This window comes from Schistocerca nitens, chromosome 9 (genome assembly GCF_023898315.1).
Source record: "Schistocerca nitens isolate TAMUIC-IGC-003100 chromosome 9, iqSchNite1.1, whole genome shotgun sequence".
In the NCBI taxonomy this organism is placed as follows: domain Eukaryota; kingdom Metazoa; phylum Arthropoda; class Insecta; order Orthoptera; family Acrididae; genus Schistocerca; species Schistocerca nitens.
In genome coordinates this window covers 274,349,631-274,421,719 of record NC_064622.1, presented here as the reverse complement: position 1 = coordinate 274,421,719, position 72,089 = coordinate 274,349,631, and positions in this window count along the sequence as shown.

Sequence of the window (72,089 nt, the reverse complement as noted above, 5' to 3'; positions counted from 1 at the left end):
GAGTTGCGCTTTGGTAGAAGAGAGGAGATTCAGTGTCGAGATTTGCCATATCATCTGCATTTTCAACTCTGGTTTGTGTGTGGCAAGAAGACAGTTAGGGGGGCGTTAAGAATGCTCCTACGATGAACGTAACTGCTCTTTAGAGAGGTTATACAGAAACGAGTATGAGATTAAATTCTGTAATACGAAATGACCTGAGAGCCAAAAAACGGTAGTAGTATTTCGAAGTAATAGTTAGTTAAAATTTTTAGAAAGAGTAGATATTCGAATTAGAGTAACGCAAAGTAGTACAAAGGGAATCCAAGGAAGAAATAACAGAGCTGCATTTTACTTTTGAATGTAATATGTAAACCAATGTGCAGCATTGTTAACTCTTTTGAGTTTTTGTTTTCATCGGTAGCGATCGTGTTCGCAGTTCTTCCATGGTAGTCGGAATTTTGGGATTAGAAGCCTAATTAAATTGAATTCTTAGAACTGGATTAGACATTGGAGTGGTGGAGAATAGATTATTATGGGATAAATTTAGAGACGGAGTCAATTAGAGGTGACTGGGTGTACCGAAATTGATATTCAAGTGAATGGTGATTGTACGTGTTAAACGAACTACGATCGTATACTTACTATTGTGAAGAGATTTATTGACAATACGGAAACTTTTATGTCGAATTAAGACTTTATTTGCTGTATGCGAATTATTACATCTACATCTACATCTATACTCCGCGAGCCACCTTACGGTGTGTGGCGGAGGGTACTTATTGTACCACTATCTGATCCCCCCTTCCCTGTTCCATTCACGAATTGTGCGTGGGAAGAACGACTGCTTGTAAGTCTCCGTATTTGCTCTAATTTCTCGAATCTTTTCGTTGTGATCATTACGCGAGATATATGTGGGCGGTAGTAATATGTTGCCCATCTCTTCCCGGAATGTGCTCTCTCGTAATTTCGATAATAAACCTCTCCGTATTGCGTAACGCCTTTCTTGAAGTGTCCGCCACTGGAGCTTGTTCAGCATCTCCGTAACGCTCTCGCGCTGACTAAATGTCCCCATGACGAATCGCGCTGCATTTCGCTGGATCATGTCTATCTCTTCTATTAATCCAACCTGGTAAGGGTCCCATACTGATGAGCAATACTCAAGAATCGGACGAACAAGCGTTTTGTAAGCTACTTGTTTCGTCGATGAGTCACATTTTCTTAGAATTCTTCCTATGAATCTCAACCTGGCGCCTGCTTTTCCCACTATTTGTTTTATGTGATCATTCCACTTCAGATCGCTCCGGATAGTAACTCCTAAGTATTTTACAGTCGTTACCGCTTCCAATGATTTACCACCTATGGCATAATCGTACTGGAATGGATTTCTGCCCCTATGTATGCGCATTATATTACATTTATCTACGTTTAGGGAAAGCTGCCAGCTGTCGCACCATTCATTAATCCTCTGCAGGTCTTCCTGGAGTACGTACGAGTCTTCTGATGTTGCTACTTTCTTGTAGACAACCGTGTCATCTGCAAATAGCCTCACGGAGCTACCGATGTTGTCAACTAAGTCATTTATGTATATTGTAAACAATAAAGGTCCTATCACGCTTCCTTGCGGTACTCCCGAAATTACCTCTACATCTGCAGATTTTGAACCGTTAAGAATGACATGTTGTGTTCTTTCTTCTAGGAAATCCTGAATCCAATCACAAACCTGGTCCGATATTCCGTAAGCTCGTATTTTTTTCACTAAACGTAAGTGCGGAACCGTATCAAATGCCTTCCTGAAGTCCAGGAATACGGCATCAATCTGCTCGCCAGTGTCTACGGCACTGTGAATTTCTTGGACAAATAGGGCGAGCTGAGTTTCACATGATCTCTGTTTGCGGAATCCATGTTGGTTATGATGAAGGAGATTTGTATTATCTAAGAACGTCATAATACGAGAACATAAAACATGTTCCATTATTCTACAACAGATTGACGTAAGCGAAATAGGCCTATAATTATTCGCATCTGATTTATGACCCTTCTTGAAAATGGGAACGACCTGCGCTTTCTTCCAGTCGCTAGGTACTTTACGTTCTTCCAGAGATCTACGATAAATTGCTGATAGAAAGGGGGCAAGTTCTTTAGCATAATCACTGTAGAATCTTACGGGTATCTCGTCTGGTCCGGATGCTTTTCCGCTACTAAGTGATAGCAGTTGTTTTTCAATTCCGATATCGTTTATTTCAATATTTTCCATTTTGGCGTCCGTGCGACGGCTGAAGTCAGGGACCGTGTTACGATTTTCCGCAGTGAAACAGTTTCGGAACACTGAATTCAGTATTTCTGCCTTTCTTCGGTCGTCCTCTGTTTCGGTGCCATCGTGGTCAACGAGTGACTGAATAGGGGATTTAGATCCGCTTACCGATTTTACATATGACCAAAACTTTTTAGGGTTCTTGTTTAGATTGTTTGCCAATGTTTTATGTTCGAATTCGTTGAATGCTTCTCTCATTGCTCTCTTTACGCTCTTTTTCGCTTCGTTCAGCTTTTCCTTATCAGCTATGATTCGACTACTCTTAAACCTATGATGAAGCTTTCTTTGTTTCCGTAGTACCTTTCGTACATGATTGTTATACCACGGTGGATCTTTCCCCTCGCTTTGGACCTTAGTCGGTACGAACTTATCTAAGGCGTACTGGACGATGTTTCTGAATTTTTTCCATTTTTGTTCCACATCCTCTTCCTCAGAAATGAACGTTTGACGGTGGTCACTCAGATATTCTGCGATTTGTGCCCTATCACTCTTGTTAAGCAAATATATTTTCCTTCCTTTCTTGGCATTTCTTATTACACTTGTAGTCATTGATGCAACCACTGACTTATGATCACTGATACCCTCTTCTACATTCACGGAGTCGAAAAGTTCTGGTCTATTTGTTGCTATGAGGTCTAAAACGTTAGCTTCACGAGTTGGTTCTCTAACTATCTGCTCGAAGTAATTCTCGGACAAGGCAGTCAGGATAATGTCACAAGAGTCTCTGTCCCTGGCTCCAGTTCTGATTGTGTGACTATCCCATTCTATACCTGGTAGATTGAAGTCTCCCCCTATTACAATAGTATGATCACGAAACTTCTTCACGACGTTCTGCAGGTTCTCTCTGAGGCGCTCAACTACTACGGTTGCTGATGCAGGTGGTCTATAGAAGCATCCGACTATCATATCTGACCCACCTTTGATACTTAACTTAACCCAGATTATTTCACATTCGCATTCGCTAATAACTTCACTGGATATTATTGAATTCTTTACTGCTATAAATACTCCTCCACCATTGGCGTTTATCCTATCCTTGCGGTATATATTCAATTCTGTGTCTAGGATTTCGTTACTGTTCACTTCCGGTTTTAACCAACTTTCCGTTCCTAATACTATATGCGCACTATTTCCTTCAATAAGCGATACTAATTCAGGAACCTTGCCCTGGATACTCCTGCAGTTTACCAATATTACGTTAACTTTTCCTGTTTTTGGTCTCTGAGGACGGACGTTCTTTATCAACGATGCTGATGTTCTCTCTGGTAAGCCGTCAGGTATTTTATCGTTTCGCCCAAGGGGGGGTCCCTCTAACCTAAAAAACCCCCGTGTGCACGCCACATGTACTCTGCTACCCTAGTAGCTGCTTCCGGTGTGTAGTGCACGCCTGACCTGTCTAGGGGGGCCCTACAGTTCTCCACCCAATAACGGAGGTCGATGAATTTGCAACCATTATAGTCGCAGAGTCGTCTGAGCCTCTGGTTTAGACCCTCCACACGGCTCCAAACCAGAGGACCGCGATCGACTCTGGGCACTATGCTGCAGATATTAAGCTCAGCTTGCACTCCGCGTGCGATGCTGGTTGTCTTCACCAAATCAGCCAGCCGCCGGAAGGAACCAAGGATGGCCTCAGAACCCAAGCGGCAGGCGTCATTCGTTCCGACATGTGCTACTATCTGCAGCCGGTCACACCCAGTGCGTTCAATAGCTGCCGGAAGGGCCTCCTCCACATTACGGACGAGACCCCCCGGCAAGCACACCGAGTGCACACTGGCATTCTTCCCCGACCTACCCGCTATTTTCCTGAGGGGCTCCATAACCCGCCTAACGTTGGAGCTCCCTATAACTAATAGGCCCGCCCTCTGTGACTGTCGGGACCTTGCCGGAGAATCGGCCACTGGCCCAACAGGCGAGGCATCCTGTGGTGGCTCGGAAACGATGTCATCACCACTAGGAAGCACCCCGTACCCGTTGGAAAGGGGTAAGGCAGCTGCCACGTGGCCAGATCCCACCTTCGCCTTTCGGCCAGGCACACGCGAGCCTACCACTGTCCGCCATTCACCCTGGAGTGATGGCTGACCGGTAAGATGCTCACTGCCAGAAGACGCAGCGACATCAGGGGTTCCATGTGATTCCAAGGCCACCGAAGTAGGCATAGGTCTCACCACAGTTGCCCCAACGCCACTACGAGCCGACGCCTGCGCCTCGAGCTCGATGAGCCTAACAGACAAAGCCTCCACCTGCCCCCGAAGAGTGGCCAATTCTCCTTGCGTCCGCTCACAACAACCACAGTCCCTACACATGACTATGTTTACCCTACTCTATACGGTGACAAATTCCCAAGATAATCTTCTGATGAGCTACTCTGATAATCAAGAAACACTCACTGAAATACGAGACGCGAAAACTACGCTAGGTTTTCCCAGAAAAACTATTTAAAAGCTAAGCGCAGCAAATAAGTACAAAATAAATTTCTCTCCTAACGATCAAGAACTGTTAGTTTCTATGCAGAGCAGATAAACACTAATAGAATCCCTTCCTTAGTGGAAGGTCGTAAACAAAATGCAAAATAAACGCTTTATACAAACAGTACTCGCTGCTGCTGGTGCTCTCGCTCTGGCTGTCACAAGACAGGGTATTGGGACCGAAAATAGTTTGGACTTTATCTTTACCGCTCGTTGTTAAGGTTGAGAGGTGGCAGAAGCCCCCTCTCATATTTCTGTCTTAGTCTGAGTAATTCGATCTTCCTCTCTAATTGCATGCAGTGAAAAGTCGCTATTCCTTAACACGCGGACTTCCCACACGGCGTCTATCGTCGCCCGGGTGGTCCAGTGACAGGCAGGCCCTGCTGATCTTGAAAGGGTTAAGACGACGGGTGTGAGGGAGTCGAGTGAATGCTTTCCAGATGAAAGCGGCAGAGACACGCCTGCAGGGGCCTGAAGGAGCGGCTGGGCTAGAGATTCCGTTACTTCGCAGAAACTTAGCGAAAACACTTTCTGGCGGGCTACCAGCGAGGCATGGGAATGACTTGTCTCCAGGCAGTCTTGGCGGGCAGATTCCCACGTTTTCTGCCAAATCGTAACTGTGATTGGCTTGTTCAGGACATAGCTCCGTGACGTAGCAAAATCGGCGCAGAACTTGGCGCCAAGAATCTCCATTGGTGGAATGGTAGTGCTGCGGCAATAGAGTGGCATTTTCCGCCGGTTTTCGAGTTGCTGATTGGAACGTTTAACCACGGCCACTGTCGTGGGGGCGGGAATGTTCTGTGTTCGGTTTGTATGGGTGCTCTTGTGATAGTTGGTTCTCGCCTTTCGGTGGGAGTAAGTTACAAGACTGAGCTCTCGCTGCTCTGGACAGCCTGCCTTCCGTTGGTTGTCTAATATACTTTTATTTGATTGTAACTGTTTAACGAAATTGCTGAAGTTTCGACTTCAACATAACTTTCCAAGTACAGTTGGCAATTGAGCGTTCTGCATACAAGCGGCCCTATGTTGTCTGTCTCAGGCAGTTTTGACTTAAGTTGACTGTATTGGAGTTACTGTGTGACTTCGCTTGTTAAAATCAATCACTGTACCGTCAGTGATTGTGTGGCGAGCCTTCTTCGTCTCCCTCAGAGGCGCATTTGTATTGATAGGAAGTCTTAAGTCTGGAACAACCAGACCAGGACAATGTGGTTCAGGCTATACTCGCGACATTATCATCACCACGACGAGACGTCGATCCAGCCATCGCTTCCGGTACGCCAGATCATGTCCTTGCAGTTAAGAAGACAGCTTGGTAATGTATGTCCGCAGCACCGGCAGACTAGGGAATTTGCATTGTGATAATCAGAGCTCAGCAGAGCGTGCCTGTTCGTCTTTTCTAACTTTGTTCTGTCTTGGGTGCTCATTGTCTGAGTTATCCCTACCGTAGCAGCAATTAATGTTGAGTTGGCTGGGTGTTTAAGACTTGAGTTGAAAGGAATTGGCTCCACATACCACTTCGTCATAAATGTCACAATCTAGTTTATGGACAACTTCACCTTCACAGCCTTTATTTGAGTATCCAATTTGATCCAATTTGATGTATTGTAAATGTTTCATGTGTTTGTTTATGATTTTGAGTTTAGTCATAATAAATCAAATTGTTATTTTGGACAGAACTTTCATTCTGTTAATCGGTAGAGCAACCCTTTCATTTCTTACTATGTTACTGAAACTTTCCTTTATTTAATTAAGCTCGATCAAATTAAATTATTGCAGGTGCCAAACTCTTTTCTACTCCACTTGCAGGGTCGATTAGTCAGTCAGTTCGCGTTTCTTCTTAATCTATGTGCAACAGCAAAAGTAGGAGTTAGAAAAGGGGGGGCTTAGAGCATCATTTCCATATGAAGATTCGAGAAGAATTTAGTGTTAAATACACTGTTAGCCCCAGCACCTCGCAAGGTGATGCCGCTAATAAACGAGAAGTGCAAAATAGTGCCCGTTAAAAGATTAAACTTCTGCTGAACAGACACTGAAAAGAGTTCAAACTCATAATTAATATCGCGTCATAGAATTGAGAAGCTTAGACATTGTAAGCCCAGAGACATATTTATAATTTTCGGAGATTAATTGTTATCATACCGAAACAGTACACACATTGATCCCCCAGTGACATCTTTCATTAATTTAAGAACTTAATTGTGTCAATAAAACAGAAATATACGAGACATTCCCAGTGTTTACTAAATTCCATAATCAGCTAGTACGTAGACAATAATATCTGTGAACATTTCAAGGGTTATTGAAGGAAGCTGATAAACCTTTTTACAGACAGATTTAATAGGATTCAACGAATGCATACAGACTGCTAAAGTAACTAAATCAAATTACTCAGGGAAACGAATTAGTAAAAATAGATTTTAATTTAAGAACTTAATTGTGTCAATAAAACCGAAATATACGGGGCATTCCCAGTGTTTACTAAATTCCATAATCAGCTAGTACATAGACAATAATATCTGTGAACATTTCAAGGGTTATGAAGGAAGCTGATAAACCTTTAAACAAATTTAATAGGATTCAACGAATGCATACAGACTCCTAAAGTAACTAAATCAAATTACTCAGGGAAACAAATTAGTAAAAATAGACTGGAACTCAATTGATATCTTACTCCAGAGTAATAAAAAAAACTGTCTTTGGATCCGTCTTGGTTGAAAGTGTACGAAATATCTCTGGAAAAACGCGATCAATTGTCAACTGCTAGTTCACACTACTAGATTCATAACGTGATTTTATGATTCATAACATGTTTTATGCCTGACCCACACAGTAGGGAGTGGTTCTTATCTAGCGGGGACAATATATACACAAACTTTTGACATGCTGGGGGAAGGGGGGGGGGGGGGGGCGGCGAAGCGATATATGTGCAGTCGCGACGACGGTGCGTGTGCGGGCATTAGCTACAATGAATTTCATTTCAAGCACACATTATGTGTTATCTAACAAACATGATTTATTAGTGTGTGAAAAATAGATTTGTTATATTATGCTGAGAACGTTTTGTCTTTTCTTTGTGGGTGATAAGTCTGAATAACATAGTCCTGCAGTAACGTATTTGATTAAATAAAGGAAACTGAAAATATAAGAATTTAATATATTTTAAATTTTACACAGAAATTTCCGTTTGACAAGAATGCCACGAGAAAACTGTTATGTTACACAACAATATAAGATACACGAACGCGTCAAGGAGCACAGACAAATACATGGTAGCTTGACAGAGACTTCAGAGTCGGACAACCACATGCAGCAAAAGCAGTAGAGTGATGTACAACCAAACGACACGCGACGTGGGAGGCGCTGTTCCCTTCGGACGTGGAGGACGCGAGGTGGGCTTTGCTGCGGGTCTCTGCGGCCTTTTCCCCGTAGACATTTCTGAAAATGGTATGCAGTAAAGATGAACATGTTACGAATACATTTCAAAATAGTGACAAGCTGGTGTTTACGCTACATACTAACAGAGAAAAGGTCACAGCATATTCAGTTCAAAAAGTTATTGCACAAATGGGGAAAACAGTTGCACCAATGTACTGTAGTTTTATTTTGGCATCTCATTACAGAACTTTGCAGTCATACAGAGTAACTACTATTTTTTTTACTGGTGTTCAATGTTTTCACTCATGGTAATTCTGTAGAAGTGACGCCTGTAATGAAATTCATCATATATTCAACATAACATTTTCAGGTCAATCTATTTGCAGGCATTTTTGATACGAGTTCACACTTGTGGCATATCGGCAGATAGAGGCTGTAATGGAAGAACGTGTTTTAAATATAAAAATATTTAATTTTTGTTCCATGCAGTTCAATACATTATCTTCATATGGACGCTCATGTGCAAGGTAGTTGTAGTGTGAGACTACACAATATAAGCAACGTATGACATAGGTAGGCATAATCCACGCTAATATTAGGAATGGGAAAGAAATTGCCACTAAAACTGCTGAACCGATTTTGAGGAAATTTGGTATGGAGACAGCTTGAGCGCTGAGTGACGTCGTCTACTTACAAAGTGTGTAGCAGTTTTATTTACTGATTTGAACAATATTACGCGAACTAGGGGGAAATATTTACTCTTTGAAAAAGTTATTTACTTTTTGAATTTTGAATTTTACCATATTTGTGAGAATGTTTTTACTGATATGCTCTACATAAACGATTCAACATAGTAAATACAATCCTCAAAGTGTTTAATCCACATATATTCCCATACTGCAATACAGGGTGGAGCAAATAAAAGTGGCCCGGAGAGCAGAGTTCCATGGTACATAGAATCACAGCAGAGAACAGGAGATACAGTATTAACCTGACTGTAGCAGATGTTGAAAGCGACCGCCATTCATCTCTTGGTACTTTTGGGCACTGATCAGCAAGCTGTTGAGGGCGGATCGAAGCTGAACTGCTGGAATTTCCGCAGTCTCATCCGAAATGTTACGCTGCAACTCTTGAAGACTGTGAGGGTTGTTGCGGTGTACCTTAAGACTTCAGGGCTCCCCACACACAATATCCGCACACTGACGGATGATCTGGATGGCCAGCTAGTGCTGTGACCAGACTGTCAGGCATGAAGATTGTGTAAATATGCTCCAAGGTTCGGCCGCCTGTATGGGCAGTTGCTCCATCCTGTTGCAAGCAATTGTAGGTCTTTTTCTCCTCCGTTTCTATTGTCACAAAGGGTTTCAAAAAGTTGTCAGTGCTCTCTGGGCCACTTTTATTTCAGACAAACTCTATAATACGGTATTATAAATGCCAAAGTAACTTTGTTACATCTTCACGTTTAAACTGCTCAATCGATTTTGATGAAACTGAGATAGCTTGAATCCTGAGGAAGAACATGGGCTACTTCATAAATAAAAAATAAAAAAATTGTGATGTGGAATAGATATGTGGGGTGTGGACGCATGGAGGTACCGCTCAAACGAGTCAAATGCGTCTTTCTAAAGAGGAGCATTCGGAGTTTTTAGTACAATTTGTGCTTGCGACCTTCGAGAGATTCTTTCACTGAATTGCGAACGAAATCTATACAGAGCCACGTAATATCAGTAAACAGTAATTTCATTTCTCATATTTACTAAACGAACTGGCAGCTTTCCCCGACCTATAATACGAGTAGTAGCTGAAACGTATTGCGCCACGGCTTGGCTTCATAGAGTCGTCTCTCTAGTCTGGCCGACGTTTGCGCGAAGATCGGGACTCTTAGTCCTTTGTAAAGTATTCCGTGACTGTGCGAATCCTACGTTTACTCTTACGCGCCGTTTCTGAAATTTTAAAAGGAATTCCTAAACCACATGGCGAAGCTGGACAGTTTTTACTGGGAAATATTGTGGAGATATAGAAATAAAATCCGACGGTAGCACGACGACCGTATTTAAAACTATTACGATATGCGTCGCAAAAAACGAAAGTCTGATTTGGCGCAGAATTGTAAGAGAGTTCGAGCTGCGAAAGTTACTTGAAGCTAACGTACTTCGGGGGAATTACGGATCCGCCGGAAATTATATGGATGGCGCTATGCTGTCTTAAGGGCCGGAGACAAATTAGAGAGGTCACAAGCCCGCCGCATTTTACCTGCTGAGCGTCAGGCATATATCTTCTGAGACGCTTGAAGACCCACAACGACATTTAAACGCTGTACGACAAACAAATAAACGTCGTCCCAGTGCATGTGGGGGTGGCTTTCAGTGAGGCAGCATTGATCATTATCCAGTAATTGACTATGTTAATCAGGGAATTAATAAAAAATACATATATTGTATTGTGTTGAAATGGAAGGAACAAATGTTTGATATGTGTTGCGCTGGTGACAAAATCCCACTTCCAGTAATTAGATAAACCAGAGCAAACGCTAAAACCTCTATTTCTGTACGAATGAAATGGATCGAGTTGTTTTTAAAGTAATTAGAAAATATAATGCTCGTAATCAATGGCTCTGAGCACTACGGGACTTAACTTCTGAGGTCATCAGTCCCCTAGAACTTAGAATTACTTATACCTAACTAACCTAAGGACATCACACACATCCATGCCCGAAGCAGGATTCGAACCTGCGACCGTAGCGGTCGTGCGGTTCCAGACTGTAGCGCCTAGAACCGCTCGGCAACCCCGGCCGGCTGCTCGTAATTAGATTCAGCATACGACTAAATAACAGAAACACATTCCTTACGTATTTACATAATGGCAGTGCATACATTTCTACATACACACCTACATTTCAGCACTACTCTATCGCCAGTCATTTATTTATTACTACCTTACTCACCATGATTCATCGTAATAAAACTAGTGACACGCGAGAGCAGCCGCGGGTAACAGCGAATTATATCATAAATACTATAGCTGGTGCTTAAAAGGTGCAGTTACTCACGAAGGTCCAGTGTGGGCTGTAATAATTGTCCAGCAGCAAAACTTCATAAATATGCTAAAGTGTTAATGCGGAACCGATTTACCATGGAAAAAAATTAGTTCCAATTTTGGCCACCACACGCAAATCTGGCGCTGTACACTGTTTTGCACCCTGTACATACTTGCATACATACATTAATCCTTGTTCCATAGATCATGAATACGACATTTTGTAATGATGTGGAATGTGTCACTTTAACATAAGTTTTCTTTAGACAAAATAATTAATTAATTAATAATTTCTTTTTTTTACAGTTACTACTTCATATCTAAGAATTCATCTGTTGAGTAGGAGTTGTCATTCAGAAATTCTTTTAATTTGCTTTTAAATGTTGGTTGGCTATCTGTCAGACTTTTAATACTATTTGCCAAATGACCAAAGATTTTTGCAGCAGCATAATTCACCCCTTTCTGTGCCAAAGTGAGATTTAATCCAGAATAGCGAATATCATCCTTTCTTCTAGTGTTGTAGCTATGCACTTCGCTGTTATTTTTGAATTGGGATGGGTTATTAATGACAAATTTCATAAGTGAATATACAGGGTGTTACAAAAACGTACGGCCAAACTTTCAGGAAACATTCCTCACACACAAAGAAAGAAAATATGTTATGTGGACATGTGTCCGCAAACGCTTACTTTGCATGTTAGAGCTCATTTTATTACTTCTCTTCAAATCACATTAATCATGGATTGAAAACACACCTTTGCACTGAAATGAGGATTGACACATTGTTGGTTGAACCATTCGCAAAAGTGTACCCGTGGAGGCCAATCAGCTGCTGATAGTGCCTGCACACGCTGTACATGATACGAAAACAACTGGTTCTCCCGTAGCACTCTCCATACAGTGACGTGGTCAACGTTACCTTGTACAGCAGCAACTTCTCTGACGCTGACATTAGGGTTATCGTCAACTGCACGAAGAATTGCCTCGTCCATTGCAGGTGTCCTCGTCGTTCTAGGTCTTCCCCAGTTGCGAGTCATAGGCTGGAATGTTCCGTGCTCCCTAAGACGCCGATCAATGCTTCGAACGTCTTCCTGTCGGGACACCTTCGTTCTGGAAATCTGTCTCGATACAAACGTACCGCCCCACGGCTATTGCCCCGTGCTAATCCATACATCAAATGGGCATCTGCCAACTCCGCATTTGTAAACATTGCACTGACTGCAAAATCACGTTCGTGATGAACACTAGCCTGTGGATGCTACGTACTGATGTGCTTGATGCTAGTACTGTAGAGCAAAGAGTCGCATGTCAACACAAGCACCGAAGTCAACATTACCTTCCTTCAATTGGGCCAACTGGCGGTGACTCGAGGAAGTACAGTACATACTGACGAAACTAAAATGAGCTCTAACATGGAAATTAAGCGTTCCCGGACACATGTCCACATAACATCTTTTCTTTGTTTGTGTGTGAGGAACGTTTCCTGAAAGTTTGGCCGTACCTTTTTGTAGCACCCTGTATGTATTGCGAAGGTACTGTAAATATCCTGAGTTCCTGAAATAAATGTCTTCAAGGTGATCTTGGGTGGGCTCCAGCTATTATTCTGGCTACACGCTTTTGTGCAATGAATACTTTCTCTCTTAATGACGAATTGCCCCAAAATATAATGCCATATGAAAGCAGGCAATGAAAATAGGCATAGTAGGCTAATTTACTGATACGTTTATCACCAAAATTTGCAATAACCCTAATAGCATAAGTAGCTAAACCTAACAGTTTCAGCAGATCATCGATGTGTTTCTTCCAATTCAATTTCTCATAATGTACACACCCAGAAATTTTGAGTATTCTACCTTAGCAACAGACTTCCGTTCATAGTCTATATTTATCAATGTGCAGAATTGTATAAACTGTGTTTTCTCAAAATTTAGTGAGAGTCCATTTGCAGAGAACCACTTAATAATTTTCTGAAAGACATGATTTGCAATTTCCTCAGCTGATTCTTGCTTCTTGGGTGTGATTACTATACTTGTATCATCAGCAAAAAGAACTAACTTTGCATCTTCATGAATATAGAGTGGCAAGTCATTAATTTATATTAAGAACAATAAGGGACCCAAGACTGAACCCTGTGGGACACTGTTCTTGATACCTCCCCAGTTAGAGGACTCTGCTGGTTTTCGTAGACTATCTGTACCGTTAATTTCAACCTTCTGCATTCTTCCAGTTAAGTATGAATTAAACCATTTGTGCACCGTTCCACTCATACCACAATACTTAAACTTATCTAGAAGAATGTCATGATTCACATAATCACCCCAATGGGTGATGTTCGGTTATTCATTGCATTTAATATTTGATCAGTGAAAGCATATATAGCATTTTCTGTTGAAAAGCCTTTCTGAAATTTGACAAGCCATACCATGAGTGAACAGTATGGCTATCAAGAACAGAGAGTGAACAGCAGTGCTGTATTGAGGGAGTATCGTCGATTTAAAGGTCTCAGGAAAGCCTCAATGTCATTAAATGGTTTAAAGAAGATAATGAAATTCGAAACCCAGGTGAGCTTGCTGTGGCACCTGGAAGAGGAAGGCATTCTATCCTGTTCACAGTTTTGAGACGAGGCTGTTGTTGCTGAAGCGGACCATGCTATATGTGCCCCAGGTAGTACTAGTGTTCATGCAGTGTCACGAGAATTGTTCATCCCATGGTAAACACTACAGTTAGTTTTGCTGTTTATTTTACAGTGGTACCCATACAAGATCCAGACAGTGCAGCAACTAAAACCTCACACAGCAACGGTCCGAAGTCGCTCTTCAGCGTCTAGCACAAACTGAAGCTGGCGGCATTTGGCTGGGCAATATTCTATGGAGTGATGAGGAACGTTTTACAGTACAGGATGCAATGAATAGACAGAACTGCCGAATTTTGGATATTGTTAAAAGAGCAACTGTGTGGAAACCACTATTTTCATGCAATATGTGTCAACACCTCGTGTCGCTCCCCCAGTGAAAGATCTGCTTAATGCAGCCTTCCACAAATCTATTATCTCCAGCAGTTTCCCCGACGCATGGCATGGCCTGTAAGATCACCTGATCTGAATCCACGTGGTTTTTGGCTCTGGTCATATCTAAAGGGATACGTTTACCAGTGACACGTCCAGTCTCTACCTGATCTGAAGGCCAGTATACGGCAACACCTTGCTCATATTCTATCGGAACTGCTGCGAGAAACCGTTGGTCACGTCGCTTTACGGATGAAGCATCTCGTCGACGTCTCTGGTGCTCATATTGAACAAATTATGTAAGCAGTGGTTAATAAAAAAAAACGACATTATGTCTTTTTCACTTGTTTGACCTTTCCTGCTCACATCCAGATCCTAAGCTATTACATATGGAAACATTTCTATACGTCTTTCTTGCATTCAGAGCCCCAGATTTACGCTTGGTAGCCAAAATTGGAACTATTTTTTTCCCCATCGTAAATCGGTTCCACATTAAAGCAGCAGAATATGTATCGAGTTTCTCTCATACGGTAATTGAGGCGTTGAGATCAGAAACGGGACCTGTCATCATTTTTGGGGTATATGAGTTATTACTGTAGTTGGTATTTTCACACGATTCCGCATCTGTTGGTTCTAAAATGGGACTTGTTCAGTGATTTTTCCCTGCCAAAATCAGTGTTGAAATTACTTTTCGTGCAGAAAGAGGACTTGTCACAAGAGACAAGTCCCTATATTGCACGAAAGAACGTGAGGCGTGAGAGCAGTACTGTAGCGGTTTGCAGTAATCAGCTGTGAAATTTCCTAATGGCTTCGGTGACGGAACCGTCAGACGAGTCCGAAGACGATTTACATGAATCTAGAAGGAAGAAAAGACGCCCCGGATTGTGGAAGAGGAATGTGATTAAACAAAAGAAGGTCAAGGGTTTGGAGAATGCCAACTGGAAAGGTATGGATCCATGCTAAAACACCCGCGTCAGTATGTTGAGTAGCCTCCACAGATGGCAATGCAAGTGCTGACTTTGGAATCCAGCCGATCACACAGTTGGCGAATACTGTCCAAGGATACGTTATGCCACGCCTACTCGACCTGTTCCATGTACACTACTGGCCATTAAAATTGCTACACCACGAAGATGACGTGCTACAGACGCTAAATGTAACCGACAGGAAGAAGATGCAGTGATATGCAAATGATTAGCTTTTCAGAGGATTCACACAAGGTTGGCGCCGGTGGCGACACCTACAACCAGCTGACATGACGAAAGTTTAAAACCGATTTCTCATACACAAACATCAGTTGACCGACGTTGCCTGGTGAAACGTTGTTGTGATGCCTCGTGTAAGGAGGGGAAATGCGTACCGTCACGTTCCCGACTTTGATAAAGGTCAGATTGTAGTCTATCGCGATTGCGGTTTATCAAAAAATGGTTCAAATGGCTCTGAGCACTATGGGACTTAACATCGGAGGTCATCAGTCCCCTAGAACTTAGAACTACTTAAACCTAACTAATCTAAGGACATCACACAGATCCATGCCCGAGGCAGGATTCGAACCTGCGACCGTCGCAGTCGCGCGGTTCCGGACTGAAGCGCCTAGAACCGCTCGGCCACCGAGGCCGGCACGGTTTATCATATCGCGACATTGCTGCTCGCGTTGGTCGAGATCCAATGACTGTTAGCAGAATATGGAATCGGTGGGTTCAGGAGGGTAATACGGAACGCCGTGCCGGATCCCAACGGCCTCGTATCACTAGCAGTCGAGATGATAGGTGTCTAACCCGCATGGCTGTAAAGGATCGTGCGGCCACGTCTCGATCCCTGAGTCAACGGATGGGGACGTTTGCAAGACAACAACCATCTGCACGAACAGTTCGATGACGTTTGCAGTAGCATGGAGTATCAGCTCGGAGACCGTGGCTGCGGTTACCCTTGACGCTGCATCACAGACAGGAGTGCCTGAAATGGTGTACTCAGCGACGAACCTTGGTGCACGAGTGGCAAAACGACATTTTTTCGGATGAATCCAGGTTCTGTTTACAGTATCATGATGGTCGCATCCGTGTTTGACAACATCGCGGTGAACGCACATTGGAAGCGTGTATTCGTCATCGCCATACTGGCGTATCACCCGGCGTTATGGTATGGGGTGCCATTGGTTACACGTCTCGGTCACCTCTTGTTCGCATTGACGGCACTTTGAACAGTGGACGTTACATTTCAGATGTGTTACGACCCGCGGCTCTACCCTTTATTCGATCCCTGCGAAACCCTACATTTCAGCAGGATAATGCACGACCGCATGTTGCAGGTCCTGTACGGGCCTTTCTGGATACAGAAAATGTTCGACTGCTGCCCTGGCCAGCACATTCTCCAGATCTCTCACCAACTGAAAACGTCTGGTCAATGGTGGCCAAGCAACTGGCACGTCATAATACGCCAGTCACAACTCTTGATGAACTGTGGTATCACCTTGAAGCTGCATGGGCGACTGTACCTGTACACGCCTTCCAAGCTCTGTTTGACTCAATGCCCAGGCGTATCAAGGCCGTTATTACGGCCAGAGGTGGTTGTTCTGGGTACTGATTTCTCAGGATCTATGCACCCAAATTGCGTGAAAATGAAATGACATGTCAGTTCTAGCATAATATATTTGTCCAATGAATACCCGTTTATTATCTGCATTTCTTCTTGGTGTAGGAATTTTAATGACCCGTAGTGTAGTTCTGCAAGTGCTGTTGGTTGACAGGTCGCAGAAGTCTCTTCTCGTCCAGTCATATCCCACACATGCTCAATTGCACACAAGTCTGGAGATAATGCTTGCCAGGGAAGCTGCTGCACGTTTTGCAGAGCACGTTGAGCATAATATATTTGTCCAATGAATACCCGTTTATTATCTGCATTTCTTCTTGGTGTAGGAATTTTAATGGCCCGTAGTGTAGTTCTGCAAGTGCTGTTGGTTGACAGGTCGCAGAAGTCTCTTCTCGTCCAGTCATATCCCACACATGCTCAATTGCACACAAGTCTGGAGATAATGCTTGCCAGGGAAGCTGCTGCACGTTTTGCAGAGCACGTTGAGTTTCAAGGGCAGTGTATGGGTATTATCCTTTTCTACTACACATCACCTTCCTGTTGCTAGAACGGCAAAAGAATGGATCTAACAACATTCTGCACATACCGAGCGCTAGTTAGCGTTTTCTCCAGAAACACCAAAGGTGAACATAAGTTGTAGCTTATCGCACCTCAGATCCTAAGGCTTGGGATGCGGCTAGGGTGACTTGGACGAATGCACTCTAGGAGGCAGAGCTCGTCAGGTTTACGTCTTCCGCACAAACGACCATAACTTGCTTGCAGACAGGATCTGCTTTCATCGCTGAAGACCACGGCGCGCCATTCCATATTCCAAGTGATCCTCTGAAGGCACCAGTCGAGCTGTGCGCGTCGATGCTGTGGCGTGAATGGAAGATGGGCTAGAAGTGTGCATGCGCATAGTCCCATTTTTAATTACCGGTTTTCAATACTTCCTGTCGATAGGCCTGGAGTCACAAGCACTCTTATCCATGCTACGGTACCTCTAGGGTATGCTACTGCTGCCCTTACAATGCGACGATCCTGGTGGGCGCCTTTGCTGTGTGGACATACAGAACCGCATCTACAGCTGTGAGAATGTTAACGTGACCACAGATACCAGCATCGTTACACGTCTGACGAAATGCGTCCAACTTGTCTGGCAATGTTCCTAACAGGACAATCCTGCCACTCGAAAGGTCGCAATTTGACCCCTTTCAAATTCGCTCACAGTAGGAAGCACGAGTAAGTATCTGTGGCACGGTTGCCTGCCTGCTTTACGCCTTTACAGCACACTGAGCCTTCTGGCTGCGAGCAGTCCCTCTTAAAGGGTAAACACAGATGGCGTTCTGGTAGCTCTGCAACTACGCTGCCTGTTGGCAGACGATGCTGAAATCATTATCAGTACATTTACCATCCGCTAGGAGGCATATGAGGTTTCCCGGTGTGCTAATTTTTTCCAGCAGTGTATTTGTGGTTCGAAATTATTTACTTTGGCTAAACTTTTTAGGGCTGCTAATTATTTGTTGATCTCATCTTCTTCAAGCTGAAAATTTATTGATCCCCATGTCACTGAACGAAAATATGCCTTTTTTGTCGGTTTCTGGGTGTCAAAAATCGTTACCGATTAATGTGTCTAGAGGAGCTAGCTTTTGAAAAATAGCACATTAGTAAGCTGAAATTTGTTTCTGTATTGTAGTATCTAAGAAGTTAATACAGTTATTTATTTCATTTTCATGGGTGAATTTGATTTTAACGAACATGCTATTTAGTTGTAAAGGCATAATGGCTATGCCTTCTTCTTTACCATTTAAAGGGATTAATGTGTCATCAATGTAATGTTTGTAATAAGCGACTTTTCTGACATCTGTATAAATTTCCCAAAAATATAATCTTATCTCAAAATATATTTTCATATTTATTTTTATTTCATTTTACTTACAGTAGAGACATTAAACAATAGTGAATCATGCCTCCCATAAACCCATAAAATGGCGTATTTTCACTCAATGTCATCGAGATTCATACATATTAGACTTAAAGAAGATGATATAAACGAAGAATTGCAATACTAGAAAAATTAGCCAAAGTAAATAATTTTTAATCAAATAATTGAAGGAATGTATAGACAGCAAGTAAAATGTCATAAAAAAATCAGACACAAATGAAATTTGCTCTAGCAAAAGAGGAAATCAAACAGAAAACTAGATTGATAGTTCTGCCCTATTACAGAATCGCTTCTAATAAAATAGACAAAACAGACAGATCTTTTAGAAATATAATATCACAACTCGATTCCATGCTGAAAATGATATTAGTAATATTATAAGACACACCACCAGTATAACAGATCCATTTAATAAGTCTGGGATCTTCAAAATGGGATGTGACAATTGTGACAAAGTATACACCGGGCAAACTGGTAGAAACTCCTGGATGCATTCTAACAGCACATGAAATCTACCAATAACAGTACAATTACCTTTGCAATACATCTCCTAAACAACAAACAAACATCCAAAAACCTTAAAGAAAAGCTCCAAATTCTTATGCTAAGAAATGGAAGCAAATGAATATCTTAGAAGAAATGGAAATTTATGGTCATTTGGGAAATCAACCTCACAAAGATCTTAATGGGCAAAAAGATCTTCGAAACAAAAAGTTACTCGATAATTTCAGTCACATTCTGCTAATGAACAGTCAGAAATCATCTGTTATATACAGAAAGCAGAGTGTATGTGTGTATATCCGGGATCTGCTCCCAAACCACTGGATCGATTTCAGCCAAACCACACACAGAAACAGCAAGCCTTATGGGTATCAGCACTATGGTGTTTAGAACATCCTATCTCCAAAACGAGTAGAGTTATGGGCAAAAACCTTTTTCTTTCAGCCCCTGGTGTATAGGCTGCCCTGCACGACAGGTATGCTATGTGGGAATAATATCAGCCTGCCAAATCAATCCGCTTTGCTGGGCAGCCTACATGTCAGGAGCAAGAAATGGTTTTCCAGGCTCTGACATGTAGGCTGCCTTGCACGAGAGGTATTTTGTGTTGAAGTAGTATATCAGCATGCTTTATCGACCTGCTTGCATGACAGCCTGTATGTCTGGGCCAAACAAGTGATTATCAAGCCCATGATGTGTAGCCTACCCTTTATCACAAGTGTGTAGTGGGAGCGGTATCCACCTGCTTTACTGAACTGTGTTGTAAGGGCTATACATATCGATGAGTATGCCTGAGGACAGGTTGAGATGGATAGAGGATGGAATGGATAAAGTGAGGGGGAGAAGGAAATGCACAGAAAGGGGAGTAGGTGAAGATGCATGAGACAGGTGGAAGGTGTAGAGAGGCAGTAGGCATGTGGAAAAGGAAGGCAGAGAGGCAGAGTTGGAAAGAGAGAGGAGAAGGTGGATATTTTCAGAGGGAGGGGGAAATGTTCAGAGAGAGGTGGTGGAGGAAATGGACAAAGAGAGGGAAAGGACGATATTAAGAGACAAAGAGAATGGGGAGGGGTGGACAGATACAGCTGTGGAGATGAGGTATACAGACAGAGGAAGGAAATGGTGTACACAGAGTGGGGAAGGTGGATGTTTGTTCAGTAAGTTCATTATGTGTCCAGAATGGGATTTTCACTCTGCAGCGGAGTGTGCACTGATATGAAACTTCCTGGCAGATTAAAACTGTGTGCCAGACTGAGACTCGAACTGGGGACATTTGTCTTTCACGAGCAAGTGCTCTACCAAGTGCAAGTGCTCAACAACCCAAGCATGACCCACGACCTGTCCTCACAGTGCTGCCAATACCTTGTCTCCTACCTTCCAAACTTCACAGAAGTGCTGTGTAGGAAGCTGTGTGTAGGGGACGAGGCACTAGCACAATTGATGCTGTGAGAATGGGTCATGTGTTGTGCATGGGTCGCTCAGTCGGAAGAGCACTTGCCCATGAAAGTCAAAGGTCCTTAGTTCAAGTCTCAGTCTGGCACATAGTTTTAATCTGCCAGGAAGTTCCATTATATGTGCCGAACGCACATGCAGGTGAAGTCATGGGGGAAAAGGCTATTCTGTACTATAAGAAGAAATTTAAAATTTAATGTCAGCTCCCCATACATTTTAATAACTATTTGTTTATTTTATCTTATTTCCTATACTACTTTATTTCTTAGTATTTTTTAAGTTTTTCAACTATCCACATAAATATACAGTCATGGTATCTGAAAATATTAATCAATGCTTAGTATTTAAATGTCAAGGTGTCAAACCAACAAGACAATATCTGTGACTCGAAACGAAAATAACCACAAATTTAAAGCCACTGGCATTTCAGTACGTAAGACAAAGTTTACTATTGTGAATAAAAGTATTTAAAATACATATACATCATATTATTACATTTCTGTTTGTGGAGGTAACAAAATATATTGTTTTGTACAGAATCATAAAATCACTTCAGCATGGCTTACTAGGCTGAAAACAGTTGTGAACAAATAATATTAACAACAAATGTGGAAAATGCCACCTTCTTTTAATTTCCTCGTTTGATGTCTGCCTCCGGCATTTGGACAAAGCTTAAGAATGTATTTAATTTAGTACAGTGGCTGTGATGAAATCTTATGACTGAATCTAATATTATTCAAATAATATTATTTTAGCTTCCTTTCAAAATTTGGTATATGATTTAGTTAAAATGTTGTTTCCTCCATATGAGAAGTGTTTTTCTACATCTTATGTTTCGAGAGTGTCTCTGTTTACATTTTGAGATTATATTGCATGTCCCAGTCAGAGACGTTTACAAGTGAGAGGAATATTGAAATAGCATTTATTAATTGATGTGAAATAACATACAATGTTAACAAAGAGTGCAAATGGCCACATTCGAAAATTTCTCAGGCTGGCAGTGAAAGACTGTGTCGTTTTTTTTATGTAGTTCCCTTTTGTGTCACAGTGCTTTGTTCTACATTTGTCCAGTGACAGTTCGTCCCGAAGTGGGATTTAGGAAAGACTGCAAAATACCAATCTACAGCTACTCTTGGATCCAAGATGTGTACAGGGCTTGCATAAAGAGTATCACGAAAAGTTTTGGAGGAATAGATTTATTTGAAGTATTGCTCCAATGCCTCAAAATTCTTCAAAGCACAGCCCTTGAGCGTCGAGATACTTCTGCCAGCAGCTTTTCCATGACTAGAAGGCTCCCTGGTAAGCTGATTTGGGAAGGTCTTTAAGGGTACGCATGCAAGCCCACCCATGGGGTGGGGGTCCTCTGAGGGAGGATTTCACTTTTGGGAGTAGGAAATGGTGTGCTGGTGCCAGGTTTGGACTATAACAGGGTTGGGGGATCGTCGTGATACCATTTATTGTCCGGTAGTTGTTGACCTTGGAGCAGATGTGGTTGGGTGCAATGTTTCTGGCAATGGCTGGCCTCAGTCAGCTGACTCTTCTCTTCAGTCTTCTTAGCACTTCCAGCTAACAAACACCATTCAGTGTCTGCCTCTCAAGTACAAATTTTTAGTGGACCACCCTTTGGTGTCAAACAAAACGATAATTATCACTTTCACTCTGCATTTGGTCATTCGAGCCTTTTCTGGACGAGGTGATGCTGCAGTGTGCCATTAGGAACATTGACTCTTTGTTTCCACATCGTATACGAATATCTAAGTTCCCCACGACTCTGCTTTTCGTCAGCCATCGAGACCTTCATGACGAATTTAGTGGAGAGCTTGCTCATCACCAAATCTTCAGTGATAGTGGGGTGCACTCATATCTATCAGTACCAATTGCATCTGTGACCATGCATACACTTAACTGATTGTCTGAATTCAGCGCTTAATGCGCACATCGCACATTGTCGTCTGTTCTCAATGTCAAAGTGAAACGTGGCAGTGTGCTGTGCATGAATGACCACGCTTCAGACAAACAATAGTTTTAAGCCTTTTTAATTAAGCGAGCGCCGATTAGAATGCAGCGGGATGGCAGATAGAAGGACGGCCAGAGCGGAGGTAGGCCAGCACGGCGACTTGCAAGAACGTGAAGGCAGAAGGACACACAAAAGCCAGCGATAGCTTAGAAATACGACGCAGCATCCGCAGACGGGCACCCCTTGGTGATGGAGAAAGTAGACTGATCCGACCAGAGGCTACTGCAAGGCAAAAAATAGTTCTGTGGTAAGAACTTTAAATTAGAAGAGAGGGCCAGAGTAAAATTTGCAGAAGAGTGAAAATCAAAAGTGTATTTACGCAGAAAGCAACGGGGAAAGTATAACGTAAAATGCGTCTGTTTTAAGTGCAGAGATGGTGGCTGACGTCACAAGAGGTTTAGTGGGAGAGAAGGAGCGCCCAGCTCGCCATTGTTGAGCACTAGCGGTTAGATCGGGGAGCAGTAAGGATGACCGGCAGTTGCGCTCCCGCAAGATTACCAACTAAGCTTTGCTTCCTGGCTTAATCTGCTTAAGAAATGTTCGCGTAGGTGGTAAAATTACGTTGCTTGTGAAGGAACGTTTATCTTAATATGTGACAATTACTGAGGTATAGACGCCAATCGTTAACTGAGCAAAGCTTAGTGCTTGCAACAACATGACAGTCATTGAACACGGTAAGTCAGCTGCTGTGCTCCCTCCTGCTGTTGCAAATTATGTTTTTGTTTTCTGATGATGATCATTATGACTAATTGGTTATGATCATTTTATGGGGGGTCTTAAGGGTAAGTAAAGACTGAGTTCCGTGGTATCCGTTAATACAAGTTCCTGGCCTTGTGCCCTAAAAGACCGATGTGGCAGCTCAGTGATTTATATTAACACGATCACAACTGGAATTAGCCTGATTGAGACAAAATACAATAATGCAATCGGTATCCGACAGTGGTCTTAAACCCACTTAGAGGGGCATATACGTCTGACCACTATCTGACTGGTTTCTGGAGTGAAAACTACGATTTTGCAACTTGTTTGTAGTAAAGTGTGTGAGAGGATTTTGAGGCCAATATAACTACTTTTAATAGAGGTGCATTGCATTATTTAGTCGCACCGCTATTCCTCTCCAAACCTTTAGTTCTAAGTATTTACGAAGTCCAGAATCCACAGGGTGCCGAGTAACGTACGAACGGCTGAACTGCAGGTAAGAGCAGGTAATATTACAGGTCGAAAAAGTGCGGAGGCTGACCACGCTGCCATTGTGCAGGTAAGTCACAAAGAGGACCTGCCACGCATCCCTGTAAAGCTACCACTTACTGTACCAGACAATCCAAGGGGTCCAGTACGTTATAAGTAAGGTTTGTTATTCCGCAGAGGGGATGTCACAAAGTACTACATCGGCCTAAGGAATGTTACAAACGGCCGTCAGTTGCGGGGTTTGTCCTCCACACTCTCTGGGACATCTTTGAAGGGCTTATGCCACTTAAAAACTGCAGTTTGTGACAGGCTTCCATCCTTTAACACTTGGCGAATCATAGCCAAAGTTTCTGAGCCCGATCTCCCCAGTCCAACACAAAATTTGATGGCGTACAAATGTTACAATCGTCACTGCGTTTTGTGCTTGCACTGAGTCACTCGACAGGTTTCCACTAAAAACACGATCTCGCCTGAACGAACGAATAGTGGCGACTGGCGCTTGGCGTTTGTTGAAGGTCGTCCCACGGGTGCACCGTTGTAACATATTTTAAAAATCATACAACTCTTATTTCAAGTTTTTTTTATATGTCTGTTACCGTTTCAACGCCCTTCAGTCAGAAATATTAAACTAAACCTTTTTCAATGAATTTTCGCCCCCTTACAGGTGTATGGGCACAATGTGTCACTTATTTTGCTCTACACTAAAAATTATTTAAAGCCCATTAAAATCGAATTCCTTGGATACGTTTACTTCTTAGATTTTGCAAGTCAATTATCTATCCTGGCCTGTTTGTAACGGCTTTACTGGCGTCTAAGGCAGAGGCGCATCTATGTAATGTGATATGAGTATCCACTACTATTCTTCTGAAATTAGAAGTCGTCTACAGGGTCATACAGCGTCCCAATCATTTCTTAAGATTCTTGTGTATGAATAATGTATTATGGAGTTAACATACCTTTACCTAAAAAAAAAAGCGTTATACTAGGGTCAAACTTGGAGCCACCGATTGGAGAGACTGATACATTAACACCCATGCCACATGACCATTCGAATACATTTATAAGTTTCTGGTTTGTTCTAAGCTTTTGAAATTAGAACGTAAGACAATAATTACCTTGGGCACCTAGCTGAAAAGCCTTTTTCCTAGTTCACTATCAAAACCACATTTGCGTTTGCACTTGGTTCCAATTACGATTTCAGGTTATGCTTTCAGCCTAACAACTAGCTGTTTATAAGTTGTTTCAAAATGTTATCTATCTTTATTTCTAGAATACATATGTTCGAATGTGAACTATACTTAATTTGAGGAGTAAACAGTAAGCTGCAAATTTGTTTCGTGAGTACTGGACTAAAAATCAGTAGAAATCCCAGATCTTGGAGTTATTGACAGTTCACTCATCCAGTTAAATGCTGAACTTCTGGCAGGCACTATTTCGAAAAAAATTACTAATCTGTAATTACATTCCTCTCACAAAGTTGAACACTCTCACCCTCACTAACAGCTGCATAATGACTTAAATATGGCACCTAATAGTACAGAGTGGCAAAAGTTGAGGGTGTTAAAGAACGTGTGCCCGACTTTCTACAGATCCTGGATGGGCCCACATGTAAGCAAGGTTGTTTCATCTACGGTGCAGACTTACTTTACTTTTTCGTGTCCGGAAACTACAATTTGTTTGCCCAACATTGGGCAATGTCCAATGCTTCTTCTTTAGCCAGCCCTAGATCGTCGGGGGTGCATCTGTGCGGGCAGGCTGGGCATTGTAGGAGATGTTCCATGTCCTGTCGAGTGCCGCAGTCGCATTTGTCGTCATTTTCGTCCAACAAACCCCATTTGATCAGATTAGATTTCACAGGAGCCACCCCAGTTCTGATGCGGTTAAGCATTCTCCAGGTTTTCCAATCACCAGAAACGCCACTTGGTGGGTCCTCTCTTAGTGGATAGTATATGGGGGGCTCATCTAAGGCGCAACTTAGGGAACGGCGTCTGGATTTGAGTCTGCTGGGGCCACACTCTAGGCCAAATATTGAGTGACGAGCATCAAAGGTTTGTTTTAGCTTCTCGGTATGTTCATGGGCTTTCCTACGTGAGTCAGGGTTTGTGAAACCTGCGGCCCTGTAAAGATTTTCTATGGGGGTAGGTTTCATGCAACCTGTCACTATCCTGCATGTTTCATTCAAGCTAATATCTACCTTTTTTGCGTGGGCGGATCTGCACCATACCGGGCAGGCATATTCGGCAGTTGAGAAGCACAAAGCTTGGGCTGAAGTTCTGACCACGGTAGGTTTGGCACCCCATTTGCTGTTGGACAGCTTTCTTATTAGGGAATTTCGTGCTTCTACTTTTTTGCGTGTTTTTTCGCAATGATATTTGTATGTCAATTTTCTGTCCAGCACGACGCCAAGGTAGGTGGGAGTATCTGTGTGTTCTAGTAATACGGTGCAGAAGTTTCACTGGGAAGCCAATACACATCATCGATATAGTTCCGATCTCTCCCCACGCGATTTCCATACTTTTGGAGCCCTGAAGAAAAACATTCATGGTCGTCGATTCGCTTCAGACGAAGAGGTTCCGTGAGCAACCACAAACACTTTCCCATGAAGGCATTGACCGTCTTATCTCACAGTGGGATAAACGTATTAACAGTTACGGTGATTAATTTTGAAATAATAAACAGTTTACTTTTTTCACATCTGTCTCGTTCTATTTGATTGCCCCTTCATATATATTCAGCATTAATATAATTTGGAGTTTTTACCAACCTGTTTTTCACTTCTCTGTTTTTTATTCAATGAGTTAAGATTTACGTTGTCGAACGAACTACGTTTCCTGTCGCTACATTTCAACCACAGGCAGAATAAACTGGTTTCAAGAGTAATGGCACTTTTCTTCTTTTCAAATTGAATTTTCAGCTAGACAGGTAGGTTCATGTTGCATTGGAATTTCAAGACACGTGGCTTTAGAGCCGGAGACTTCGACATTTTGCTATTATACTAGCTCAGACCTTTTTAACTTTACTAGGTGTTGTTGGAGAGATAGTGCAAACACACTTGCATTGAACGAACTGTACGTAAAAAGTGAGTTGACCCACGCATATAGTGCATTAGTTAGGCAGATTTCATTTGGGAGTCATATTTCAGATAAAAGGGTAAAGTTGCAGGGCGTTGAAAATTGGGCGCTTAGTCTAACACAGCAATCTTTAAAGTGGTGCTAGGCTTTCAGCATCAAGATTTTTTTTCTGTACTGTGTGTATATTTGTTTGTCATTGTTGTCTACAAGCATATAGTACAGAAACACATAGCAACAGTAGGAGAGACCGGGGACAAAAGTAACAGGGTATGAAAGTAACATCCCTCCCCTAACTTCGCATGTAGCTCCGAAAATCACATGATTCAAACAATGTATTCCCTTCATGGTTCCCAACTGCCTACCAATTGTTGGCCAGTATTGGAGAGTCTCTCTTGAGTGTGGTGCAGTAAAACGTTTTTCCAGTGTCTCACGTAAGTTTTCTCAATTTTCTTAGTTTTGTGATAACGATGGCATTACGCTGTAAACTTTCAGTTTTACGTCACAATTATCAACTTTTTCATTACTTGTATAGATTGTGTCTAAAATATCAATTAAACAGAAAAACGTGGTCGGGGACAAAAGAAACATTACTGCTGGGGACGAAAGTAACAGTGTTTCTTTCGTGCCCGTAACTTAAAAAGTATTATTAGCTGCAGGTCCCCTGTTTTTTCCGTTAGCGAACAGTAAATTAGGTATGATACTGTTAGGAGTAGCAGTGTCTTGCTGAACAAACTCGTTATTACTGAGCAGACTCGTTATTTACTTAGTTATTTCGTTACAGGGAATTATGCCACGAACACGGGTTAGGACGACTACAAGAGGACTAACTCCTACTACTGTATATCAAACCGCGGCAGATGAGGGCAACGACGAACAATATACCAATCCCATCAACGTGGGTGGACAATCAAACTGCTGGTCCAGACTGGTTTTCAGCATTCATGAAGAGGAATCCCCAGTTGTCTCTTCGGACGCCTCAACCCACAAGTCTTGCTCGAGCAACGAGCTTTAATCCAACAAATGTGAACGCCTTTTTCAACAACCTGGCAAGTGTTATGGAGAGATATAAGTTAGAGCCCATGGACATCTGGAATATGGACGAGACATGTGTCACCACTGTTCAGAAACCAAACAGGATTGTTCCTAAACGGGGAAGAAAGCAGGCAGAAGCCATCACGTCGGCTGAAAGAGGCACTCTTGTCACTGTCGCTACTGCCATCAACGCCTAGGGAAACAGTACACCACCTCTCTTTGTATTCTCTCGCTTGCGGTATCACGACAATTTTATTAGAGACGGTCCTATTGGTTGCGTTGGAGAAGGAAATGTGAGTGGCTGGATGCAAGAGGAAGAATCTTTGTTATTCTTGCACCACTTCGTAAAATTTGCTGCACCAACTCCTGAGCACAAAGACAATCACGAATCTCATATATCCATCAGAAGCCTGAATTTTTGCAAAAGCAAGGGGATTGTTATGCTGTCATTCCTACCGCACTGTACACAAGGATGTAGCCTCTAGACAGTTCAGTTTATGGTCCATTTAAAAAGATTGTGAAGGCTTTTGCTGACAACTGGATTAAGAATCATCCGGGAAAGACCATGTCAATTTATGACGTCCCTTCAATTGTAAGGGAAGCACTTCCACTTGCTGTAACTCACAAAAACATTGCAGCAGGGTTTCACTGCACAGGCATAGTACCATTTAATTGGAATGCGTTCAGTGTCACTGATCGCCCAGCACAAGCTTCCAATTATGAAAAGCAAACTATGTCCTTAGCAGAATCATTAGCGATTTCAAGTGACCCATCTGAAGCTGGGAGAACATCTAATCCTGATCCAGTAGCAATATGCAAGAAAACACTTTCAAATGTCACAGCCTGTGATGCAGGACCTAATGGTTTACAATCATCTTCTTCAGTTCGTGTAGCCTTTTCACCCGAAGGTGATCGTCCGTTACCAAAAGCAGGTCCAAGGCAAGAAGCAAGAAAAGGAAGAAAAAGGAGAGAGTATGCAATTTTGACAGACACTCCAAAGAAACTGGCTATAGAAGAAGAGCTAAAGGCCCGTCCCCAGGCGAAAAAAGCGGAAAAGAAGCTAAATTTAAAAAGCAGCCGGTCAAGAGTGCGAAAGCAGACAAAACCTAAAGAATCATCATCGGAAGACAATGATAGCTACTGCCTTATATGTGTCGAGCCTTTCCGCCACAGTCGTCCCAAAGAGAAGTGGATTCAGTGTTGGGTATGTAAGGTTTGGTCTCATGTTGCCTGTACCAAAGGGGGGGATATTTACGTGTGCCGCAATTGTGAATCTAAATAGGACTAAGATATGCATTACTTTTCTCTTTTATTGACTCACCGAACATTTACTCATAAATGCTATTAATTGCTATTTAAATTAATATAATAATAATTGTAAATGAATGAGAATATAAGTTTATTGATGTTTAATTAATGTTTTGTAATGGTAACGTACTTTAAGTTACTGTGTGAGACCTTTAGGTAATAAAATGTGGCTTAACTTATTATGTTACTTCCGTAATCGACCTGTGTTACTATAGTCCCCGGTAACGGGGACAAAATTTACAGGTACACTGATGCCTTAAATTTAGTTTTACAAATAACAAATACACTCATGCTCATAAATTAAGGATAATTGCAGAAAGTGGTGCCACACAACGTGGCACTACACAAAACTGGCGCTAATAGCATAGGCACATAGGGAGCACACACGACACAGATCTGTAAGTCCACGTTATTGGTGATAAGTTCAGAAAACCGTCTCGAAACACAAGTGCTACAAAACGCCACTGTTTCCTGCGCATGTACCCCGAAATCAATATTGGATCTGATCACCATGCACACGTACACAGGCCGCACAGTGGGTTGGCATACTCTGGATCAGGTGGTCGAGCAGCTGCTGCGGAATAGCCTCCAATTCTTGCACCAGTGCCTGTCGGAGCTCCTGAAGTGTCCTAGGGGTTTGAAGACGTGCAGCGACACGTCGACCGAGAGCATCCCAGACGTGCTCGATGGGGTTTAGGTCTGGAGAACAGGCAGGCCACTCCATTCGCCTGATATCTTCTGTTTCAATGAACTCCTCCACGATGGCACCTCGGTGGGGCCGTGAGTTATCATCCATCAGGAGGAAGGTGGGACCCACTGCATCCCTGAAAAGGCGGACATACTGGTGCAAAATGAAGTCCTGATACACCTGACCTGTTATAGTTCCTCTGTCAGACATGCAGGGGTGTACGTGCACCAGTCATAATCCCACCCCACACCATCAAACCTCGACCTCCATATAGGTCCCTTTCAAGGACATTAAGGGGTTGGCATCTGGTTCCTGTTTCACGCCAGACGAAAACCCTTCGAGAATCATTGTTCAGACTATCCCTGGTCTCGTCTGTGAACATAACCTGGGACCACTGTTCCAATAACCATGTACTGTGTTCTTGACACCAAGCTTTACGGGCTCTCCTGTGACCAGGGGTCAGGGGAATGCACCTTGCAGGACTACGGGCGAATAAACCATGTCTGTTCAGTCATTTGTAGACTGTGTGTCTGGAGACAACTGTTCCAGTAGCTCCAGTAAGGTCCCGAGCAAGACTACCTGCAGTACTCCGTGGCCGTCTGCGGGCGCTGATGGTGAGATATCGGTCTTCTTGTGGTGTTGTACACTGTGGACGTCCCGTACTGTAGCGTCTGGACACGTTTCCTGTCTGCTGGAATCGTTGCCATAATCTTGAGATCACACTTTGTGGGATACACAGGGCCCGTGCTGCGACTTGCTGTGTTTGACCAACCTCCAGTCGGCCTACTATTCTACCCCTCATAACGTCATCAATATGTCCTCTTTGAGCCATTTTCAACACACAGTCACCAGTAGCACGTCTGAAAACGTCTGCACACTTACTCGCTGCACTGTACTCTCTGAGTATGTGGACTGCTGCCAGTGCCACCGTGCGACGACCGCAGGTCAAATGCACAGCATGGTCATACCCCGAGGTGGTTTAAACCCGCAAACCACCCACCAGAGCGATGTTTCACCATGTATCAGCATTATCCTTAATCTATGTGCATGAATATATATGCAGTTTTTTGGAAACTAAATTCATTTGTGTTAGGAAAGCTTCAGAGAACACACACATTAGTTCCTTTTGTTTCAAAAGTTTATAGGGAGGTAATAAAAAATGCTATATGCGAAATGTTACTTTTGTCCCCGGTCTCCCCTATATTTAAAACCAATGTCGTGAGACTCGAACGCCCGACGACCGGAGTAGGAAGCAGTGATTCTATCCCCAGATGACGGAAGATGGCATTCGTTTCCAGCTCGCCGCTGTGTGATGTTAGCTTCTTGAAGATTACCCAGATACTGAGTCATGTCTCATAGTACAAATAGAGTGAACTAGAACTCCACCGACAAACTTTAAGAGCCGGTAGCATGGACCAAGACAAGAAAATAGTCCAGTAAACATGGGCTCTAAAATAGACTAGGAGAAAACTCGCAAGACCACGAAGGAGTTGTGAGACATAAACGGAAGTTGGTAGGTGTGTTTCTACATCTGTAGATGATGTCTATTCAGATTTCGAGCCAGTCGCGTAAGAGTGGCGCTAGTAACGCCACTATGAGGATACAAATCAAGTTTACTTCAAATGCACGCTACCAGTCGTGATCAATAGTTACCTTTGGGATTGGACGTGGTATGTTGATGTTAATGTTTGTGTTTGTGTTGCAAACAGAACACAGCATGTTGTTATCAATGGAGAGACGTCTACAGATGTTAAAGCAACCTCTGGCGTGCCATAGGGGAGTGTTATGGGACCATTGCTTTTCACAATATATATAAATGACCTAGTAGATAGTGTCGGAAGTTCCATGCGGCTTTTCGTGGATGATGCTGTAGTATACAGAGAAGCATTAGAAAATTGTAGCGAAATGCAGGAAGATCTGCAGCAGATAGGCACTTGGTGCAGGGAGTGGCAACTGACCCTTAACATAGACAAATGTAATGTATTGCGAATACATAGAAAGAAGGATCCTTTATTGTATGATTATACGATAGCGGAAAAAACACTGGTAGCAGTTACTTCTGTAAAATATCTGGGAGTATGCGTACGGAACGATTTGAAGTGGAATGATCATATAAAATTATTTGTTGGTAAGGCGGGTACCAGGTTGAGTTTCATTGGGAGAGTCCTTAGAAAATGTAGTCCATCAACAAAGGAGGTGGCTTACAAAACACTCGTTAGGCCTATACTTGAGTATTGCTCATGAGTGTGGGATCCGTGCCAGATCGGGTTGACGGAGGAGATAGAGAAGATCCAAAGAAGAGCGGCGCGTTTCGTCACAGGGTTATTTGGTAACCGTGATAGCGTTACGGATATGTTTAGCAAACTCAAGTGGCAGACTCTGCAAGAGAGGCGCTCTGCATCGCGGTGTAGGTTGCTCGCCAGGTTTCGAGAGAGTGCGTTTCTGGATGAGGTATCGAATATATTGCTCTCCCCTACTTATACCTCCCGAGGAGATCACGAATGTAAAATTAGAGAGATTAGAGCGCGCACGGAGGCTTTCCGACAGTCGTTCTTCCCGCGAACCATACGCGACTGGAACAGAAAAGGGAGGTAATGAGAGTGGCACGTAAAGTGCCCTCCGCCACACACCGTTGGGTGGCTTGCGGAGTATAAATGTAGATGTAGAATCAAGAATGCGTTAAGGCGACAAAGTCGCAATTATCAACACCTCACGGAGTTTGAACGTTCTCGTGCAACAGGACTACGAGAAGTTGGATGTTGCTTCCACGATATTGCAGAAAGACTTGACAGGAATGTAGCCACTGTACATGATTGCTGGCAACGGTGGTCACAGTTGCAAAAAGACCGGACTCCGGGAGGCCACCGTTGCATAACCGAGAGGGAAGACCATCGTGTTCGGATGGCTTTGATACGTCGTATGGAACCTGCAGAGGCAATCTGAGCAGCAGTCAGACCACTGTGATACAAGGAACTGTTACAGAGCTATTACTTCAAGCACAGCTCCGAGCCAGACGCCCTGTAACATGCACTCTACTGACCCCAAACCACCGTCATTTTGGCCTTCAGTGGTGTCAAGCGAGAGCTCATTGGAGGGCAAGGTGGAGATCCGTTGTTTTTCCTGATGAGAGCTGGTTTTTCCTCGATGCCAACGAAGGCCGCATATTGTTTATAAGGAAGCCAGTTGAGGGCCTGGAGCCTTTCTATGGACTAGACGCTCCGGATCTATACCTGGATTTATGGTCCGGGGTGAGATTTTGTATGACAGCAGGAGCACTCTCGTGGCTATCCCACGCACCTAACTGCAAACTTGTACGTCAGTCTGGTGATTCTATGTGTTGTGCTACCATTCATAAATAGCATTCCAGGGGGTATTTTCCAGCAGGATAATGCTGGCCCACATGACGCTGTTGAAACCCAACTTGCTCTGCAGATTGTCGACATGTTGCCTTGGCCTGCTCAGTCACCAGATCTGTCTCGAATCGAGCACATATGGGGCATCATCGGACGACAGCTCCAGCGTCATCCACAACCAGTATTAACCGTCCCTATATTGACCGACCAAATGCAACAGGCATAGTACTCCATCCCACAAACTGACATCCGGCACCTGTAAAACATAATGTATGCATGGTTGCATGCTTGCATTCAACATTCTAGAAATTACACCGGTTATTAATGAACCAGCAGTGGATACACCGGTTCCCGTCAGATCACCGAAGTTAAGCGCTGTCGGGCGTGGCCGGCACTGGGATGGGTGACCATCCGGGCCGCCATGCGCTGTTGCCATTTTTCGAGGTGCACTCAGCCTCGTGAAGCCAACTGAGGAGCTACTCGACCGACTAGTAGCGGCTCCGGTCAAAGAAAACCATCATAACGACCGGAAGAGCGGTGTGCTGACCACACGTCCCTCCTATCCGCATCCTCAACTGAGGATGACACGGCGGTCGGATGGTCCCGATGGGCCACTTGTGGCCTGAAGACGGAGTGCCTGCCATTAATGAACCAGCATTTCACATTTGAATGGCTTATCTCACGCTTAAATTAACGTGTGATCTTGCAGTGTTGATAACTTAAATACGTTACCTAGACAAGTGTATTCCAGAAATTTCATGACTCTACATTAATTATTTTATGTCCTTGCGATTTTTTCCGTCGAAGTGCATACGTTACGAGCTATGAGCACTTGCTCGTCTTTGCTACTGTGAAACACGTCTCGACTCCTGCTCAAGTGTTCATAGCTCTTTAGAATCCTTGTTTACTGGACCTTTTTCTCTTCTGAAAGTAGGTCGGTGGTGTTCTAGTTCAACCTACTTGTGCTATAGAACATGACTTTTGAATCACAATGTATACATGTCACGTTCTTTGAAAACATCGTGTACTTGGAAGGTACACTATGGTACGTTCTAGGGCTGTTCTTCAGGAGAAGAAGTGGATTACTGAATAAAAAATTTGGGTGTGTGCAGTTCGGGTCCACGCCCAACACTTTGAAAACGTTGGGATAAAACCGTAATAGCTGTTTCGTATTAATATGTAATTTATTTAACAATCTCTTTAATACTATGGCTACACATAGTATTGCCTTCCAGCTTCGTCTGCACATGATCCATAGACATTTGGACTGTGGCTGGCCGCTGTACGCGCAATAGGTCAGGTACTGTAAGTAATAGCTTTGCGCTGTATAATCATTTCCTTTTTGTCGCTACCGTAGCTCTCGCATTCACTCGACACTGGACTTTTCAGGCTTTTTGGATTCCTTCCGATGCGAGCTTTCTTCTTACTTGCGTTTTCTATAATTCCGAGCATATTTACGACTCATATGAGAAGGCCTTTATAGACCCTAGGGAACAAGAAACAATCCCAATAGCACTACGTTCGCTTGATATAGTAACGGAGGGGTACAAGAAGGTGAACACAGCGGCCATAAGAAGACCGGAGTAATCTGTGAAATGTAAGTTATACTCTCTGATACGTCGCCATGGTGTCCGGAGACAGCTGGGATGAAAGATCTGATACGGAACGGAGAGCTAAACTGCATACACTCCGTTTGCAATAAATTGTGGGTGTGATTGGGCGCGCGCGCGAGCGCGCGTTTGTGTGTGTATGTCCATCTCAGACTGCAGTAAACAGAAATAGTGAAACTACACAAACAATGTGCTATTTAATTATTTTCCGAGCGTAAGCGACTCTAACATTATCATATGAAATCGTAGCAAATATATTAGTAATAGCGTTAGTATTACTAACATAATTTTCAGTTATAGTAGTTGCCAAAGAAAAATTAAAGAGGACTTTTTGTAGTTTTAATAGTTATGTTTGTTGCTGTAGTAGTGGCATAATGCTGTGTAACGATACTAGTGGTAGGTATAGGGATAACTGGAAAATTAGCCAAGTTAATATCAAATAATGCAAAACCTACGACTCTTTTTCTGTCACTGTAAAGCAAGAGCCGACTGAGGGTGGAAAGAAATGCCATAGGTAAATTACATAAGGAATAGCTTATAGGTAGGGTGGTAGTAGTGAAAAGAAATAAAGATAAGGAAATAAATAGTATTATAGACACACTAAACTTAATTCAGTGATCAGACAGAAAAACATTAAATCAAAGAAAAATAACAGATTATCATGAAAATTCAAATATGTGTAATTCTATATGTAATGGTCCATTGTTGTCATCCAGAAATTGGGCTATGATAGAAATAAATAAGCAGTCATATGAGATCCAGGGTGCCATTATGATAATTTGTAGGGTGCCTATAACTTTGAGTAAGGAGCATTTTTAATATATTGGAAGACGAATGGTATTTATGGGTAGCTATAAAAAAAGTTACAGTTAAGACCCTGTTGAAGACCTGCAAAATATCGACTTTAAAATCAGAAAATGTTCAAATGTGTGTGAAATCTTATGGGACTTGACTGCTAAGGTCATCAGTCCCTAAGCTTACACACTACTTAAGCTAAATTATCCTAAGGACAAACACACACACTCATGCCCGAGGGAGGACTCGAACCTCCGCCGGGACCAGCCGCACAGTCCATGACTGCAGCGCCGGAGACCGCTCGGCTAATCCCGCGCGGCACTTTTAAACCAGTTTCTTGAAAGAAAAACTCGTGACTATACTATATTTTTTCCTTTCCCTGAGAGCCTTCTCCCTCCTTCCCGTCCCCCTTTATCCCTGGGCACCGATGGCCCTCTATTACACTTCTTTCATTATTTTGTAATTCACGTATATTCCAGTGAATTTTTTTATTGTCTCACTTTTGGTCTTACGTGGAGAACAAGTTCCACCACCTGATTTCCGCCGGCCGCGGTGGTCTAGCGGTTCTGGCGCTGCAGTCCGGAACCGCGGGACTGCTACGGTCGCAGGTTCGAATCCTGCCTCGGGCATGGGTGTGTGTGATGTCCTGAGGTTAGTTAGGTTTAAGTAGTTCTAAGTTCTAGGGGACTTATGACCTAAGATGTTGAGTCCCATAGTGCTCAGAGCCATTTGAACCATTTGAACCTGATTTCCCAGGAATTCGCTGAGTGGAAGAATAGTCAAAATAAGCAGACACTTCTCTCGGCTTACACATAGATACTCGGCCATTTGGAAAAAAACGACGGTGAAAGTTTTCGAGGTATTTTTGAGCTACAGTATGTGCCTTATCCTGCACGACACACTCAACAGAAATGGGGGCTCAGTCGTTAACCTCGCGGCTTGTTAATTTTGGGCCCCATCTTCGAAACCCGATTATTGTTTTTATTTATTTTGTTTATCAACCCATGTGTCTAGCAGGTTACTTCACGAATGTTCCTTATCAAATTAGGTGATACAGGGGTGTTATATTAATTGTAAAATTACAATTGGATTTCACAATAAGTGTCGTACATTTATTATATATGTGTGTATGGTATCTTGAGGGGTTACAATTTTTTTAAGTTCTAATATTCTGATGCTTCATTCTCATATCAATTTTTATATTACTTCTTATCTTTTATTCATATATTAATTCTTCAGGAAGATTTGATGCATTCCCTTGGATGATATCGATCGTGGAAACATTCGAAACACAGATATTCCAAATACCACAAGCATTGCACGAGGGGAGGATTGCCACAGTGACATTTCTTCGTATGAATTCGCTCGGGAAAGAAACATTGTTACCACTGCTAAAAATCTCACACGATGGCAGTTATTTTGCGGCAAACCATGCATAACTGACCAGTTTTCAGAAAACAGGAACTTGAAATTGATAATGAATGAAGATAAACTATTAATCTCAAATAATTTTCCAATAATTTTTAGTTCATTCATCTGACATACAATTAGTAGATGAATAAAGACAGCGCTACATCAATTCACCATGTAAAACATTTGTATAGTAATCTTCTGCTGGCATGGGTATATGAATGAAAAACAAAAATAAAAGTAACGAACGGATTCCCATCATGGGACGCAAAGTTTGAAAGCCACTAAATCACATTTCGTCTGAGAATGTTACGTGGTAAAAGGCACATAAAGTACCTCGAAAACTTTGATCGTCAATTGTTCTGACATTGTCGAGTATCTACGGATAAGCCGAGACATGTGTTCACTTATTTTGACCCCTCTTCCACTGAACGAAGTTTCTGGGAAATCGGTTTATGTCAGTTGTCGTGTGCTCCTCGTTAGTACTGCTCTGGAAGCTCTTCACAATGACACCTGAATCAATGTCCTAGCTAAACGCTTTTCCACGTTACAATAATTTATAGCTTTACACGAAACTGATTCGTAACAATGACGAACATGCACCTACACTGGTGCGATGACGTCAGAGGCCAAAAAACAAAAAAATACTGTGCGAGAAACGCGAAAAGACAAGATACATCCGAAGTGGGCCCACCCACTATTTACGCATTAGGCTGCGGTCACAGTGTCACCGACATCGGTCGATTGTGCCGACGACCGACATCGGCCGAAACGACCGATTTTTCCAAGTCAGTGCTCCACTATGTGCAGCCAATCTTGTGGGCAGAACTTACAGATTTCAGACTACAAACGATGAAATGTTATGGACTGTTAGAAATTGGTTAAGCTTAGTTCGAGAAAGGAGTTGTGGCATCCTGGCCGGCCGATGTGGCCGCGCGCTTTTAGGCACTTCAGTCCGGAACTGCGCTGCTGCTACGGTCTCAGGTTCGAATCCTGCCTCGGGCATGGATGTGTGTGATGTCCTTAGGTTAGTTAGGTTTAAGTAGTTCTAAGTCTAGGGGACTGATGACATCAGATGTTAAGTCCCAAAGTGCTTAGAGCCATTTGAACCATTTTTGTGGCATGCTGAAGATGGAAAATACCATAGCCGACATACAGTTCGGAATCTACGGACTGAACTCGCAACTTTATTGCAAATCAGAAAAAATAATTTGTTCAGTTGAGACGTGTGACTGTATTACACTTACCCCATTACCCCATTGGATGTTTTATGGGTTGTGGTAGATGGGAATTAGCTGTCTACGAATTATTATTATTGCTTATTGGCTTTTTAGAGTGGTGATTCCGTAATCTGAGGTAGTTTGCAAATGTTATGTCTAAGTTCCCACTTTTCCTGCTTTAAGAGTTCAGAATATCTTACATTAAATATATGGTTGTCTTTCACACGTATGCTGAATCACAGTCACTGAAGTTTAGTTGACGTATGTTTGTTATGCTGCGTTTATTTGAAACTGTGCAGAATACTTGCAATCTTTCTTTTTAATGTCACCACGAATCATCTCGAATACCGGTTATGTAACAGAAAGTTCCTGTTTTGATCTCATATGCTCCTAAAACGTGTATGGTTTATCCAGCAACTGAGGAAAGAGAGTAGAGTACTTGACACGTTCTTTTCGAAACAGATATATCTCATTCACATGCATTCGGCGTCTTTTTAAAAGCAAAAGGCTCAATGCAACACTCGTCTACAAGGACTGGGGCGTAGTGGTATCTATCCCGCCAAAGGAGATTAAAACAGATTCCGTTCTCCAGAATGAGATTTTCACTCTGCAGCGCAGTGTGTGCTGTTTTGAAACTTCCTGGCAGATTAAAACTGTGTGCCGGATCGAGACTCGAACTCGGGACCTTTGCCTTTCGCGGTCAAGTGCTCTGCCAACTTTTTTTAAATAATTTTTATTGAACAAACTAAAAGTACATATATATTCACTATGCAAGAGTTCTTCAAGGTACCATTTAAACATATACAAATGACTGTTAGTTAAACAAAAAATATTAAAAAGAACATTAAATACAACAAAATATAACATATTCTGTCTTCTTCCTTTTTTTAAATTTGTTTTTCGGTCGATGCATGAGAACGTGGATAAGGGTGTTCCATCATGTGACAGGTAGGCATGGCACACACCAACTTTGAGGGGGGTCAAGGAAGACGCTGCGGAGATAACCGGCAAAAGTTTGTCGATAAGATGGTGTTCGGGTGAGGCTGCTATGCGTGGTCCCAACTTTGTACCAGAAGTCAAGGACTATATGCGGACCACTCTGAAAGAGGTATTCTAAAGCCTGTCCTCGAAACCAGATTAGGGTATGATGCTCAGCAAGAGGGTAGTGAAACGTCTGAGGCAACAACAGGAAATCCGGGGTTACCGTCGTTGGCGGGGTACGGAGGTAAAAGCCCACGATTCGTTGGATGAGGAGCCATACGTTTTGTTTCGGGGGGCACGTAAGACGGTGCTCGTCGGTGTCTTCGAGCTGACAGTCAGGGCAGAGTGGCGAGGTGGCCAGTCCTATGCGATAAAGTCGACTATTAGTCGGGAATTTTCCATCGACTAAAACATACCAGAGTGCAGACACAGACACGGTAAAAAGGGTGCATGCACACCCCCCCCCCCCCAAACCTTTCGCCAGTTAATGTCAGGATGCTGTAGCACCATGGGGTCGCAAGCATAAACAAACGATGATAATCTTTTGTACGGGGAGGACGGGTGACTGGAAGATCGGCCCGAACGTAGCTGAGTTCTATGAAACAATTGGCGACATGGTACAATAATGGAGAAATAGGTGCCACATTGATCGGTGGATCGAGAGAAGCTGGTCGGAGGATATCTAAGAGACTGCGTGCTAAGGACGGGACCGGCCCCTGCCGGTGCCGCAACAGAGTGTGGACAAAGAGTGCAGAAGATCGTGCCCGCACGTTGACGAGTCCGAGGCCACCTTTTGCAGGAGACAGTATTAGAGTGTTGTAGCGGACTTTGAAAAGTGCCCCTGCTGACACGAAATATCCAAAGGCTGATGGGATCCGGCGGCCAAGGAGTAACGGCATTGGGAGGATCTGGGCGACGTGTACCAGTTTAGGGGCGACATACATGTTGACATAGGACACACGTTGGAGTTGGTTTAAGTTACGGTGCACTTGACCGTGGACATGGTGCCGAATCGACTGCAAAAGCCGCCGGTAAGCCAGGGCCACTGTGCGGTGTGTGGAGCTCGTAAATTCGATACCCAAGTAACGAAGGGTGGTAGTGACTGGGAGTGGGGTCGGCACCATAGCCGGGAGGCCGCGCCCAATGTGCATCATAGTCGATTTACGGACATTAAGAATGCTACCAGAAAGACGTCCATACTGGTGGATCCATTGGACGGTGTCATTGAGTTCCGTGGAGGAGCAGGTGAGAAAGAGGAGGTCGCCCGCATAAGCCCTACAGTGAAAGGTGTAGTCACGCAAAGTGAGACGCTGCAGTCTAGAGGTAAGACCAGTGATGAGGGACTCAAGTGCAATTGCATATAGTAAAGTAGACATAGAGCATCCTTGACGCACAGAGCGGCGTATAGGAATCGGTCCTACAAGCCTCCCATTGACTTGTACCATCGAGACCGCGGGAAGTAGTAACCGGCGAATGGCATCGACAAAAAGTAATGGGAACACCATGAGGAGGAATGGGTGTCGAACGCGATCAAAGGCACTCGTGAAATCGACGGATTCCAGTGCTGCATGAAGGCGATAAACCGACTCCAGTGCGACGAGGTCACGGCATTCTCCTAGGGCTGTTTGTAAGGTGGCCCCACAACCACGTTCAGTCCGTTCAGGTGAAAGGACCGTAGGTAAGACGGTGCGTATGCGCGCTGCTAAGAGGCGTGCATAGATATTATAGTCTGCATTCAGTAGTGTAAAGGGGCGATATGCAGAGACATGAGACCCTCCTTTCGGCTTAGGCACAGGTAGAAGAATGCCAGTGACGAATTCAGGTGGAATTGGGAAGGACGGAGTAAAGAGTGCCTGAATCATTTCCGTCCAGCGAGGAAGCATTAACGAACGCCCGGTAAAACTCCACTGGGAGACCATCTGGTCCTGGTGTTTGTTCTTGGTCCCTTTGTTGATCGCATCTACCACCTCTTCTGCGGTGATTGCAGACATCATGGACGTTGACTCCGCTACGGTGAGGGTCCGATCAGGGGAAGGACGGAGATCATCAGGAATTGGCGTTGCCATCGGTTCATCATCATAAAATTGGCGATAATGTTCAGCAAGGCAGACACCACTGCCGCCTGTGTTGTGTGGTGAACACCATCGGAGGTCGTGATGTTGGGGACGAAAAGTCGACGTCGACGACTATGGTCGGATACGGCATGGATTGTGGATGGGGTTTCGTCGTGGAGGAGGTCTTGTCGTCGGGAACGCACCACGACACCATGCAGTCGTGCACGTTGGAGAGAGAGAAGACGAGCTTTAGTACGCTGTCGTTCCCTATGGGTGTCAGGCGATGGAGGGAGCGCATCGAGCTCACGGAGGATGGCGTAGTGAAAATTTGTGGTGTCTCGATGCCATGCTGCTGCTTCCTTGCCACATTGTATGAAGACATTTCTGATCGCAGGTTTGGCAGATTAGAGCCACCAATGGAACGTGGAACAACTGAGCTACCCAAGCACGACTCAGGCCCCATCCTCATAGCTTCACTTCTGCCAGTACCTCGTCTCCTACCTTCCAAACTTTACAGAATCTCTCCTGCGAAGTTTGTCGCGTTTGGGTAGCTCAGTTGGTTAGAGCACTTGACCGCGACAGGCAAAGGTCCCGAGTTCGAGTCTCGGTCGGGCACAGAGTTTTAATCTGCCAGGAAGTTTCATATCAGCGCACACTCAGCTGCAGAGTGAAAATATCATTCTGGAAACATCCCCCAGGCTGCGGCTAAGCCATGTCTCCGCAATATCCTTTCTTTCAGGAGTGCTAGTTCTGCAAGTTCCGCAAGAGAGCTTCTGTAAAGTTTGGAAGGTAGGAGACAAGGTACTGGCAGAAGTGAAGCTGTGGGACGGGGCGTGAGTCGTGGTTGGGTGGCTCAGTTGGTAGAGCACTTGCCCGCGAAAAGCAAAGGTCCCGGGTTCGAGTCTGGGTCCGGCACACAGTTTTAATCTGTCAGGAAGATTCAGATTCCGTTCTCCATGACACAATAGATTCTAAGCCAAACTAAACTCCTTCATACCACCAAAATCTGACGGAGCAGATCGGGCGCACTGTGACCAAGCTGTCGACGACGATTGTCAGTGCCACTGTGAATATAATTTTGCTTCGGGACAAAAAGTTATTTTGGGTGGTCAAGATAAGACACTTCTCCCCTGCTCCTAACCCCTTGCCTCATGGCACACATCTGTGCAATAGACATAGCTGCAAGAACAGTCCCATTCATCCTCCAACTGCCACATACTCCATTCCCATAACAGGCATCTCCTGCCCCACCAAGGCCATGTGATCTACCAGCTAAGCTGAAACTACTGTACTGCTTTCTACGTGGGCATGACAACTAACAAATTGTCTTTCTGCATGAATGTCCACTGCCAAACTGTGACTGAGAAACAGCTTGATGACAAAGTTGCTGAACATGCCGCCCAACGTGATGTGCCTCACTTTAATGACTGCTTCACAGCCTAGGCCATCTGATTTTATCCTGCTAACACCGGCTTTTCTGAATTGCTCATGTAACAACTCTCCCTACAACATGTCAGCTGCTCCTGTAATCACCCTGGCCTCAGCCTTTGTTGGTCCCTGTTTCCCACCTACCTATTCTATTCCCTACTCTCACTCCAGTACTACACATGTCTATCCCGCCACCCGTCAACACACCTACAAAACCTTTCGCCTTCTCCACTTCTCTCCTCTTCCGCCCCCCCCCCCCCCCTTGCCTGCCCACAGCACAGCTTCTATGTGCTGCAACTAGCAGCCTTCTCCTATCCTCACCAAGACATTGCACGCTCTGTTAGGCAGTAAAAACATTTTCCCTCCTCCGCCCCACATCATCCTCATCCTTACCCCACATCATTCCTGATTACTGCTCTGACAGATTCAGTATTAGCCCTGTTACAGCATCCTGAGACAGTGGCCATGTGTAAGTTACTTGTGAGCATGTGGATGTGTCTCTTTTTTCTACTGCAGAAAAAGGACTTCGTTCGAAAGCTTTAATATTTTAACACCCTTTTTCACAGCACCTGTCTGCGACCAGGGGCGATTCTAGAAGTCGGTCAAGGAGGGGGGGGGGGCTAATGGTGGAGGGGGTTTGGGGGAATGGAATATCGCTTGACAAAAGGACAGTTGGGGTCCTCCACCGACAAAATGGTAAAATTTGGTATTGCTTAAAGTAGTTTTTGGTAACTGTTTTGGAGTTCAAGGTAAAAAATGTGTATTAATAAATAATAAGACGCTCATTTTAAGTTAAATCATATTTGCCGCTCTTATTATTTTGTTAAAATGTGTTTAAAATACACTGAAACCTATGTTGTTGTTGTTGCGGTCTTCAGTCCTGAGACTGGTTTGATGCAGCTCTCCATGCTACTCTATCCTGTGCAAGCTGCTTCATCTCCCAGTATGTACTACAGCCTACATCCATCTGATTCTGCTTAGCGTATTCATCTCTTGGTCTCCCCCTGCGATTTTTACCCTCCACGCTGCCCTCCAATACTAAATTGGCGGTCCCTTGATGCCTCAGAACATGTCCTACCAACCGATCTCTTCTTCTAGTCAAGTTGTGCCACAAACTCCTCTTCTCCCCAATTCTATTCAATACCTCCTCATTAGTTATGTGATCTACCCATCTAATCTTCAGCATTCTTCCGTAGCACCACATTTCGAAAGCTTCTATTCTCTTCTTGTCCAAACTATTTATCGTCCATTTTTCAATTCCATACATGGCTACACTCCATACAAATACTTTCAGAAACGACTTCCTGACACTTAAATCTATACTCGATGTTAACAAATTTCTCTTCTTCAGAAACGCTTTCCTTGCCATTGCCAGTCTAGATTTTATATCCTCTCTACTTCGACCATAATCAGTTATTTTGCTACCAAAATAGCAAAACTCCTTTACTACTTTAAGTGGCTGATTTCCTAGTCTAATTCCCTCAGCATCACCCGACTTAATTCGACTACATTCCATTATCCTCGTTTTGCTTTTGTTGAAACCTATATTGCTCATCATCATCATCATCATTTAAGACTGATTATGCCTTTCAGCGTTCAGTCTGGGGCTGGGGCATCGTCCCCCTTATAAAATTCCTCCATGGTCCCCTATTCAGTGCTAACATTGGTGCCTCTTCTGATGTTAAGCCTATAACTTCAAAATCATTCTTAACCGAATCCAGGTACCTTCTCCTTGGTCTACCCCGACTCCTCCTAGCCTCTACTGCTGAACCAATGAGCCTCTTGGGTTACCTTGCTTCTCCCATGCGTGTAACATGACCCCACCATCTAAGCCTGTTCGTCCTGAATGCTACATCTATAGAGTTCATTCCCAGTTCTACTTTGATTTCCTCAGAGTGGACACCCTCCTGCCATTGTTCCCATCTACTAGCACCTGCAGTCATCCTAGCTACTTTGATATCCGTAACCTCAACCTTATTGATAAGGTAACCTGAATCCACCAAGCTTTCGCTCCCATACAACAACAAAGTTGGTCGAAAGATTGAACGGTGCACAGATAACTTAGTCTTGGTACTGACTTCCTTCTTGCAGAAGAGAGTAGATCGTAGCTTAGCGCTCACTGCATTAGCGTTGCTACACCGCGCTTCCAGTTCTTTCACTATGTTGCCATCCTGTGAGAATATGCATTCTAAGTACTTGAAACCGTCCACCTGTTCTAACTTTGTTCCTCCTATTTGGCACTCGATCCGCTTATATCTCTTTCCCACTGACATTACTTTCGTTTTGGAGATGCTAATCTTCATACCATAGTTCTTACATTTGTGACCTAGCTCTGAAATATTACTTTGCAAACTTTCAATCGAATCTGCTACCACAACTAAGTCATCCGCATATGCGAGACTGCTTATTTTGTGTTCACATATCTAATCTCACCCATCCAGTCTATTGTTTTCAACATATGATCCATAAATAATATGAACAACAGTGGAGACAGGTTGCAGCCTTGTCTTATCCCTGAAACAACTCTGAATCATGAACTCAATGTACCGTCAATTCTAACTGCTGCCTGACTATCTACGTAAAGACCTTTAATTACTTGCAAAAGTTTGCCTCCTATTCCATAATCTCGGAGAACAGACAACAACTTCCTCCTAGGAACCCGGTCATATGCCTTTTCTAGATCTATAAAGCATAGATACAATTCCCTATTCCACTCGTAACACTTCTCCATTATTTGCCGTAAGCTAAAGATCTGGTCCTGACAACCTCTAAGAGACCTAAACCCACACTGATTTTCATCCAATTTGTCCTCAACTAATACTCGCACTTTCCTTTCAACAATACCTGAGATGATTTTACCCACAACGCTGATTAAAGAGATACCTCTGTAGTTGCTACAATCTTTTCTGTTTTCATGCTTAAAGATTGGCGTGATTACTGCTTTCGTCCAGTCTGATGGAACCTGTCCCGACTCCCACGCCATTTCAGGAAGGAAACCTATATTACTACATAATTATAAAAAATTATTGAATCTGTTGGAGTAATATATTCGCTGATATCTGAAGTCATTTTATTCAGTGCAATATGATTCTCCATTGGGGTGAAGGGGGGGGGGGGCGCTATAGCCCCAATAGCCTGCCCCCCTTGCCTCCGGCCCTGTCTGCGACTCAATGCTGCCCGCCTATGGTGAGTTGCAATCTACCCTTTCCATATTGTTGTTATTCCACCACGGACTTTTCCATTGTTTGATTTTATGCCATGTATGTAAAGTAGACAAAACACAAAGTAATTTCAGTAAAAGCGAGCAGTCGAGAGAAAGCAAGGTTGTAAATGAAGATGAAACCTCTAATTGAACAAGGAAATAAAAGACCAACCTGTTGAGGCAAATGGCCACGTGAACGTCTCAAAGTGATCTGGAGGGCCCGGTCTGGTTGGACGATACCACGGAAGATGGGAGTCCGCCGGCGCTCTAGTAGTCAGCGGCGGGAGCGAGAAGTCGACTTGTGGATACGTGGGCTGTGGCGGTTCGGGAGGCTTCGGATACCGTGGCCACGTGTATCTATGTTCTGAGGTTTGTGGGGCAGTCTCCGCCTCCAATTCCATCTCCGTCTGCGTTGTAGGCGGCTGAGGCCATTCTTCTTCAATCGGGAACTGTGTCGACGGCTGGGGCGGCTGTGGTGGTGGCGGCGGCGGCGGGGGCGGCGGCGGGAACACCGGCATCGGACCCGGCGCCGGCCTCATGGTCAGTACGGATGGTGGCGTCGTCTGCGGTTCCTCAGCTGGTATGGAGACAGGCATAGTGGGACAGATGAATTTGGTCGTCTCCGTGATAGCACTCGTCTCAGAAGTGCCGCCGGTAGTAGTAGTGATATTCAGGAAGAAGTCGGGTAGTTTTACTTCCTCCAGTGGCAGCTGTATCCAGTGGATCAACCGGTCGAATTCCATGAGGTAACGTAGACAGAACTGGACAGGCGTGTCGTTCCCGCCTTTCCTTTAACAGACACACAAAGAGAAGAAACAATTATGCGTGTACATTGGATAAATCACACCAGACAGTGGTATCATAATAGCAAAGCAAGGAAACTAATGACGAAATGACATATGATAACCAGAAGCTTGTTACCTTTAATATTTAACTACATTTCAGATGTAATTATAGGATCTGTCATTTGGATCTATTTTAGTGATAGTCAAGGTAGAAATCCGTGGTAATATGTTACAAGACAAATTAAGCTATAATTTAAGTGTGCGAAGTATTGTAAAACCTGGTGGTGTGCCGGCCGGAGTGGCCGAGCGGTTAAAGGCGCTACAGTCTGGAACCGCACGACTTCTACGGTCGCAGGTTCGAATCCTGCCTCGGGCATGGATGTGTGTGATTTCCTTAGGTTAGTTAGGTTTAAGTATTTCTAAGTTCTAGGGGACTGATGACCACAGCAGTTGAGTCCCATAGTGCTCAGAGCCATTTGAACCATTTTTGAACCTGGTGGTGTAGTCAGGGAAGTTGTAAAAAATGTTGACAAATTAACTGATGACTTCTCTGTGAACGATACCTTCATCGTTACTGCTGGTTCAAAAGACACTTGAAAACCTTTGGAAGAATTACAGGAGAATATGACGGATTCTCTGGAACGCACAATGAAACTCACGCACAAAATGAACGTAATAATTCACCCAGTAACTGTTAGACATGACGCCCAAGGCCTGAATGGAAAAATAAAGTCTGTGAATCGCGTCATGTTGGATAAAATCAGTGTTGCTACAAATGTGTGTAGGAAGAGGCTGTCTTCTGTGAATCTAACGACTGGGAAGAAACGAATATGCAGCTCAAGGACTCCATGTAGACAAACGAGGCAAGATTCACATCTGCAATTGGCTTTCCTCTTTCATACGCACGGCGAAAATAGAAAAAACGAGTACAGATGTAAAGCATGCACAAAAGGACAAACAGGTAAAAAGCGACTGTCTTGAAGTGAAAGTAACAAACAAGAGAAGACGAAACAGCAAGACACTTACTGAGCTGAACATCAAAACAAAAAATACAGCACCAAGACCGTCATTAATGGATAAATGGATGAAAAAGGACTGTAATAAAGTGCAGATTGGCAGCAGAAGAAGGCAGAATCCCACATCCACTGAACCAAGCCACAAGTCAGATTCCAAGAAAACTATTCCTGGAAAAATGAGAATTGTTTTCCACTAGAGACAACAGTACAAAGAGTGAGGTAAGTGGTCAAGCAAGAAACGATATATTCCCAGTACCTACTTTTAAAATACCCCATCTGAATGTTCAATTATTGTCCAATAAATTAATGAAATATAAATAATGTTAAATGATCTAAATGATATTTCTGCCTTATGGTGTACCAAACACTGACTAAACAAGATATGTTAGAGTTAACATATCTGCCTCGGTCCAAACTTGCGAGCATGTTTTATAGAAAAATATCTAGTCATGGGAGTTTCTGTATATATGGTAAAGAAAATACTCTGTTCGATAGTGTAACTAAATACCATAATGCGCCCAGCGAGAAAGATAGAGAACTCTCTATAGTTGAATCACCAAGGGAAAATACAATTCTTAAGATTGCTAACAGGTCACTAGATTAAGACAAAAAAGTGTTTCATAATTACGTGGAGGAATGTTTGGAAGAAATTCAGTCTTCCAAGAAAAATATAGTTACATGTGGTGACTTCAATACTGATTTCTCTAAATCGAATAAGTTCGAAGATGATATTATAAATTTACTACAGTCATTCAACATAAGCCGAACTGTATCATCTCGAAAAACAATAACTTCTGCATCTACCATTGACCAGATTTTGGTAAATACATGTAAACCTATCTATAGCATACAAGTAGTAAAGACAGGTTTTAGTGACCCTTATGCACAAATTCTTACAATGAATGCTGGAGGAAACTCAAAACTCAATGGAAAATGGTGCACTGTAAGGAATTTGAAAATAAAAAAGGAATATTTTGTTTTCCTCCTACAGGGTGAAAATTGGAATGGTGTGTACAACTGTAATGATAAAAATAAAAAATACGATAAGTTTATGACGACATTTAAGCATTTTTCTTTTCCCAAGGAAGCAAAAAATTTAACTCTGTTCAAAAAACAAACACATCAATTACAGAACGGATAAGTATATCATAGAATGAGTACTCCAAGCAAATTACTCCTCCTCCTGATTTAACTATATCTTTCGAAAGAGACAATCAAATACGAACACAAGTTATTTCAAAAGCAAAACAAAAAAAATTAGAAAATGATAAAACAATGCGTAGTCCCAAGAATAAAAATAAAGCAACCTGAGGAATTACAAGAAGAGAAATGGTTGCAAGGTCAGTTAATCGCAGTAATATACAGCTGATTATGAATAACAATAAGCTAAATGACTCCAGACAAGTGGCTAGTGCATTAAAACCATCATTTCTCAAACATAGGACATTTGTTGATAAATACAAAATCATGGTGAACAGCCAGTCTGCAAGAGTACATGATGGGTGTGGGACCTTGGCTGTTCAACATAAAATGTGAAATCAAAGCAGCTTCACCTGTCAAAATTTCCAGTTTCATTTTATTTACGCTACCTGTTTCAGCATTACATTACGCCATCTTCAGCACCTCTGATCGATATGTATGAAGAATCCCACACTTTGTAGAATCAAAACAGGGTCCAGCATACAGTCACTGGTATCCATAGACTTCTTTGTATTACAGCAATCCGTTCGATCACTAGCAGGTGATGTCGAAAATCATTAAAGGATTGCCTAATAAATATCTGTGGGTGCTTATGAGATGCTATCATCAAATCTAGTACAATATTTATTGTGGAGTCACTAGCAGATACACTGAATTCATCATCTGAGAGTGGTGGATTTCCAAAGAGTCTTAAAACTACAAAAGTAACACCTCTGCACAAGAACGGTGCTAATGTGAAATTTTTAATTACAGGTCAGTTTCAGTTTTATCAGGCTTCAGCTAAACCATGGAAAAATATTCCTTGGATTAACAGGCCTCTTAAAGAAAGGCTGATAAATGATTCACAATGTGGGTTCAGAGCTGGAAGTCAACCCACTCAACAGTCTTTGTCTTTTTAGATAAAATATTACAAGCAGTGGATGAAAAGCAACAAGTGTCTGGAATATTTCTCGACCTTATTAAAGATTTGATGTTACAGATCATGAAATTCTCTAGCATAAGTTAAGTAATTATGGTATTAGAGGCCAGTACAGAAAGTGGATCCAATTATACCTCAATAATCGTCGACGTTTTACAGAAATAAAATGAAAACATGGTGAAACACAAAAATTCCTAGTTTTTGCTGTAATGAGCAAAAGACCAAGTATGGAGTCCCACAATGGTCAGTGCTGGGACCCGTCCTATTTCTGCTTTAGGTAAATGACCTGGCTGATAAAATACATGATGAAACCACAGCACTCTTTGCAGATGACACTAAATTCTGATTATATCAAACAGTGAGAAAAATCTGTAAGAAACTGCAACATCAATTACATATAGCTTAGTACAGTACTTCAAGACCAATAAGCTCATTGTAAATTCTAAGAACACTGTGGCAGTTAACTTTCACACACCATGCAATACCTCTATCCTGCAAACCGTATTTTCGCTATTGAAGAAAATAATGTTTCAAATGACAATCATACAAAATTTTTAGGTGTACATATTCAGGAGGATTTGTAGTGGGGAATGTACCTTACCAATCTAAACAAAAAACTGAATACACTAACGTATTCACAGTATCTTATGCAAGAACATATGTAAGTCATATTTTTAATTGTAGAAATAAGTTACAGATATACAGTATTTAATAAAATTTGCAATTATTAACTTTATAGGTCCAGTTTGTTATAAAAAATTAAATGGTGTATGTTGATATTTGTAAAATCAATAGCTAAAGAGGTTTTCTGTCCAATGTAATGTGTACGATATATGTACTGAAAAAGAGATTTATATGAATAAATAAACAAACAAATGAAATAAATATGCTGTAATGACTTCCACTCAGTATACAAGATGCTCATCGGTGGTGACAATGTATCATGGCAATATACAGTTATTACTGACATATAGAAAATGTTTTTGGGAATTCCACAGTTTCTAAAAAAACTTTTAAAATGCAGAAAATGATAGTGTGAGAATGAAAGTTAAATACAGGGACACCTGTAGACCCCTTTTTAGAAGGTTGAAGATATTGCTACTGCCTTGTCTGCATATATATGAAGTATAGGGAGCATCTCAAAAAAAGAAAAAAATGGTCAAATGTAACTATTATACACATACATATGAAACTAGGTAGAAGCTGAACCTACACAAAACACAGTAAACACAAACTTATGCAAGACAGGAGTTTGTCATGCTTGAGTTGTGATATAACCGTATGCCTTCTAACTTAAAATGCCTGCTAATGTTAAATACTTTTAAGGTAAAGCTGAAAATATTCTTGCTTGGCCACTGCTTCTAGTCTGTCTCAAAATTTCTTGAACATCATAATAAGTAAGTGTCATTTAGTAAATAATGTTAATTATATATTACATAACTTAACACTAAAATTTACTTTGTGTTTATAACGTAGCCTCGTTAAACTCTGTTATCGTACATAGAAGCAATGTATTATGTCAATTTGTAAATTTACATTATTGTGCAATTTTATTGTGTTGACCATGTAGTCACAATGAATACTGTAATCGTAAATTATGTTTACCATTGTCCTATATCATGTGCTGAAACAATGTACTAAAATGATTCTTGGACTAAATAAATAAATAAACAGCTATCAGTCTTCTGACTGTCTTGATGCTGCCCATCACGAATTCATCTCCTGTGCCAACCTATTCATTTCAGAGTAACTCTTGTGTCCCACAGCCTCAACTATTTCTAGCGCAATTCCTATCTATATATTCTTCTGTAGTTTTAACCCTCTACAACTCCCTTTAGTACCATGGAAGTTATTCCTTGGGTAACACATGTCCTAGCATCCTGCCACTTTCTTCTTGTCAGTGTTTTCAATATGTCCAATTCTTCTGAGTCTGTGGAGAACCTCCTCTATCCGTACCTCATCAGTCAACCTAATTTTCAACATCTCAGCACCATGATTCTCGTCTGTTCCAGTTTTCCCACCTTCCATGATTCACAACCATACAATGCTGTGCTCCAAACAAACAGTCTCAGAAATTTCTTCCTAAAATTAAGGCTTATGTTTGGTACTGTTTGATTTCTTTTTGCCAGGAACGCCCTCTTTGCTTGTACTAGTCTTCTATTTACGTCCTCCTTGCTTCGGGCGTCGTGGTTATTTTGCTTCTCAGGTAGCAGAATTCCTTAACTTCACCTACTTTTTAATCATGAATTTTGATGTAAAGCTTCTCGCTATTCTCATTTCTGCTACTTCTCATTGCTTTCGTTTTCCTTCGGTTTACTCTCAGTCCATATTATGTATTCATTAAGCTGTTCATCCAATTCAACAGATTCTGTAATTCATCTTCACTGAGTATAACAATGTCATCAGCGTATCTTATAATTGACATCTTTCACTCTGAATTTTAATTCCACACTTGAACCTTTGTTGTATTTTAGTCATTGTTTCTTCTAAATGTGTAAACCGAACTGAAAGGGTGATGTCATCAGCGAATCTTATTGACATCTTTCACTCTGAATTTTAATTCCACTCTTGAACCTTCGTTGTATTTTCGTCATTGTTTCTTCTATGTGTAAACCGAACTGTAAGGGTGACAGACTGCATTCCTGTCTCACACCCTTCTTTAATTCAAACACTTAATATTTTGTCTTCCAATCTTATTGTCCCCCTTTGTCTTGGAACTAAAAAGTCAAAGTTGAACCAATAACTATGGGAAGGAAATGAAAATAAATTGCTGGAATTTTCAGACGATTTTGTAATACTTTCAGATTAAAAAAAGAAATTCGTGACAAATATAAGAAATGCACGAAAATACATATAAACACAAAAAGGTAAAACAGGGCGAGTTAGTAAATTTAAATACATCTACAGCAACAAATGCATATCCTGAAAAATGAAACAAAATACAGTGTGTCCGGAAAGCCTTTCTGAAGCCATGAGCTCCGCATGGCTCGCCTTGCGGGGTGCATAAATTTGGCAGTAAGTTCATGTCGCTGTACAAGCTAGGGCCGGCATTCACTGCTAGTGGCTGCAGCTATGCTGGCGGATCGTATCAACATTGTTACAATTAAAACAATAAAATTAATTAATTATATTACTTACAATTAAATAAACTGTACTCACCAACATCACAGTAGGTGCTGGAAACGTTTTCCGCTTTCTAGGAGGCACAGTTTAACACGTTTACGTTTATTTGCAAACACCTTTACCAGTACAATCGAGTGCAGATAATCAGTCATTGCTGTCTTCAGTTCATCTGTTGCCTTTGAGTTAATCCGATACACCAATGTTTTAGGCGCACACCAAAGAAAATAGCCGGGCGGAGACAGATCTGGTGAATGCAGGCGCCAGAGATATTTTGTAATCTGTCTCCAAAACTTTCCTCTAAAAATCGTAGGGATTGGTATACCATATGAGCAGTAGCGTTGTCTTGTTGAAAAAATGAATGACTGATACCATTTTCATCCAGCAGGGCACTAAATGGATAAATTATTTGGGAACAATAGACATTCGAAGTAACGGTATTATCGAAAAAGATTGGCCCCGTGATTCGCGATCGTGTTATGGCAACTCACTCTCCGATTTTCTCTTCGTGCAATGGCGTTTCTCGTAAGGTACGTGGATCTTTTCATGAATTTTGGGAATTAGTGTAGCCAGGTAGGTGACAGTAAGTCTCATCAGTGAAAAAGATTCCATCTAAAAGAGCAGCACCATGTCTGTTAATAAATCGCTGAAACCACTCACAATACACTATTTGTTTCGCGTGGTCAAAACAATCTAATTGCTGCACCGCAGTAATTTTATACAGATTCATCCCCAGTTGTTTGGTTATGGCGTTTATGTGCTGTCATACGAGAGACTTTAGCCTCTTACAATAATCTCCTCAGTGAATTGTTGGACTCCGTAACATGATGCCCGAAATGTCGTCAAACTTCCGTTTTGTTAAAATAGTGAACTCACCAATTTGTGGTGCATCATGAACTGAACCTGTTGTCTGGTATTTGCGAATTAAATCACGTACAGTGTCACATTATGGACACCTCAATGTAATGAAACACAATCAAAATTGCCGCCTCACATGCTCCGTAAAGATTCTTTCTGCACAGAAAACCTCTTCCTCTAAACACGCTCTCTCTGTTATAGTAAGCATTCTCACTACAGTGTGCTTACACAAGAACTATAATCCGTCCATCATAAGAATAAACGTGATATAAACAAACACAAACGCCATGATTGGTCAAGAGCCGTAGCACATGAACACTGGTGTTATTTCGCCTACTTAAGTATTAGATATACCTTGTTACTAAGTAACGTTAAATAAAACTTCCAAGATATTCAAATTTATTAACAGCTTGTCTCAATTACACATTACCTATACAGTTTTCATTTCAAAAATCGTTTAGTCATAGCCTCTGCACCGTTGTACTCCGACTCTCGCACTGTTGATACGCTATACGAAAATGGTTGAGGCTGCTTCCTGCTCTTTAGTGAAACACGGTTAAAAAGTGCCGAGAAGTAGGTTGTTCTTAATGTTTTTCATAAAATTATGGAGATAGTTCGCTTTGAAGTTTTCCGAGCGAGTGTATTAGAAATCTGTTGAGTCAAAAATACACTACTGGCCATTAAAATTGCTACACCACGAAGGTGACGTGCTACAGACGCGAAATTTAACCGACAGGAAGAAGATGCTGTGATATGCAAATGATTACCTTTTCAGGGCATTCACACAAGGTTGGCGCCGGTGGCGACAACTGAAACGTGCTGACATGAGGAAAGTTTCCAACCGATTTCTCATACACAAACAGCAGTTGACCGGCGTTGCCTGGTGAAACGTTGTTGTGATGCCTCGTGTACGGAGGAGAAATGCATACCATCACATTTCCGACATTGCTAAAGGTCGGATTGTAGCCTATCGCGATTGCGGTTTATCGTATCGCGACATTGCTGCTCGCGTTGGTCGAGATCCAATGACTGTTAGCAGGATATGTAATCGGTGGGTTCAGGAGGGTAATACGGAACGCCGTGCTGGGTCCCAACGGCCCCGTATCACTAGCGGTCGAGATGACAGGCATCTTATCCGCATGGCTGTAACGGATCGGGCAGCCACGTCTCGATCCCTGAGTCAACAGATGGGGACGTTTGCAAGACAACAACCATCTGCACGAACAGTTCGACGACGTTTGCAGCAGCATGGACTATCAGCTCGGAGACCGTGGCTGCGGGTATCCTTGACGCTGCATCACAAACAGGAGCGCCTGCGATGGTGTACTCAACGACGAACCTGGGTGCACGAATGGCAAAACGTCATTTTTTTTGGATGAATCCAGGTTCAGTTTACAGCATCATGATGGTCACATCCGTGTTTGGCGACATCGCGGTGAACGCACATTGGAAGTGTGTATTCGTCATCGCCATACTGGCGTATCACCCGGCGTGATGGTATGGGGTGCCATTGGTTACACGTCTCGGTCACCTCTTGTTCACACTGACGGCACTTTGAACAGTGGACGTTACATTTCAGATGTGTTACGACCCGTGACTCTACCCTTCATTCGATCCCTGCGAAACCCTACATTTGAGCAGGATAATGCACAACCACATGTTGCAGGTCGTGTAAGGTCCTTTCTGGACACAGAAAATGTTCGACTGCTGCCCTGGCCAGCACATTCTCCAGATCTCTCACCAATTGAAAACGTCTGGTCAATGGTGGCCGAGCAACTAGCTCTTCACAATACGCCAGTCACTACTCTTGATGAACTGTGGTATCGTGTTGAAGCTGCACGGGCAGCCGTACTGGTACACGCCATCCAAACTCTGTTTGACTCAATGCCCAGGCGTATCAAGGCCGTTATTACGGCCAGAGGTGGTTGTTCTGGGTACTGATTTCTCAGAATCTAAGCACCCAAATTGCGTGAAAATGTAATCACGCGTCAGTTCTAGTATAATATATTTGTCCAATGAATACCCGTTTATCATCTGCATTCTTCTTGGTGTAGCAATTTTAATGGCCAGTAGTGTATGTCCGGGACGTGTAGAGGAACCGCTAGCGTAGTTAACGCAAAATCTATTGCAGTTAATGGTTTGCTGGTTCAAATCTCGTATTAGTCATTGCTTTTTCCTCGTTCAATTTGAAATACCTACCTCTCGTAGTTGCAAAATTCATAATCATTTTTTGTAAATAATGGATGTGTTCTTGTTTCTAATTACATATCGGGCGCGAAATTCGTTTTCATTTGAAATGAAAATTCTTAATTATCGATTTTTATGAAATACTGGTAATAAAGTTGCTTAAATCAAGGAAACATAATTTAAATTTTTAAGGCAGAAATGAAAATGGACTATGTCCATCGTTTTATACCACAGATATAGATAAGTATTGTAGAAACACGAAAAACAATCATTTTAATAGCATCGAGCACACCATGAAAATGCTGCATTTTTACATTTGCCACTATACCATTACAATATGAACAGAACTGATCTGGAGCCAAGTTACGGGATTTGGGCTTAGAAGTCACGAGACTAAGTTGCTAAACATACTAGAACTAATGCATGCAGGTTTTCTACGTGTCACTGCCAAACTCTGGCGGGATATAGAACGGCTCGTCATAAAAGAAGAAGATAAAATGCCGCGCCTGGCTGGCTTCATGGATTCTGTTGTTGATAGGCTCGTTATCAACGTAGCAGGTGACACTTCTAGCACTGAAATGTATTTCTCTGATTCTGATAAGGAAGAAGCTAAGACATTACCAGAAGACTGACTAATTAATACCTCCAGTGGCTTCAGTATTCAACAGTACGGTGAAATCCCTGCAATATGCTTTTGCTTCATACACAGCTCACTCATAAAAAATTACCCTGTGGTTAAGTTCGAAATTTTCATCACTCTTGTTTGTATTTAGAATAATATGTCAGGTGAGAAAGAGAGCACTAAGTAGCGGAAAGCGTAGGCATTAACTAAAACGCTAACTGAAGTGAACGTTTACGTGTTTTACGGACTGCTTAATATGGACTTTTGTGACTCTTTGACGTCCCCACTCCCTCCGAAAGGTGGCGCAGGCTGTCGTAATCATAAAAGGGGAGAATTACTATATAAAAGCGATATTTACAAGACTCGCAGTAATAGCAAAACATAAGGCCCGCACCTCATCGGAGAGTCGTCGCTGTCACGTCGGGAAGTAAAGCCGGAAAACCTATCGACGATACGTATCTACGAGCAGACGTCGACGTGGAGTACCTAAAAAGGGAACCACAAGAGAGTTGGGGATGCTTCAAGAGGAAATGACTACGTGGGAAGAAGATGAAGTGGTACAAAAATAGAAAACCGCAAAGGAAGAAGAGGGACTGTAGTTGGTGTTTGTCCTTAGTCGGTCAGTATTAAGGTAACAAAGAAGGTGAAGCTATTATCAGTCCAAAGAATGATTTCAATGCCACAGTGGTAAGCATTGTCCTCTTGGAAAGACCTTACCTTCCTCTGAGACGCTGATCCTGGGTTCGGTTCTGAGGATGAGGGGGGCATAGTTGCCTGCTGCTATAATTATGATAGTAATAAAATACACATCTTGACAAAAAATAAAATACCCATAAACTTCACAACTTGAGACAGTGTATGATGTCGTTTCAATGATATCAGTGTCGAGTCACATTTACAAAGAACTTAATAATATCATTATTGTATTGTGCCGCTTCTGGTCTGGATGCATGCACTGATTTGGTTGGGAAGTGTGCAGGAAATCAATTGCATCCTCTCCTGGGGTAAACTAGCTAACAACTGTTGTAAATGGTACTTGTTATTTCCGATACTGGCACAGGGTCAGAGTTCATGTATACATTGGTCTCAAAATCATGCAGACAGTTCATAAAGGAAATTTACATGTGTGGACGAGCACTGTCCCGTTGAGAAATGGCACCACGATACTGTTGCATGAGAGGAAACACATGAAGATGCAGGACGTTCATGATGTATTTTTGTGCGGTCAGACTTCCTTCTGTAAGTACCAGCTACAGCATGAAGTCATACTCAAAGGTTCCTTACATCACGAAGCCAGAAGTAACACCACTGTGCCCTTTCACAAAACTGGAGGAATGGGACGTCTTGTTGGGTCACTGCCATGCTAGCCAACTATGGTCATCCAGGGCAGTGTAGAACCACAGCTCATCACTGAACAGAATGTGACGTCCTTCATCAGCAGTCCATGATTCCTCAAACACAGCACTATCCCAAATGCGGTCATTTGAGTTGTGGTGTCAACGACAACCCTTGCATGTGACGGTAAGTTCCTACTCTGGTTACTGCTAGTCTTTGAACAAAGGTGTGGAAGGACAAAAAATGCTTCAAAACGTCAATTACGCTACTGGCCATTAAAAATGCTACACCAAGAAGAAATGCAGATTATAAACGGGTATTCATTGGACAAATATATTATACTAGAACTGACATGTGATTACATTTTTACGCAATTTGGGTGCATAGGTCCTGAGAAATCAGTACCCAGAACAACCACCTCTGGCCGTAATAACGGCCTTGATACGCCTGGGCATCGAGTCAAACACAGCTTGGATGGCGTGTACAGGTACAGTTGCCCATGCAGCTTCAACACGATACCACAGAGTAGTGACTGGCGTATTGTGACGAGCCAGTTGCACGGCCACTATTGACCAGACGTTTTCAATTGGTGAGAGATCTGGAGAATGTGCTGGCCAGGGCAGCAGTCGAATATTTTCTGTATCCAGAAAGGCCCGTACAGGACCTGCAACATGCGTTGTGCATTATCCTGCTGTAATGTAGGGTATCGCAGGGATCGAATGAAGGGTAGTGCCACGGGTCGTAACACATCTGAAATGTAACGTCCACTGTTCAAAGTGCCGTCAATGCGAACAAGAGGTGACCGAGACGTGTAACCAATGGCATCCCATACCATCACGCCGGGTGAACCGCTAGTACGGCGATGACGAATACACGCTTCCAATGTGCGTTCACCGCGATGTCGCCAAACACGGATGCGACCATCATGATGCTGTAAACAGAACCTGGATTCATCCGAGAAAATGACGTTTTGCCATTCGTGCACCCAGGTTCGTCGTTGAGTACACCACCGCAGGCGCTCCTGTCTGTGATGCAGCGTCAAGAGTAACCGCAGCCATGGTCTCCGAGCTGATAGTCCATGCTGGTGCAAATGTCGTCGAACTGTTCGTGCAGATGGTTGTTGTCTTGCAAACGTCCCCATCTGTTGACTCAGGGATCGAGACGTGGCTGCACGATCCATTACAGCCATGCAGATAAGATGCCTGTCAACTCGACTGCTAGTGATACGAGGCCGTTGGGATCCAGCACGGCGTTCCGCATTACCCTCCTGATCCCACCGATTCCATATTCTGCTAACAGTCATTGGATGTCGACTAACGCGGGCAGCAATGTCGCGATACGATAAACCGCAATCGCGATAGGCTACAATCCGACCTTTATCAAAGTCGGAAACGTGATGGTACGCATTTCTCTTCCTTACACGAGGCATCACAACAACGTTTCACCAGGCAACGCCGGTCAACTGCTGTTTGTGTATGAGAAATCGGTTGGAAACATTCCTCATGTCAGCATGTTGTAAGCGTCGCCACCGGCGCCAACCTTGTGTGAATGCTCTGAAAAGCTAATCATTTGCATATCACAGCATCTTCTTCCTGTCGGTTAAATTTCGCGTCTGTAGCACGTCATCTTCGTGGTGTAGCAATTTTAATGGCCAGTAGTGTACTTGTCCTCTGATTGCACAACCAGATGAGTAGGAGTTACGATGTGCTTGGTGTATAATACGGCGATTCTCCCTTGTGGTGGTCAGACAGGGTCGACCAGAACCTTGAGGACGACAAGTATGCCTGCCCTCATGTTCCCACATAGTCCAACATTGGGCAGCTGCCATGTTCGTATGCTCCACAAATCTGGATACTGCACAGCCGGCCAAGTGGAGACCAATAATGAGGCCATTTTCGAACTGTGTCAGGTGCTGATAACTCTGTCTTACACGAGTTTATGGCTCCTCGATATCCTTCACACTAATCACTCAACATTCGACACTGTTTCTCTCCCCTTATGTATCCTATCAGCCGTGATAACAACACTGAACACGAATAATGCTAATGCACCCCAGTGGCCATTCTACAAATCACAGATGACTGCAAACCTGTTGATGGGTGTACATGGACAAAGTTACATTTACATCCCACTAAGTCTTTTGGTTCTTCACTTCACTTTTTTTTGTCAGGCAGTGTATACAAAGTATTGCAATGTAACGCTAATAACAATAATAATAGTAAAAATTTATTTACATCAGTGGACAGAACATCAATTTTGCATAACTTCCAAGAAACTGCAGCACACAAAAACATAATATTTGAAAATCATTAGTCCGAAAATTTGAGAAGTACGTGTTTCACAACTTCAAAACTTACATTATGTGCGCTGAGGTGACAATAATCATGGGATGCTGTCTAATACCGTCTCAGACCTCCTATTGCTCAGCATAGTGCAGCACCTCGACGTGACATGGACTCAGCAATTCGTTGGAAGGCCCCTGTAGAAATATTTAGCCATGGAAGGCCCCTGCAGAACAATTTAGCCATGTTGCCTCTATAGCCATTCATAATTGCGAAAGTGTTGCCGGTGCACGTTGTGGACGAACCGACTTCTCGATTGCATCGCACCAGTGTTCGACTGGATTCATGTTGGGCTATCTGGATAGCCAAATTATCCGCTCGAACTGTCCAGAATGTTTTGTCATTCATAAAAATTCCATCATTGTTTGAAAACATGAAGTCCTGTTCAGTTGGACCAGATGATTCAGCCCATTCCGTATAAACACAGCCCACACCATTACGGCGATACCACCAGCGTGGACAGTGGCTGAGTGACAACCTGGATCCATGACTCTGTGGGATTTGCGCCGCACTCGAACCTACCATCAGCTGTTACTAATTGAAATCTGGACTCATCTGGCCAGGCTACGGTTTTGCAGTTGCCTAGGGTCCAACCGATATGGTAACGACCCCAGGAGAGGCGCTGCAGGTGATGTCGTGTGACTAGGGTCTCCTGTTGTGTAGACCGTTCGCCGGGTGCGAGTCTTTCGATTTGACGCCATTTCGGCGACTTGCGCGTCGATGTGGATGAAATAATGATGATTAGGACAACACAACACCCAGTTCCTGAGCGGAGATATTCAATGTACTAAAACGACGGAGAAAAGAATGTTTGCCGGTACTAAAATGTTAAAAATGCTTTCCTTGGATAATGTGGTAAGTTTACACTGTTCATTTTCCACTATTTTGCACATATTTTCCGCGTTCGACTTACGAAATTCATAAACTAACATTAAACCTTTTCGTGACAGGAATATGCATTTCACCTCATTCAGGAGACGAAATAAAACACGTATTAAGACAAATTACACCTGACGCCGGCCGCGGTGGTCTAGCGGTTCTGGCGCTGCAGTCCGGAACCGCGGGACTGCTACGGTCCCAGGTTCGAATCCTGCCTCGGGCATGGGTGTGTGTGATGTCCTTAGGTTAGTTAGGTTTAAGTAGTTCTAAGTTCTAGGGGACTTATGACCTAAGATGTTGAGTCCCATAGTGCTCAGAGCCATTTGATTTTGAACACCTGACGATGGACCCACAGGGTCCGAAATGCATCGTGTAGTTGATAAAACACGAAAAAGTTGTGGCTGAAGGCGTTGTTTAATTCATGCCTCCAATGTTTTGAATACAGTCACGTTTTAAGCTGCAAAATATGGATATAATTAAATTTCTTGTATTACTGTGATTCAGTGACAATATACATTTAACAGCAGTAGGAACTGATTAAACAGTTCAGCAGTTATAAATTTTTGTTTAACAGCTAATGTATATGAAATACAGCTAAATAAATTCGAAACATATGGGTTCGATTTTTGGCATTTACCATTTACAGTATTTTAATTTGCACTTGAGTGCATTGTTTGCATACTAAATAAAAGGACTGGGAGTGCCAGTCACAAGAATGTTATTAGATTTGTCATGAACATTTACTTTTATAAACAAAAGCCATACGTATGGGATGTCCCTCCTAAGAGATGTCAGGCGGATTTTATCTGGTGTTTCGGCAGATATTTGCAATTTAGTTTTTGCATTGTGTAGCTGGAACCAGCGCAAACAAATATTGCTCAACACATCTTTCATGCAACTCGCAGTGTTAAAGCGGAATTTTAGGTGCCTGTTTAATAGAGCGGTCCAGTTAGTCTAGTGCAGTATTTGTTTCACCGATATGTATTAACAGGGACATTGAAACTCGAAAAATAACCAGTACTGCAACAGCGGCAGCACTTCCCTGGCCCACACTGACTGATACCACCAAACATGCAGCGCTGCTCAGTCGCTAGTGGAGTACTGGTTATACCTCATGTTTTACTGTCTATCTTAACACATATAGAGAAACCAAATATTGCTCTAGACTAATTCTGAATTGCTCTAGTGAATGGGCACGTAGAATTCGGCTTTGAAAACAATTTTCTTGGTAAAGGGAAAGAAATTGAATATTTCCATTGACACTGGACGTCGCCTGAAATACATAATTAGCAATATTTAACTGGGCTGGTTCCAGCTACACAATACAAAAACGAAATTACAAATATCTGCCGACACACAAGATAACTGTTACTAACGGAATAAAATGCTAATATGTTCATATCAACAACAAAAGGTCTCAGTGTCGTTACCAGGATTAATAGTGTTTGCTAAGAATCAAACGGAAATGGCAGATGGACTTTGATGGGAGTGTTGTAGTCAATCTCATTTACTGTGCGATGGAGTGGTTGTTGGCAGCGCGGCAGAATGAGCGCCGGAATCGCCTAACAGCGAGTGTCGTTAGCGCTGATTCGGCGGGCGGTGCGTGTCTTTCAGAAGCTACCAGAGCTGGAAGTCCAATGCCAGCGGCAATGATGCTCAGAAGCCAAGTCTCATCCTGACCATCATGGATGTGTCTGCTCTGGCGTCTCCAGGTGAAGTCTAGAGGGTACTGTGTCCTTTGGAGTCTCGAAATCAAATCAAATCTCTCTCTCTTTCTCCAGGACGGTCTTTGTCTCAGTGCTCTGCAGAGCTCTCTCACTGGGCGTGGTCTTGCACACCCGATTGGCCAGCTCATGTTTTTCTTCTGGCCACCCAAATTAGTTTACAACATCCTTCTTAGCTGCTTCGTACCACCCACAATAGAAAGGCCATGCTCAACTGCTAAGGTTCAAATGGTTCAAATGGCTCTGAGCACTATGGGAGTAACTGCTGTGGTCATCAGTCCCCTAGAACTACTTAAACCTAACTAACTTAAGGACATCACAAACACCCATGCCCGAGGCAGGATTCGAACCTGCGACCGCAGCGGTCGAGCGGTTCCAGACTGTAGCGCCTACAACCGCTCGGCCGCTCCGGCCGGCCAACTGCTAAGGAAATTATTCATAGTAGGCATTTCCTCGCTTGGCAAATAGCATGTTGTTCATTAAGGACTGACATCCCATGTCATATCGCCATGTCCATTTGTCGTCTCTGCGTTTCTATCTACAAACTTTTGCTTCTCTCCAGCTTGACAATATGTGTTTGGACAAACAATAGCGGCTGGGGTGTCTCTTCGTGTGCGTCTCCAAAGGGTATTGCTGTACCCAGTAGCATACAGAAATTGTGTCTGAGCGGAGATCTGACCTTCTCATTAGGCCACCACTTTGCAAACTCGTTAGAGGTACACATAAAAGGTTCTGTATATATTGTCCACGTAGTAATTTTTATGAACTATAACATATTGGGAGATAAAATGTAAATGACAAAATAGTTATATAGTTAAATAGTTATACGTATACAGTTCTATATTTATTAGCTACACTATAACATTTACAACTATAATGTATTAGGAGCAAAGATGTGTGAGGAAATAGTTACACTCACATTAAGCACACGGGAATGAGTTAAATATATAGAAATTTATCAAATACTGTGTCTAAACTTCTAAAAAAATGCTTGATTTACTTTCAGAATGGTCATTGACTTAATTCTGGTCTGCTTTCCTTCTCTGGGGGTAAAAACGTTGGATTATACAAATTAACATAGTTTTCTGCCTACTCCTTGGTTTTTACTGCTACTCTGTCGTTGTTGTGTATTCGCATATTTGTAGTGCCTATTCTACTATTTCATTTAATAACATGTCGATCATTTATACAGCTTTCATGCTAATTATACTGCAAATGCTCAGCAAAAATGTTATGGACGCAGATGTAAAAGCAATGTTTTATAAATGTTAAAAATAGAGGTTGTTTGTGGCAATCCACAGTTGGTTGGTTCATAACCAAGTTATATGTGTGAAGATCCCTTTGTATTTTCGCTGATTGATCATTCACGTGACTAATTACAGACTGCACTTTATTTTATACAGTCAGATCGAGAAATAAGATCACCAATGTCTTAGAATTGAAACAAAAAGCCGTTTTCCACGACATCAATACTTCACATACTGGAGAAGACCCCCCTCCCCCCATGAACCATGGACCTTGCCGTTGGTGGGGAGGCTTGCGTGCCTCAACGACACAGATAGCCGTACCGTAGGTGCAACCACAACGGAGGGGTACCTGTTGAGAGGCCAGACAAACGTGTGGTTCCTGAAGAGGGGCAGCAGCCTTTTCAGTAGTTGTAGGGGCAACAGTCTGGATGATTGACTGATCTGGCCCTGTAACATTAACCAAAACGGCCTTGCTGTTGTGGTACTGCGAACGGCTGAAAGCAAGGGGAAACTACAGTTGTAATTTTTCCAGAGGGCATGCAGCTTTACTGCATGATTAAATGATGATGGCGTTCTCTTGGGTAAAATATTCTGGAGTTAAAATAGCCCGCCATTCGGATCTCCGGGCGGGGACTACTCAGGAGGACGTCGTTATCAGGAGAAAGAAAATTGGCGTTATACGGATCGGAGTGTGGAATGTCAGATCCCTTAATCGGGCAGGTAGGTTAGAAAATTTAAAAAGGGAGATGGATAGGTTAAAGTTAGATATAGTGGGAATTAGTGAAGTTCGATGGCAGGAGGAACAAGACTCTTGGTCAGGTGAATACAGGGTTATAAACACAAAATCATATAGGGGTAATGCAGGAGTAGGTTTAATAGTGAATAACAAAATAGGAGTGCGCGTAAGCTACTACAAACAGCACACTGAACGCATTATTGTGGCCAAGATAGACACGAAGCCCACGCCTACTACAGTAGTACAAGCTTATATGCCAACTAGCTCTGCAGATGATGAAGAAATTGATGAAATGTATGATGAGATAAAACAAATTAACCAGGTAGTGAAGGGAGACGAAAATATAATAGTCTTGGGTGACTGGAATTCGACAGTAGGAAAAGGAAGAGAAGGAAACATAGTAGGTGAATATGGATTGGGGCTAAGAAATGAAAGAGGAAGCCGCCTGGTAGAATTTTGCACAGAGTATAACCTAAACATAGCTAACACTTGGTTCAAGAATCATAAAAGAAGGTTGTAAACATGGAAAAACCCTGGAGATACTAGAAGGTTTCAGATAGATTATATAATGGTAAGACAGAGATTTAGGAACCAGGTTTTAAATTGTAAGACATTTCCAGGGCAGATGTGGACTCTGACCACAATGTACTGGTTATGAACTGTAGATTAAAACTGAAGAAACTGCAAAAAGGTGGGAATTTAAGGAGATGGGACCTGGATAAATTGAAAGAACCAGAGTTGTACAGAGTTTCAGGGAGAGCATAAGGGAACAATTGACGGGAATGGGGGAAAGAAATACAGTAGAAGAAGAATGGGTAGCTTTGAGGAATGAAATAGTGAAGGCAGCAGAGGATCAAGTAGGTAAAAAGACGAGGGCTAGTAGAAATCCTTGGGTAACAGAAGAGATAATGAATTTAATTGATGAAAGGAGAAAATACATAAATGCAGTAAGTGAAGCAGGCAAAAAGGAATACAAACTTCTCAAAAATGAGATCGACTGGAAACGCAAAATGGCTAAGCAGGGATGGCTAGAGGACAAATGTAAGGATGTAGAGGCTTATCTCACGAGGGGAAGACAGATACTGCCTACAGGAAAATTAAAGAGACCTTTGGAGAAAAGAGAACCACTTGCATGATTATCAAGAGTTCAGATGGAAACCCAGTTCTAAGCAAAGAAGGGAAAGCAGAAAGGTGGAAAGAGTATATAGAGGGTCTATACAGGGGCGATGTTCTTGAGGACAATATTATGGAAATGGAAGAGGATGTAGATGTAGATGAAATGGGAGATACGATGCTGCGTGAAGAATTTGACAGAGCACTGAAAGACCTAAGTCGAAACAAGGCCCCAGGAGTAGACAACATTCCATTAAGGTACGTTTACACTGGGATACATGTATCGCGACATGTATGAGCGACATGTCAATTTGACATGTCGCGATACATCACCTCATACAAAAATTCACAGAACTTGTATGCGGACCCTCCAGCTCATACATGTCGCGTATACATTTTGTATATCGCTTTTTGGCCATATACGCGACATGTATGAGCGACATTTGAAGAACTCGCGCATGCGCAGTACTATCATTTCCTGTCGTCTTGTCGACTGCCGCTTATTTCGACGATTAGCGCATGCGTAGTACCAGGCTCTTTGGCGGCTGTTTGAGTTTTGAAGGTGCCGACTGTCGTTTCGACGTTAATGTATCTGCATAGAATATCAAAAAGTGCCATATGCAACATTATTCTTCGTGTTTGCGAGGCCATTGTGCAAGTTTTATCCCAACAAGTGAACGTAAAAGTTTTATATATATATCAGAGTATGTAATACATTATATAATTTTTTCATGCATCTGGCACGTATATCAATGTTTTGCTATTATTCCGGCGGCCTCGCGTGATAATGTTGACAACGGATGCCGACAATCGTGTGTGAGGCGTTGGCATTAGCAATCGCGCGACAATGCAAATGTTTTGTCATGAAATCTTCGTTTTACGAGGAATCCCCAGTGGCTAAAAAACGAAGTGTTACTGCCAACTGATCCTCTGGTGGAATCACTTCCCGAAAGTTTGTGTTGGTTTTGGACACAAGAGGAGCCACAAGTGATAACAAACTGCGGAAATCCTCCATACTCATCCTAACAATTTCTAAAATATGCTCCATCCTCTAGCGTTAATTCGCGAGAAACTCTCTGTGCCACCATCTACGCTTCCTCCGCCTTTTCTTTCTATCATCTTCCAAAAGAGCAAGTGTATCAGCACATAAAAATGTGAAATCTTCCAAATCGTCGTCGGAAGCTATCGCACAGTGATACATATCAACCAGTGTAAACGCACGCTCATACATGTATGAGGTTGATACTTGTCAACTCATACAAGTCGCGATACATGTCGCAAAGTCGCATATACATGTATCTCATACATGTGCCGATACAAATCGCAGTGTAAACGTACCTTTAGAACTACTGACAGACTTAGAAAGTCAGTCCTGACAAAACTCTACCATCTCGTGGGTAAGATGTACGAGACAGGAGAAAGACCCTCACACTTATAATAATTCCAATCCCAAAGAAAGCAGGTGTTGACAGATGTGAAAATTACCGAACTATCAGTTTAATAAGCCACAGCTGCAAAATACTAACACGAATTCTCTACAGACGAATGGAAAAACTGGTAGAAGCCGACCTCGGGGAAGATCAGTTTGGATTCCGTAGAAATGTTGGAACACGTGAGGCAATACAGGAAGCCCTACGACTTATCTTAGAAAATAGATTAAGGAAAGGCAAACCCACGTTTCTAGCATTTGTAGACTTAGAGAAAGTTTTTGACAATGTTGACTGGAATACTCTCTTTCAAATTCTGAAGGTGGCAGGGGTAAAATACAGGAAGTAAAAGGCTATTTACAATTTGTACAGAAACCAGATGGCAGTTATGAGTCCAGGGGCATGAAAGGGAAGCAGTCGTTGTTGGGAAGGGAGTGAGACAGGGTTGTTGCCTACCCCCATGTTATTCAATCTGTATATTGAACAAGCAGTAAAGGAAACAAAAGAAAAATTTGGAGTAGGAATTAAAATCCATTGTAATTCTGTCAGAGACAGCAAAGGACCTGGAAGAGCAGCTGAACGGAACGGACAGTGTGTTGAAAGGAGGATATAAGATGAGCATCAACAAAAGCAAAACGAGGATAATGGAATGTAGTCGAATTAAATAGGGTGATGCTGAGGGTATTAGATTAGGAAAGAGTTTTGCTATATGAGGAGCAAAATAACTGATGATGGTCGAAGTAGAGAGGATATAAAATGTAGACTGGCAATGGCATGGAAAGCGTTTCTGAAGAAGAGAAATTTGTTAACGTCGGGTGTAGATTTAAGTGTCAGGAAACCTTTTCTGAAAGTATTTGTGTGGAGTGTAGCCATGTATGGAAATGAAACGTGGACGATAAATACACTCCTGGAAATTGAAATAAGAACACCGTGAATTCATTGTCCCAGGAAGGGGAAACTTTATTGACACATTCCTGGGGTCAGATACATCACATGATCACACTGACAGAACCACAGGCACATAGACACAGGCAACAGAGCATGCACAATGTCGGCACTAGTACAGTGTATATCCACCTTTCGCAGCAATGCAGGCTGCTATTCTCCCATGGAGACGATCGTAGAGATGCTGGATGTAGTCCTGTGGAACGGCTTGCCATGCCATTTCCACCTGGCGCCTCAGTTGGACCAGCGTTCGTGCTGGACGTGCAGACCGTGTAAGACGACGCTTCATCCAGTCCCAAACATGCTCAATGGGGGACAGATCCGGAGATCTTGCTGGCCAGGGTAGTTGACTTACACCTTCTAGAGCATGTTGGGTGGCACGGGATACATGCGGACGTGCATTGTCCTGTTGGAACAGCAAGTTCCCTTGTCGGTCTAGGAATGGTAGAACGATGGTTCGATGACGGTTTGGATGTACCGTGCACTATTCAGTGTCCCCTCGACGATCACCAGTGGTGTACGGCCAGTGTAGGAGATCGCTCCCCACACCATGATGCCGGGTGTTGGCCCTGTGTGCCTCGGTCGTATGCAGTCCTGATTGTGGCGCTCACCTGCACGGCGCCAAACACGCATACGACCATCATTGGCACCAAGGCAGAAGCGACTCTCATCGCTGAAGACGACACGTCTCCATTCGTCCCTCCATTCACGCCTGTCGCGACACCACTGGAGGCGGGCTGCACGATGTTGGGGCGTGAGCGGAAGACGGCCTAGCGGTGTGCGGGACCGTAGCCCAGCTTCATGGAGACGGTTGCGAATGGTCCTCGCCGATACCCCAGGAGCAACAGTGTCCCTAATTTGCTGGGAAGTGGCGGTGCGGTCCCCTACGGCACTGCGTCGGATCCTACGGTCTTGGCGTGCATCCGTGCGTCGCTGCGGTCCGGTCCCAGGTCGACGGACACGTGCACCTTCCGCCGACCACTGGCGACAACATCGATGTACTGTGGAGACCTTACGCCCCACGTGTTGAGCAATTCGGAGGTACGTCCACCCAGCCTCCCGCATGCCCACTATACGCCCTCGCTCAAAGTCCGTCAACTGCACATACGGTTCACGTCCACGCTGTCGCGGCATGCTACCAGTGTTAAAGACTGCGATGGAGCTCCGTATGCCACGGCAAACTGGCTGACACTGACGGCGGCGGTGCACAAATGCTGCGCAGCTAGCGCCATTCGACGGCCAACACCGCGGTTCCTGGTGTGTCCGCTGTGCCGTGCGTGTGATCATTGCTTGTACAGCCCTCTCGCAGTGTCCGGAGCAAGTATGGTGGGTCTGACACACCGGTGTCAATGTGTTCTTTTTTCCATTTCCAGGAGTGTAGTTTAGACAAAAAGGGAATAGAAGCTTTCGAAATGTGGTGCTACAGGAGAATGTTGAAGATTAGATGGGTAGATCACATAACTAATGAGGAGGTACTGAACAGAATTGGGGAGAAGAGAAATTTGTGGCACAACTAGACTAGAAGAAGGGATCACTTGGTAGGACATATTCTGAGGCATCAAGGGATCACCAATTTAGTACTTGAGGGCAGCGCAGAGGGTAAAAATCGTAGAGGGAGAAGAAGAGATGAATACACTAAACAGATTCAGAAGGATGCAGGTTGCAGTAGGTACTGGGAGATGAAGAAAGTTGCACAAGATAGAGTAGCATGGAGAGCTGCATCATACCACTCTCCGGACTGAAGACCGCAACAACAACAACATTTCAGAAAGAACCATTACTTGTCAGTAAATAAAACTGTTTAGATATTTATAGTGACTGAAATGAAATGTGTGCCGAAGTCCTCCCGGCGGGTAGACCTGATCACCTGGTGCATGTCTTTTGAGGTGACGCCACTTCGGTGACTTATGCGTCGATGAGGGTGAAATGCTGATACTGAAGACGTCACAAACAACACCCAGTCCCTGAGTGAAGAATATCTCCAACCTAGCCGGGAATCGAACGTGGGCCCTCTGGCGCGCTGTCCACTCAGCTACGGTGGCGGACTTTATAGTGAACAGTGGAGTATAAGCTACAATTTTATATATAGACAGCCAAGAAAAAATGATGACCTTCAATGATGAATGTTGGGCAAATAAAATCAATGACAGATACTCTACTGCACTTCCTACTTGTGAAGCTGATTATATGGTTTTAAAGTAAACTATTCGAGATTTACTGTGGTTAAGACAACCTGTGTCTGAGGTAGGCCCAAGTAGTGTCACAAATGTCGCTTAAAATATGATGGGATGATAAAGGAGCCATTCAGATAGCCAAGAATCTGATGACGAGTTCTAGATCAAAGCACACAGATATAAAATTTCATTTTATAAGCATGTATGTTGGATCAGTTGTTATTAATATTGAACATCTACATTCTGGAGAAATGTTTCGTTGATATTTTCACAAAACCCTGAGGTAATGCTAGGCATGAAACTTATTCAGGAAACTGTGGCCTTGTGAAGTAAGTAGGGGAGTGATTGTTCTACTGAACTTCCATTGTGTGTCGATACCAACTGAAGGGAGCGTGTTGACATATGTAAGTTAAAGTCGACAATTTTCTGTTTCCTCCCTGAATTTTACTGTTAATTTGCTGCTGTTGTACATTTTTATATGTGTAGTACACATACTGCTTTTTCATTTAATGAAACGTTAACCTTTTATAAGGCTTTCACATTAATTATACTAAAAATTTTCAGTAAAAATGTATCTACTGCTTGTACACATATTTAGGCAATATTGCACAAGAAACTGCCAATATCTATAAATATAAAAAAATAAGAACAGATTTGTAAAACAACACAAATCGTGTTACAACCACCTCACGAGGTTAAAACTAATGATGACAAATCTGATATTTACAAAATTAGGTTGAATGAATGTTCTGTACAATGTATAGGATAAACTGGCATGACTTATCACACTACGTTCAAGGAACACATAAACACATTACAATATGACACGCTAGAGAAACTTACAATAGCCACACATACAAGCACAAAGGCCACGTTACTGAGCATATAAATGGCCTGAAGATACTGCCCACTCTCAATAGTGGCCACTATACTGACCCTTATGAAGAATTAGAAATTTATGTCTAGAGAAAGAAAGCAGACCAAAATTTACTAAGTGACTATTCTAAAAAGAAAATAAAGCCATTTCTTTAAAAATTGACACACTGTACTTGATAAATTTCTTATATTTAAGTAATTCCCATATGCTTATCATGGGTGTAACTATTTCTTCATATAGATCTTAGTTTCCAACGCATTACTGTCATAAATGCTATAATGTAGGTAATAACTTCAAAATTCTGTACTTATCAGACGTATAACTATTTCTTCATTTATATGTGATGAACCAGAATTCCACCGACAAAATTTCAGATGCTGTTCAGGGATATTTTCTGACAAGGGAACCTCCACATCGTATCCTCCTCAGATTTAGTGGTAAAATATCACAGTGGTTAGCCCGTTAAATACTAGACACAGATCAAGCATGAAAACAAGAAGGTGTACTGGACTGTGAAAAAAGGAGAAAAATAGAAACATTGAGCCAAGTTTAAGATATGTAAGATCGATCGAATTACAACAAGCACAGTGTCGTGG